At 29.6% G+C, this 72,089-nt stretch overlaps 5 protein-coding genes across 10 annotated transcripts; 2 read left to right on the top strand and 3 right to left on the bottom strand.

Moving 5' to 3' along the window:
- Window positions 1-12,326: 12,326 nt before the first annotated feature.
- Window positions 12,327-18,536, bottom strand: MLO10 (Seven transmembrane MLO family protein). Of its 2 annotated transcripts, XM_068609707.2 has the most exons (16): window positions 18,110-18,535; window positions 17,806-18,011; window positions 17,266-17,323; window positions 16,860-17,077; window positions 16,190-16,309; window positions 15,545-15,605; window positions 15,317-15,405; window positions 14,899-14,973; window positions 14,732-14,820; window positions 14,583-14,632; window positions 14,452-14,492; window positions 14,202-14,375; window positions 13,985-14,020; window positions 13,819-13,886; window positions 13,554-13,614; window positions 12,327-12,998 (listed from the first exon to the last, which is right to left on the bottom strand). In XM_068609707.2, exons 2-16 carry the CDS (start codon window positions 18,004-18,006, stop codon window positions 12,606-12,608), a joined length of 1,734 nt encoding a protein of 577 aa, XP_068465808.2. In that variant the 5' UTR covers window positions 18,007-18,011; window positions 18,110-18,535; the 3' UTR covers window positions 12,327-12,605. The 2 variants fall into 2 exon arrangements, with proteins under 2 accessions (XP_068465808.2, XP_068465807.2); XM_068609706.2 differs by having other exon boundaries at window positions 17,806-18,536.
- An 18,333-nt stretch (window positions 18,537-36,869) lies between these two features.
- LOC137805988 (protein PIN-LIKES 7) lies at window positions 36,870-40,758 on the top strand. Its single transcript, XM_068605863.2, has 10 exons — window positions 36,870-37,078; window positions 37,255-37,334; window positions 37,656-37,780; window positions 37,955-38,076; window positions 38,169-38,348; window positions 38,625-38,744; window positions 38,832-38,932; window positions 40,081-40,133; window positions 40,246-40,431; window positions 40,584-40,758. Exons 1-10 carry the CDS (start codon window positions 36,941-36,943, stop codon window positions 40,706-40,708), a joined length of 1,230 nt encoding a protein of 409 aa, XP_068461964.2. The 5' UTR covers window positions 36,870-36,940; the 3' UTR covers window positions 40,709-40,758.
- Window positions 40,759-48,892: 8,134 nt separating this feature from the next.
- On the top strand, window positions 48,893-56,355 carry LOC137808540 (serine/threonine-protein kinase/endoribonuclease IRE1a). Of its 4 annotated transcripts, none has more exons than XM_068609704.2 (7): window positions 48,893-49,315; window positions 49,728-49,971; window positions 50,897-52,293; window positions 53,195-53,367; window positions 53,651-53,897; window positions 54,787-55,090; window positions 56,070-56,355. In XM_068609704.2, exons 1-7 carry the CDS (start codon window positions 49,149-49,151, stop codon window positions 56,211-56,213), a joined length of 2,676 nt encoding a protein of 891 aa, XP_068465805.2. In that variant the 5' UTR covers window positions 48,893-49,148; the 3' UTR covers window positions 56,214-56,355. The 4 variants fall into 4 exon arrangements, 2 of the variants coding, with proteins under 2 accessions (XP_068465805.2, XP_068465806.2); XM_068609705.2 differs by having other exon boundaries at window positions 48,965-49,315; window positions 49,728-49,963; XR_016519325.1 differs by lacking the exon at window positions 53,195-53,367 and having other exon boundaries at window positions 48,929-49,315.
- Window positions 56,356-56,808: 453 nt separating this feature from the next.
- On the bottom strand, window positions 56,809-61,806 carry LOC137808539 (glutamate receptor 3.6). 2 transcript variants are annotated; one of them, XM_068609703.2, is made up of 7 exons: window positions 61,531-61,806; window positions 60,623-60,928; window positions 59,154-60,508; window positions 58,797-59,074; window positions 58,593-58,624; window positions 58,089-58,495; window positions 56,809-57,532 (listed from the first exon to the last, which is right to left on the bottom strand). In XM_068609703.2, exons 2-7 carry the CDS (start codon window positions 60,888-60,890, stop codon window positions 57,053-57,055), a joined length of 2,820 nt encoding a protein of 939 aa, XP_068465804.2. In that variant the 5' UTR covers window positions 60,891-60,928; window positions 61,531-61,806; the 3' UTR covers window positions 56,809-57,052. The 2 variants fall into 2 exon arrangements, with proteins under 2 accessions (XP_068465804.2, XP_068465803.2); XM_068609702.2 differs by having other exon boundaries at window positions 61,274-61,758.
- Window positions 61,807-65,698: 3,892 nt separating this feature from the next.
- On the bottom strand, window positions 65,699-69,924 carry LOC137808538 (glutamate receptor 3.3). The gene is made up of 7 exons (XM_090299810.1): window positions 69,733-69,924; window positions 69,225-69,501; window positions 67,401-68,719; window positions 67,036-67,313; window positions 66,919-66,950; window positions 66,402-66,808; window positions 65,699-66,322 (listed from the first exon to the last, which is right to left on the bottom strand). The coding sequence occupies exons 2-7, from the start codon at window positions 69,487-69,489 to the stop codon at window positions 65,861-65,863; spliced, it is 2,763 nt and encodes a 920-aa protein (XP_090155936.1). The 5' UTR covers window positions 69,490-69,501; window positions 69,733-69,924; the 3' UTR covers window positions 65,699-65,860.
- Window positions 69,925-72,089: the final 2,165 nt, after the last annotated feature.

Below are 72,089 nucleotides of genomic sequence, written 5' to 3'. Positions count from 1 at the left end.
TAATTTATGAATTTATACCTTTTTACATTTTTTATGATCTTTATTTGAATAAGAGTATTTTATTCCCAAATTTGGTGTTAATTGCAGATTTCTAAGGAAGATTGGAGATTTGGATTAAAGATGAATGATTTGAGCTAAAAAGATAAAGATAGAAGGTCCCAGATGGAAAAAAAATGCAAAGAAAGATTGGGCTTTTTTATGTTTTATCATTTAGCCCATTAGCGCAACACAATAAACAACCTAACCCTAGAAAACTAGGATAAATAGAGGGCTAGAGGCTCAACCTTAGGGTGCCAGATTGAGAGGAAAACACCATAGAGTGAATTGTAACCCAATTGGGAGAATGGAAGGTGATAGAAGTATGCGTGGCTAATTCTACCCTTTGGGATTGAGAGTAATCTGCTCAAACTCTTATGTATTGAGGTGATATTTTATATATTAATATTCCGTTCTTGATTGATTATTGGTATTGTTGTTTTACTTTTAATTTTCCGTGACAAATTGAGAATCTTAAATCTGACCGGAGGTATTTTTAGGGTTCGGACCTAAACAACAATACTTAACATATTTGAGTGTTAGGAATAGACTTGAAATGTTAATTGCTATTAAACGTCTGAGCTTCGTTCTAAGTTGTTCTTATAATTATGCGAGGGATCGATAGTTAGGGGACATTCTTAAGGATTTTATATGCGAGGAATCAATATAAATGATTTTTATACGGGCATCAATTTCAATCAAAGAACTTAATATTGACATGCTAATCAAAATACTTGAGAGTGAGAGAGATGAAACTAATCCTTATTTTTCCAATTGAAACAACTAATTCTTTGTTTGTTTTCTTATTGATCAGTGCCAACACAATTAATTCAAAACTAACTCTTTTAATTGTTCTGTTTTTATATTTAACGATTATTGTACTCGATAATTCACTGTTCCTTGTGGGATCGATATCCGTCCTTAGGGACAATTATTACTTTTGACAAACGCGGTGCACTTGCCGTAAAAAGTCATCAGCTATCCGCAAGAATGCTCTTAGAACCTTCTCCGGGAACTTCAAACGCAACCTGCAAAACACACAAACGGCGCCTCTAGCGGCCGTTTGCACTCCGACGCTCAAGTTAGGTCACAGAACCACCAACAAAAATGTCACTGAATCTCTCTCTGATTCTCTTTTTTCTCTCTCTCTCTCTGTGTCTGTGCCTAACAGAATTCTGTTACGCTATCCTCTGCGTGTGTCAGAATTCTGTTACGCTATTGTGCGAAAAACGTACCAAAATGAGTAAAAACGTCGGTGTGTACCTTTCACGACGCGGAGTGCACTTTTATCTTAGTCGCGCCTCTCTCAAATGGTGACACGTGGAGGCATGCAACTCACATCTAACCGTACACGTGCCACTACCTGAAGGGCTCTAGCGCATCTCTTTGTGCGCCTAAGTTATTCCCTTGCGGAGTAACTTAGCACGTTTCTTCCATCTGGGTGAATCGCACACTCCCAGGAGAACGCCAGGTGTGGCTGGACTAGGCACACTCACCAAGCATTGCTCTCTGCATAAATGATTTCCCCTTCACGATGTCATGCACATAATGGGTTAAAAGAGTCACCAATCACTGACCGGTTTACTAACTCCCTCAGGCCACTCTCGTGCACGATTCTACCGGCGAGCAGCTCCTCTTTCTCAGAGATATGATCATGCGAGGTCCATGCGTAACGCTCTCGCTGGGAATCTCAGTCCCAGCTGAGATCTGAGATATTGCTTCTCGTGTTCTCCCCCCAGGTGTTTATCTTGGAACTGATCTATCGGTGGCCACTCGGTTACTACCCACCGATCACCGTTGCCACCTGATCCACGTGTCACCCTGCGAGTGGTCCACGTGGTTATCTGCTGTTGACGTCATCGACTACCGATGACCGACCGGATCAGATTTAATTTTAGATAAATCAAAAGAATGCACATGTTAACAACTTGTTAAGCTAAGAAATAGTAAATTGGTATATAGTATATAGTGTTCAATAAAAATTGAGTTTTTATGCATCGAAGAGTTTTTAATATAATTAATAATATTACCAACTAATTTTCATTAATGGTAAATATTCCTCAAGATATTTAAATTTGGATGGCTACAAATAACAACAAAGCATATAATTAAATTTATTAACTTATCATTATAATTAGATATGATTTTAATATAAATAAAAACATAAGTAAAATAAGAAGTTGGATTATTGTTTTATTAATATCATAAAGAAAAATGAATATTTATTTTTAAACTTGAATATATTGTATTTGTTTTTCTCTCCACAAAGTCAAAGACTAATTTTACTTGAGAAACTATAAGGTCGCTAATTTGAGAAGTTTTGGTGGACAATGAAATTTTAACACAAGTTTAAGGACTAAATGGACTTGTTGACATATGTATTAACATGATTTAAAAAGACATTTTAATAAAGATGAAAATAAGTTTATTATATTAAATCATTCATTTTTATATATATTTTTAAAAAAAATTATATTCTAAAACTTAAATTTTAATATTAATAATCTACTTATTTGTTTTTAATAAATATGCTAATTTTTTTATAAAATAATAAAAAACAAGTTTATTTTGTTTAAAAAACTAATAATACCTAAATCAAGTCAAGTAAATTTGAGTTGTACTTTTACTTTACACTTCATCCAACTCATATTTTCTTCTAATTTTAGGATATGGTACATTTTGTAGCTCCATCCATTATTCATATATTCTTTCATATGTCCTCTTCACCCTCAAATCTAAATAGTACATGATCAATTAATTTTCTCTCTTTGATGTAGATACAAGATGGGCACTCTCAGAAGCAAATAATAGAAATTATAACAAGAATAGAATAATGAGAGAGAATTTTTAACGTGGGAAACCTTGTCAACTTGGGACCTAGTCAGGAAAATGTCTCCACTATGAAAGGAAAATTACAATATTTGTTTCTTTCACTATGTGAGGATAACACTCAATTTCACCCAACAAGGATGAAATATAAAATCTATCTAGTTTCTCACTAGGATTTATAATCTCACACTATGGTGGATATCTCCTCTCTATGTTGTTCTTCTTACTTGCTTCATTGCTTGTATGTGTCTCTTCCTCAGGAATTCCCTTTATAGAATGAGATGAACACTTCTTCATAAAGAGATTAATGCTCATTACATTTTCAAGAAAGAGTTACAATTTAAAAAAAAAAAATTAATGACTATCATGGATCGATTACCAATATTAATTGGTCATAATCTCTCATTAAATTAAGGAGAGATTGCCAATAATTCTTCTCCTTAATTGACTTAATTGAGGGTATCAATAATTTAACTCCTCCACAATAGTGTTACCAATATTTATGGGTCATAATCTCCTATAAAATTAAGGAGGGATCCCCAACACAAAGTTCATTCAAATTCCTCCTCTTATCACAATCTTGATTACACAATTTTCCCTTTGTGTTGTCTCGATTAAATAGTGTATTGCTTTCGGGAAATGCAAGCATCAATTTCATTCAATCAAATAGTTTTTAGAACACACATTTAATTATTTCTACTCATTTTTAATATTTTTATTTATTTTTTAATTCTTTTTACATAAAAATGTTTGATTCTCAAATTCAAGTATTCAATTACATAAACTCTTAGAATGTGTTTCATTTTGACATTAAACTTTTGATAATATTATATTTATTTGGTGTGATTTTTAGTTTTTTTTTTAAAACAAATAATTAGTTAATATTTAGAACAGTAAAAAGACATATGGATGCGAATATGACTCAATGAGAATATTCAAAAAGTAAAAATTGAGATATTCAAAGTCACACAAGTCTCATCTTCATTCCTAATTCTAAATAAAATATTTTTTTTCTTTGTTTTGTCATGACAAAAATAACATACGAGTATTTATCTTCAATTCCAACTTCTCTTCCGACAAATATTTTTGTCAAAAGCATATAATAAAAATATATTTTTTGTATATATTATAACAATATATAACGAAAATGTGTTTCTTATTGCTTTTGGGAGGGTGTAACCCTTCATATAAAGAGAACATGTTTTTGTTGTGTCTTGAGGTATTTTTGTGAAAAAAACAAAAAAACAAACACATAAAGATAACAAAAAATAGTGGGTAAACTCCTAAATGAGTCAAAAAAAAAATTTACTTGGACGCCTGCCATTTATTTTGAAACATATTTTTTTATATTATAATGTTAAATTTCAAAAGTTTCATTTTCAAATATATTGAAGTTGTCCATAAATTCTATATAATACAAGAAAAAAAATACAAAAATTGTGCTTACTCCACTTGCTTTCTGTCAACGAGATTGGGCTTATAGTCTTCCAATTATTTTTATTTAATTTTGGGCCCATATCTCTGTTTTAAGGAGCATGCTGGATTTTGACCCAGAATATTACTGTTTTTTCCTGCACCTCCATAGCTTCTCTTGCACCTCCATAGGTAAGGCAAAAAGAACATTTTATCCTTAAAAATTATATTTTGGATTTTGTAATCCAAAAATGTATCTTTTTCTATTTACACCTCCTAGATTGTAGAATATGAAAGTATTTTCATATCTAGAAATATCTTTTGAATTCTACAATCCGTAATGTACTCTTTTTAAAAGAAAACCACATTATGGATTATATTATCCAAAAGATATTCTTAGATCCAAAAATATATTTTAGATTGTACCATATGTAACAACCTTTACTATAATATGTCGGATTGTACAATCTGAAAAGTATTTTTGAATTTAGAAATACCTTCCAAAATATATAATCTGGAATGTAATTTTAAAATGTATTCCAAATTGTACAATCCCAAAAGTATTTCCAAATCTGAAATTACCTTATAGATTGTACAATCCAGAATACATATTATAATAATTCAGTGTTACAAATTTTACAATCCACAGATTTTTTTTTAATTGAATTAATAATTTTAAGTTTAAGTGTTATAATGCAATTGTGCCAAATTTTGATTGTAAGAAATTGTGTCCTTTATATAGTCTTGTCCTAACCAAATTGATCAGAGTGCGCCAAACTCAAATTAATTATTGAGAACATATTTGATGTTGAAAAACAATTTGTTACTCGAAATTGGTTTTCCTTTTTAATTCTTTCTGTTTAGATTATAACGGACTTTTGGTGTTTTGTCAAACAGAGAATCATATGAGTTTTAGTTGAATTTAAAAAATATTGTTCTTTATATAAAGGTAATGTACCAACCCCATCTTAAACTATAATGTTATATTTTAGCCTTATATGTCACGTCTTAAGTCTAGTTTTAATAATTTATCTGTCATATTCCATCTTCCATCCAAGTTTTATGTTCTTTTTTTTCATGAAAAGAATAAAAAATTTATCATGGTTGGAGTTTAATTAAAGCCACTCTTAGCGCAATATAATGTTCGTTTGCTTTAATTTTAAATGTTAACACAACCAATTTTTAATTTATATTCAAGTAATGATTAAATGATAAAGACAAAATAAAAATTAAACTAAATCATTCTAAAATAAAAATACAAGGACTAATGCAGTATGAGAGAATCTTAGAATTTATTTACTCATAGGTATGAAGAGTTGGATTTGAAGGATTTTTCATTTTTATTAAATATTTGTGTTTTGATAAGACTAATATTGGCGTCTGTTTTGCATCAGTCAAAAAGTCTGTGCTTTATGTGTGGAAGGAGAAAAATAAAATAAAGCATTTGCGTCGATGAAAAAAAAAATATGAGGTTTTTTAGCATGGGCTATCAACATTGTTTTGAGGGCTTCTTCTTTCTGCACCCCCATTCTTCTTCCTGCACCCCACAATTATCTAAATTCCGAAACTGGCCTTAATCTTTTATTTGAAAAAGGACACCGTGGTTATCAGAAATAAGGATCTGGGAGTGTGTTACGGGTTCATCAATCCGGAACTGAAATTTTTTTTTTTCCAGATGAGGGGGTGTTCCAGAAGCAATTTTTGCATAAATTATTGATTTACAGATTGCTGAATCCGGAAGCCCAATTCTGTTACGGATTTGGGGATCTGGAATGCTTTTTTTGAATGATGAATTTTTAAATGTGAAATGCATATTTTGAATTATGGATTGATGGGTCCGAAATTTTACCGGAAGTGTCAATCCGAAATTTTTCCAGATTCCATAATCCATAATGCAAAAAAATAAATACAGTTCAAGTGCATTTTAGAGTTTTTAAAAAATAATAAGGATAATTTGATCTTTACATAACATTGTGGGGGCGCAAAAAGAAAAGTATATGGGTGCAGGAAGAAACTGTCTGTTTTGAGAGGATGGGGCTGACACTAACACAACTGGTGAAAAAAATAATAAGGTTTTTGTGGGTATAGCCCATGCTATAAAAAAATGTATTAGAAAATATAATGGGTGAGTCCGTTATATTTTTCTTAAAAAAACTATAGGAAAATATGAAAATAATTTTAAAAGTTAAAAATATTATTTTCAATTGAAAATGAAATAAATATTAATTATTTATTTTTTTTATTTAAAAAAATTCTTCTTTCCGAAGAAGAGAAAAGAGAAGTAAAAAAGAAGAGCAACATAAACACAGATGATATATTCACAATCCATATTTTATACATTTACATAACAACTCTCGAGCACAACCGACGGAGCTAGACGAAAGCTCGTGACTGACGGAGCCAGGCACCAGCGGCGAGGCACACCGTGCAAATGAGTGTCAAGAGGAGTGCGGCCTTTTATGTGAAGCTCCAATATTAATCACCTTTAGTATTTTTTCTTGAACAAAGAAAGAGTCATCAGTAGAAACAGAGAAAAAATAAAAGGAAAAAAAGAGTGAAGATAAGAAGTTTCGTCCAGTAAATTTCGACTGCCGTTGATTCCTTCATCATTGGAAGAAGGTTCTTAGCTTGTGGTACTTTAATCTGATCAACAGTGAGAAATTCGTCTCACACAGGGCTTTCAGCGTTTTTTTGGGACAAATAATATTTTCGGATAGTCACTGTTACTTCGTTTAAAATCGGACTGAAATTTTGTCCGTAGGTTCATAACTTATACTTCTTCAATTTGATCGTCCGATTGTTGAAAAGTCACCGTAAGTATAATTTGTGATTTGTGATGTGATTTGAGATTCTCTTGTAACTTTAATTTTGATCATAGTGGAAGCTTGATTGATTGGTTTGTGTCAGTCTATCTTCAGTGTGTTTTTATTGTTGTCATATTTATTATTGTTCTAACATATTCTTGTAAGTTGGAGAAATTATTATCCACGGCTTATTGCTCCTGCTCTTGTTGAGTTATTACTTGAATGTGTTGAATTTTCCATCACCGCCAACCAGGATCTCCACAAAGTCGAATTTGATGGTGGCAGCAGCGGCTTCCGATGGGGGCACGGCTGGGATTAGAGGAAGCGGAGGAAAGATTGTGAAGGTGGAGTTTTGACACAGAGGGAGAGAGAAGTCTTTGGTTTGGAGTAAGGAAAATAATTGTGGTGGCTACTTATAGTTGAGAGGAGGGTTTGGTTTGCTGGTGATGTGCGTGAAAAGACAAAAAGAAGTGGAAAACCATAATGGCTAGTAATAGAGATTGGTGGTGATGTGCATGAAAAGAAACCATGATTCCTACTAATACTATACAGAGAGAGACGTGAGGAAGAGTGAGTTCATGGAGTTGTTTAAAAGCTACATGCATCTATATTTTTAGAGTGTATTTGTTTGTAAAGTTCCGTGGTAGTTGAGTATTAAACAGAGAAAGAAATGTACTACCTCAGCAACACTGCATCCATAACCTCACTTCTATAATTCCATGTTTTTAATTAATTCATTTCTCTTCATGGACTTGTTCAAGAGGTTTGTGGAAAAATAAACAAATAATCAACATACTTATATGCCAATTATTTTAGAACCCAACTAAAACAATATATAATTTTTTTTATATTATTTTTATCTATATTAACTTTTTTTTATAAAAAATTTCATGTTATATATTATTTTTTTATCAAAGAAATAATATTAAGTTTAGTTTAATTTTACAAAACAGATTTATAAAATACTGTGAATTGATTTTATCTTATATAAGATCTCTAACATTCTTATATTTTACTATTTTTTTAAAACATACCCAGAGATGGGTGAAAGTTTATTCTTGTTAAATTTGTAAGAAAATAAAAAGGAAGAGAAAACAAATAAAACTTGGTTAGATTCGAATATTTGAATATTTCTCTTGCCATAAAATAATTTAGCCAAATGGAAGAAACTTTGACCTAGGTTTAGATCGTAATTTCCATTTTTTTTTATGGATTATGTATAACAAGTGTTCAATCATTTTTTAATAAAAACTTATTATTCTGGGACCAATAAGTACTTGTGATAAAATAAAGATTGAAAAATAATCAAGGCTGAATAACTTAATTTTTAAATATGACTTGACTTTAATTTTTGAATTTTAATATTAGTAGATAGTAGGGTTGTTAAAAAAATATATGAAGTAAATTATAACTCAATTGAATTGAAGTGTATAAAAAAATTGTATTAAATTGATATATTAAATTTTATGAGATTATTAAAAAAATATGTCCACTAATAATAATTTAAACAATGATCATATATAGATAAAATAATTTTAAATAATTTAATTTAATTTAATTCATTCCATTTATAACAACTCAATCCATTGATATTATTATACTTTGATTATTTACACTATTTTTATGATTTAGTTTTAACTAAAATGTACTTTTTAGTTAGACATTAACACATTGATGAAAGAAATTCCTGGTTGGTCGTTTTTATGCTAGCATCAAGATATTAAGTGAGATAACTCTGCTAATAATCAATGAATATTATATATGGATTTAATATTAGATAAATCAAAAGAATGCACATGTTAACAACTTGTTAAGCTAAGAAATAGTAAATTGGTATATAGTATATAGTGTTCAATAAAAATTGAGTTTTTATGCATTGAAGAGTTTTTAATATAATTAATAATATTACCAACTAATTTTCAGTAATGGTAAATATTCCTCAAGATATTCAAATTTTGATGGCTACAAATAACTACAAAGCATATAATTAAATATATTAACTTATCGTTATAATTAGATATGATTTTAATATAAATATAAACATAAGTAAAATAAGGAGTTGGATTATTGTTTTATTAATATCATAAAGAAAAATGGATATTTACTTTTAAACTTGAATATATTGTATTTGTTTTTGTCTCCACAAAGTCAAAGACTAATTTTACTTGTGAAACTATAAGGTCGCTAATTTGACAAGTTTTGGTGGACAATGAAATTTTAACACAAGTTTAAGGGCTAAATGGACTTGTTCACATATGTGTTAACATGATTTAAAAAAACATTTTAATAAATATGAAAATAAGTTTATTATATTAAATCATTTATTTTTATAAATATTTTTAAAAAAATTATATTCTAAAACTTTAATTTTAATATTCATAATCTACTTATTTATTTTTTAATAAATATGTTAATTTTTTAATAAAATAATAAAAAAACGAGTTTATTTTGTTTTAAAAAGAAACAAGAAGATGAATATGATTTATTAAAAACACATAGAAGAGTTAATATTTATTTTAAAACTTAAAAAACAGTATTATTTTATTACAATATTTGGTTTTTTTCATTATTTGAGGATAACACTCAATCTCATCCAATAAGGATGAAATACAAAGTCTCTCTAGTTTCTCACTAGGATTTATATTCTCACGCTATGGTGGATATCTCCTCTATATGTTGCTCCTCTTACTTGTTTCATTGCTTGTATTTTTATAGAATGAGAGAAACACTTTTTCATAAAGAGATTAATGTTCATTACATTTTCAAGAGAGAGTTATAATTTATAAAAAAAAAAATTAATGACCATCATGGATCGATTACCAATATTAATTGATCATAATCTCCTATTAAATTAAGGAGAGATTCTCAATAATTCTTCTCATTAATTTACTTAATTGAGGGTATCAATAATTTAACTCCCCACAATAGTGTTACCAATATTTATTGGTCATAATCTCATAAAATTAAGGAGGGATCCCAACACAAAGTTCATTCAAATTCCTCACAATCTTGATTACACAATTTTTTCTTTGTGTTGTCTCGATTAAATAGTGTATTGCATTCAGGAGATGCAAGCATCAACTTCTTTAAATCAAATAATTTTTAATATTTTTATTTATTTTTTAATTCTTTTTACATAAGAATGTTTGATTCTCAAATTCAAGTATTCAATTACATAAACCCTTATAACGTGTTACATTAAACTTTTGATAATATTATATTTATTTGGTGTGATTTTTTTTAAAAAAAAAACAAACAATTAGTTAATATTATTTAGAACAGTAAAAAGACATATGGATGCGAATATGACTCAATGAAAATATTCAAAAAGTAAAAATGGAGATATTCAAAGTCACACAAATCTCATCTTCATTCCTAACTCTAAATAAAATATATTTTTTTCTTTATTTTGTCATGACAAAAATAACATACGAGTATTTATCTTCAATTCCAACTTCTCTTCCGACAAATATTTTTGTCAAAAGCATATAATAAAAATATATTTTTTTGTATATTATAACAATATATAACGAAAATGTGTTTCTTATTGCTTTTGGGAGGGTGTAACCCTTCATATAAAGAGAACATGTTTTTGTTGTGTCTTGAGGTATTTTTGAGAAAAAAACAAACACATAAAGATAACAAAATCTAGTGGGTAAACTCCTAAATGAGTCAAAATTTATTTTACTGCCTGCCATTTATTTTGAAACATATTTTTTATATTATAATGTTAATAATTTCAAAAGTTTCATTTTCAAATATATTGAAGTTGTCCATAAATTCTATATAATACAAGAAAAAAAAAATACAAAAATTGTGCTTACTCCACTTGCTTTCTCTCAACGAGATTGGGCTTATAGTCTTCCAATTATTTTTATTTATTTTTGGGCCCATATCTCTGTTTTAAGGAGCATGCTGGATTTCGATCCAGAATGTTAATGTTTCTTCCTGCACCTCCATAGCTTCTCTTGCACCTCCATAGGTAAGGCAAAAAGAACATTTTATCCTTAAAAAATACATTTTGGATTCTGTAATCCAAAAATGTATCTTTTTCTATTTACACCTCCCGGATGGTAGAATATGGAAAGTATTTTCATATCTAGAAATATCTTATATCTAGAAATATCTTATGAATTCTACAATCCGTAATATACTATTTTTAAAAGAAAACACCGTTATGGTTACATTATCTAGAAGATATTCTTACATCTAAAAATATATTTCAGATTGTACAATCCGTAACATCCTTTACTATAATATGTCGGATTGTACAATTTGAAAGGTATTTTTGAATTTATAAATACCTTCCAAAATATATAATCTGAAATGTAATTTTAAAATGTATTTCAGATTCTACAATCCAAAAGGTATTTCTAAATCTGAAATTACCTTATAGATTGTACAATCCAGAATACATATTATAATAAGTAAGTGTTACAAATTTTACAATCCGATTTACATAAAAAAAAAATAAGCAAACGAAAAACAAAAGGTAAAAACACCATAAAACTCACTCCAACAACCAAGGACCAGCAATCCTCACCAAGTAACTAAGACCACTTAAAAATGATGAAGAAGTTATCACACACTCTACCAAAACAAAAATTCTAACATATACTCAAAAGGGTAGGGTTGGAATTAGAAAAGTTTTTATATATATAGAGAGGTGGAGGGAGAAGTAATGAAGGTGGAGGGAGAATTTGTCCGTTAATCAGTAGATTATTATTTCTAAACAAGGATTTTGGTGTTTATACAAAAGTTGATTAACCCTGTCATAAGTTCTTGTTGACTTTATTAAATTTAGTTTTATGATAGTGAGTTGTAGGAGTAGTGGTAGGCATGAATGATTTTTTTAAAAAATATGTAGCTATAAGAAAGAGAAGAGGCTCCAAAAAGAGAAAAGATGAGGTGGTATTTTGAGTGGAAAAAAATGAAGAAATAAGTTTGTGCATGTCCATACAGGACATTATGTTGTAAATAATAATAGATTTTATATATAAGAATGCAAACATGACTATGAAACATGTTATGGTTCAGCAGAGAAAGATGTCCAATGTTTAATTTTGTTATTAAACATTTTGTATGTTCGCTTCATGTTGTACAAGCGGTGCTAGCATGGAAAATATTTGTTGAGAAAGAATTATATACAACTCTAATAATTTAAAGCATATTTTGCTTGAAGAAATTCAAGAACCAGGAATCAACATTCATAATAAGAATAGTGCACAACCTTCACAGACGATGTAACTGAATGTGTGTGTATATATATATTTATATTTGGTGTACTTAGCCAAAAAGCATGCATTTTAATGGGATGTGTAGATACCCTTCAATATGTAATACAATTTTGTCCTCTAACGAGCCTTTGTCCTCTACTTATAAGCCCTTGCTCAAACACAATTACAAAGCTGAAGCATGATTTTTGAACAAGGTTAAAGTTTCAAAGGCTTTTTAAGTGTATTAGAACAAGAATGTACAAAACTGACTATCTGTAAAAGAACAAAAATGGTTGAATTTCTGAAGCTATTTCATGCTTGTTTCCAGGGTTGACAAACGTGATAGGTCTTGATTGTTGGGTGTTGGGTGGTGTTGAGCTTCTTCTGCTTGGTGCTCATCATGGTCCACTCTTACTATCAAGTTTGCTGTTGGTGAAATGGGAGACAGCTCAATGTCAGAATGGTAATCTTGGTCATCATCATAGGCTGACATGGTGCGAGTTGAGTGACCAGTAGTTTTGAAACGGTGAAGTGTGGGGCCAGAAGAGTGTACTGTTGAATCAGTTGTGCTTCCATCCATGGCTCGCACCTTGGAGTTTCCAAGTTTCACTCCCTGCTTATTTTTCACTGCCATTCGCCATTTCTTTATTGCCTTTGATGTTTGTTCATCAAATATTGACTTTTTCATTCTTGAGCCCATCTGTATGTGTTTACCATTATTTAGTAACTTGCATACATAAATAATGTTAAATGGGGATAGTATTAAAAAGTGGACTTTAAGCCTAATTCAACCTTATAAAACCACATCTTATAAAGTAAAGTTTGCACCTATTTATATAGTATGAAATATCATAATCTTTAGTCGATCATGTGGGATCTACAATACATTCCCTCACCCCGAGGCTATCAACTCGTGCATGGAGTTATATATTATGGGTAGTGTCCACGGCCCGAAACGTGGGAGATCAGTTATTGGATACCATCTTAAAGGCTCGAAAAAAATAAGGAGGATCTATCCAAAATGGTTCAGTGGAACCAGTAATCAGTTATTGGATTTTAGTCATTCATCTAAAAAATAAATGAAAACTAGTAGTAACACAAAAGAGTGAATTAGATTGTGTTATTGACATTTATCAAACACTATATTTATGTTATTGATTGCAGTGAAGTTGGTGACCACAGAAAAAACTTCAATTGAGGCAGAAGAATAGCTCTGATCAAATAGAAGAAAACCAGGAAAAAAAAAACGTAGTACCTGAGTAACAAGAGCATATAATGGAAGGGTGATATAGCTGCAGAGGCATAGAGCCGCAAGCCTTCAAACAACAGATAATTCATCAGATTAGTAAGACAATATCATGCTTCAATTATACTAATGCTGGAGGATCCCATTTTCTATTGTTTTGTTAAGCAGGGATTTACGTGTTCATTTAAAAAAACAGCTAATTTCTCGAGTATGAAATGCACATTTAGGCATGACATTTTAATATATAGAAGGGAATTCTAAATTCAACACTTACCCTAATGCTACTTTCACAATTGCAAGCTTGTAGTCAGCATGGAAACAATTTCTCAGCCCAAAAGAATACTGCAAAACAAGAAATCATTCACATCATCGGTTTATCAAAATCTACAGGCTACAAAAAGGATATTATTTAAGATCAGCAAGGTGTGAGGGATCAGTACCCATATCCACAAGAAATATGTTATTTGGAATGCGTTCTGCAAGAATAAAAAAATTTGAGTTAGATATCTTAAATAATGCTAATTGAACTAATTTTATTTGGTTTTAAGCTGTATTGTTTAAAATAGCATTGTTTAGTATTTATGCCATTAGCTATGTTCATGTGCCTCCTGGTAAACGTTTGGTGAGGATTCTACTAAGAGGAAACTAATTGAATACCTGAAACAAAGCAAAATGGATAAGATGAAGAACTAACTGAGGCCGACCAAACCAAAAATATCTGTCTGAGCCTTGAACAAGAGGAATCCCTTGGACAACTGCATGTCTTTCTGTTATTTCAATAGCCATCTTTGCCAGTGTGACTTGAAGTTTTGTTCCAACAGCCAAAATTATCTGAAACCAATCAAATGGTTTGTAATTGTAATCTTAATCAGTCTGCAAATTATATTATTGGAAATAGAATCCTTACCACAACAGGAATTAAGGATGCCCAGAACATAGCATGCCATCCTGCAAATTTTTACTGGGTTAAACAACTGGTACTCTTTAACTGAATAATTGGGAATTCCATAGAACCCTACTAAGAAAATAGTTGCTCACCATTAACATTTAGGAGCAGGAAAACAACAAATGAAGCCCAGAGGACAGGACTGTCAACATAGTGAGCAAGTATGTCAAACAAGTTACCATACGAAAAATCATATAGACAATATAATGCTACTAATGCACTGTTTAGAAGAGAGTTTTACCTGACTCCAACAACAACCTTGAAGTCATCCTCCAAGGATCTTTTGATATACTTTTGAAAGTTAAATTTACTTCCAGGAGCAAGGTGTACCTACACACAATGCACTGTCAAAAGAGGAAGGCAATTTCAGTTTTAGAAGAACATGTTGTATTGTGCAGTAGGTCTCACAGTGATAAATCCATTGCGCAAAGCCAAGTAGTCAGCCTTGCCCACAGACCTATAAAATTGCCTAAAAAAGCATCCCTGAAATTGGCAACATGGAAGACTTGTTACAAAGATTTAAAAAGAGAATCATAAATTTAATTCAAGTTATAAATAAGCAGGCTTTTTATAACTAGTGATATAAAAAATTGCAGTTGTTAATCCATAAGTTGTTTTCTACTTCACTTTCTGATTCTTCTGAGCTATATCTAAACCAATCCATTAAAGTCCACCGTTCATTTCTTTTAGCAAATTTACATGTCTATGACAATTCCAACAAAAGCTATGCACTTGCATTGCACCTCTAACTAGTTGATTAAGTCAAACCCTCAACCTCCAGCAAACAAATAGTGAAAACATAGAAGATTAGTAAAATAACTCTTACTATGTAGAAGAAGATTGAATATCTTGTCCAAAAAGAAGCATGAGCTCTCACAAATGATGTTTCATGTGTAAGACGGAATCTTGAGGGATCTGCAGGCATAGTAAATTCTCAATATTGACATGAGATTGCATGTAGCAGCATTTCAAAGTAAAATGATATACTCATGAGTAAAATTAAGGAATTCTACACTCGAAGAAAAACAGTTAAATACATCATTGGACATCATACCATTGGCAAACTCATATCCATGAGATGAAGTCTCCTCCTCCCATGCCTTCCATCCTCGAATCTGCACAAAAGAAAAAGAAAATTCAGTCACCAACTCTTCATCAATGAACACAAGAAGGACATGACACTGCTTAAGAATTTTTTCAACATAAAGACTCACAAATCTAATCATAGTGAGACTTTGGGAGCAAATACTTGCTCTAATTCTCAAACTTTGACCATCTTATAGCAAGTGATCCATCTCAAGACTTAACCATCTGATTTCGGATTAATCACCCAAGCCAAGATTTTCATTTCTATGTTGAAATTGATGTACCTTACTTTGGTCTTGGCTTATCATTATTACTATATTATATTATTATTATATGTATGTATATAAATTCTGCAGCAGCTTTCAACCTACCTACAATTGCCTCTAATATATTTTAATTCCCTCTTATACATGCACTAACACCCATGAAGATATAATCTGATCAGAACATTATCTTCTAGGCATCATGGTTTCAAAGCAAAGAGGAAGCCATAGGATTATTATTACCAAATTGGTATCCTTAAAAATCATAGACATGGAAAAATAACTAAGTTTTCAATCAATAAGCTACAAAAAGAAGAAAGAACAAAGAAATAAAAGAAATACATCCAAACCTTTAGTCTCCCAAGAAGCATTGTTACAGCACTGTAAAACACATGAAGGACTGCTAAGAAGAATATGAGGATGTGTAACTGGTGCAATCCATTGACAGATATAAGTGGTTGATGATCTCCCTGTAACCAACAACAATTAGATAGGCAACTACGGATATGAATAAACAAAAAATTGCAAATAAGGTCAGGCATGAATGAGGAGATATAAGTGGTTTCTTTCTTGTATGTTTCGATGAATTTTAAACCTAACTAAGACATAGACGAATTCCCGATACAAAACTCATGACTTGGTGATTCCAAAACGAGGTAAAATTTCAGTATTTGGCAATGCAAATGCAACCAAATGCAAATATCCGCATCAGTAACATCTATAATTAATCAACATAAAATATCTTATTTTCCTAAGCCAAGCACACTTTTAATGGCATTTTGAATGAAAGAACCAATTGTTTTCAATTGGTCAATCTACAACTAAAGACAACATGCGTACATCAAACAATAGTCCACGACATGACATGACTACGGAAATATTATTTGTTTCTATAAACATAATTCTGCAAAATATCATGAAAAAGAGTGTTAAATAAATTATTTAAGTTAACTAAGATAAAAGAACATAGACTAAGGTTTCGTTCAATTAAATACAATCTTAGCGAGGAAACCTAGTTACCTTCTTGCATTGGTAAGGGGTAGCATCATCTGACAAATATCTGCGTTCATAAGAAAGAAGTTTCCTACGGTGTTCCTCTTCACTACTTGATTCTCTGTCGGTACCAACAAGCGGACATGGCAACAATTTGTCTGCCACATCAGTAGGAATACATATTCTAACAATGTAACTCTGCCCGAAAGTCAGAAGCAGTGAAAGAAAACCAAGAATCATCAACTCTGCAAAAACAAAACCAACAATATAAAGACAAGCAAAGAAGTAGCAGTTATTATTATTATTATATAATAATCATTCATATAAATTACAATAAAAGAAAATTAAGTCGAGAAGAAGAGTCAAACTGCTTTGGCTCCACGATGTAAGCATTAGTTAATGACAACTAATAGCTTTAATGAAAATTTCTTACCAGCTTTGACCTTTTCCAAAGCCTCAAGCAAAGCCTTCTTGTGCTTTTCCTGTAGCCACTGAGAGAGAAAAAATCATCAGGTTAGCAAAGAGGAAAATTTCCCCAACAAACACTCTTTATGATCATGGCATCACAACAACCCTTCAACTTCTAAGATTTCAAACATTATTACATAATTTCAGAAACAAAAAAATAAAAACGAAAGAAGGATTTTCCTCGGAGGCATAAAAGGAAACTGCAAAGGCAGAACAGACAATGCACAAACAAAATCGCAGAACCCCCCAAATTCAGGGATCAAACGCAATACCAAAGCCTCAGCAATAGGGACAAGATAATTTGTTTTAAGAAAAAAAGCAACAGAAAAAAAAAAAAAAAAAACTCCATTGAGACCCAATTAAAGTAAATTGAACTGAACCAGAATATGGAAGGGACAGTTAACTTCATTGTCAAACGCATGCGCAGGTAAACAGTGAAAATAACTACATTTAGAGAGAGAAAAAAAAAAGAGAAGAGAAGAAACGTTTGAAAATGGTGACACACCGTTCCCACTTTGTGAAGGCTTTTCTCCAGAGTTAAGGATATCAAGATGAAAACAGTGCAGACACAAGCAACGGCCCATGTTGGTGTCTGATCAAGGTCTTTGGAACCGATACTACTCTCACTCGAAGCCACAGCCACACAACAGAACCACAGCCATGAAACCAGACAAAGAGACAGTCTTTTGCACTTTGAGACAGACATTAGCACTGTGCACAAACAAACCACCCAAAAGTCTCAAAAGAACAACCACCACAGCATGAGAGAGAAAAATGAAAAATAGGTTCCAAGAAACAGATTGCAAAACCAGAGGGACTATTGTTGTTTCGGTACTTCTGAAGTAGACAAAGATAATAACTTTACGACTTTTCCTGATCTGGGTTAGTCTTAAAAAAGAAAAACAAGTCTTCAATCTTCAAAGGGCATTCATTTATTTAAAGACGATCTTCAGAGAAGTGAGAGAGAAAAAAAAGTTGTGGCTTCTGGTGGTGTTGCAGAAGCAGGCACCTATCGTATTTGAATTGAATTTGAATGCAGTTTCAGAGGTTGGAGAAGGATTTTTTTTATAATTTTATTTATGAAAAAAGATTGTCTATTTCTCTGTTCTGTCTGTATTACATTAAGAATAAAAATTGAATAATTTAATGTAAGAAAACGAATAATAAACCCAAAACTTTAATATAAACTCGCATTTAGCATCAATTAGGTAAGAATGTTCTTCAAAAATGGAAACTATAACAGTTGTCACGTCACTGGCAATTATACTGAATTTTTCTTTTTCTTTTTCTTTTTCATTTCTTTTCCCACCACTTTCTTTTTACTATTTGTCAACTTGATTTGCGGAGAATAAACTTCAATCAATTTTAAGTCTTTATTAAGATCATAAATAAATTTTGAGTACAAAGAGTTAGACACTTTGTAATTATTACACTGAATTTAAGGTTAAATAGTTTAAGCACGGTTAGAGATCTTTGACAAAAATAATTCTCAGTTAAATTTTACTTGCCTCAATATGAGACATTAATTTTAGACAAAATTTTGAATTTTAAATATATTTACTAATGAAAGAATATAAATTTTGAATCCGTCTGCGTATGGAAACAAATAATAATAATAAATGCCATGAATTATTTTAAGAAAAAAAAAACACTTATAAACTGTATTGAATAGTTTATTTTATTAATGAATGTATACAACTATATATATATAACACATACATATTTACGTTACGTTGATGTTATAATGCTTATCAATCTTAATCTCAATTATAAGTTAAAGTGATAATTTCGTGCCTTCTAAACTATATTTATATTGAGAATTAATTTTTGAAAACAGAAATGATGCTGAGTACGTTGGCTACCCCACAGACACGGTTTCACACACATAAACTCAAATTTTACTTTACATCAAAACATTTAAACAAAAAATATTAAATTTTAATTAAATATAAGTTAGTCAATTAAGCTATTTTTGGTTAAAGTTTAAAAAATAGTGTCAGATCTCTTCGTAAAGCTGAGTTTAGTATAAGGAAGTTTTTCAAAATCATATTTTTAGAAAATGATGGATTTTTGTAATCAATTTTTCATTTATAAATAAAAGGTTTTCATATTTATATTGAGTGGAATTTTTATAATAAGTGTCCTAATATATTAGTTAAGGAACTAAAAGACAAAAAAAATTATTGAAAAATATGAGAGATTACTAATAATAGAAGAACACAGTTTTTGTCATATTTAATAGATCTTTTTTCAATAACTTCAATTCTATGTTTAAAATGACCTAATAATTGTAATGTAGCACTTTTATAACTTTAAAATTTTCATGTTTTCCTTTTTTTTAAGTTTCTAATAAAAAAATCATCTTTAAATATGTTTTTTCATCTTTACAAAAAAAAATGTGTACAAAATACTGAAAACTTTTTTTCGCTTTTTTCTATTTCATGTGCAAATATTTGAACTTAAAAAAAAATTATCAGTTTTCAATTTAAAAAAAAAATAGTAAATGCCCACCTCATGAAAATGATTTCATGGAAATCATAAGATACAAAAATATTTTAAAAAAATAGTAATGATACTTTCAAAATAATAAACCAAAACAAACTAAAATTCTCATGTATCAAATACTCCAAAGATTGTCCTTTATCAAACTTCTCTATTTTTTCCTTTCCTACGCTTAGAATACTATTTTTTTGGTAAGAATTTCTATACTTATACATGGTCGTGTATGAAAAAATGAGGAATGTTATAATATATTTTGTAACACATAGTTTCTATTGATTTAAAATTATTAAAAACATAAAAATAGAAGAGAATATCATTAAACGATAAGTGAATGTTATTAAAACCTTTGTTTTATAACAACAAAAAGATGTTACTAATACCTCTTAAATAAATATATTATTTTTATTATAACCATACATAATTAAAAATTGTAAGGGGTGTAGTTCTACCTGTAAAAGTTTTATTTTTTTAAGGATGGAAAGATTTGTTAACATTGACTAAAATAAAAGTATGAATGTTGTTGTGTATTGACAAATACGTAGTAAAATACGTAGAATATTTTGTAAGCAATAATTTTGGTGGTGGTTGAGCAAACCAAAAACATTTAATATAGTTAATAAAATCTTTGCCAATGTCTCTTGTGTTGCGTATAATCCGCGTTTCATAGTTCAACTCTCAAATGTAAATGTGTGTCTGATTCTCCGTGTGTCAGAGACTACATTAATTCACTTTCACGACTTTGTCTTTTATTTTATGTTCAAATTATAACATATATTAAGTAATGTCACTAAACATTCACCATTTTTAACCTTAATTTTCAGTTACCTTGCCTTTTAATTCAACTTCCTCAACTGCACCCGCCACTGATTGCTACCATCACAATCACGCTTCAAAAGAGTCAACTCGTTTTGGTGACCGTGTTAAATTACTTCCATTCCTAGGGTAGGTTTATATGCAATTACCCATATACCTAAATTCAAATAAAAGCATAAGCAATGCAATTTTATAATCAAATAAAAGCATAAGCAATGAAATCTTAGCAAACCTTAAGGTACATAATTCTGAAAATTGTTATTTTGACAATTTTTTAGGTAAAGTCATCAGTTTATAATTTTTCAATGTTTCCATCTTTTTATATAGATCTACATTTCAGTAAAAAAAAAACTTTCAAAAGTATGAACAATTCATCATTGGATTGTTGACATATGGACTCCAAAATATTTAACATCTCCACTCCATCTGAATCATAAAGCAACATAACCAACCATTTTGTAAGTTTCTCACACTCCTATTGTCGTAGCATAGATATATATATATATATAATATTATTTTGTAATGTTTATATATTATTCTAGATGCACTATGTACTTAGTAAAACATAAGAAATATTTTATATGTTTTTAACTTACAAAACAAAAGTAGAAAATAATTTAAATAGAAAGATGATAGTTGTCGTTTTGTTGTCAAATTAATATAATTCTAATGTATACTTGTCTAACACTAGAGAAATGATAGTATAATTGTGGTCAGATGACCCTAAGTCGTATCCCAACGAATCCAATAGTAAAATCAGTAGATCAGTGTTTTGAATCTATCTGCAAGCAATAAAAGTTAGCAATAACAATAATAATAAAAAGGGGTGAAATAGTTGTGCAAAAAATATAAAAGAGATTAAAATAACAAATAAAAAGCGGTTGATCCCAAGTTCTTCCACCATTGAATTCTTCACAGGTTCTCTAAAGATTAATCTTTTCTCAATCCTCCAATAGAGTTAAACCGGATTGAACATGCGTCAATCTAATTCAACTAAAACTCACCAGTAAAACATGCATCTACTGTTTAATCAATACTCACTTTGTTCCATGTGTATACTCCATGGGAATGCTTACTTCCTTTCTCTTGAATTATGCGTCCAATAAATTAATTAGAACAATGCGAACTAACTAAGAAATCAAAGTTTAAGATAAGGAAGACCCTCAATCATGCGTTGAAGTACAACCTCTCATAAAAACGTTTTCCAGGATATTCGACTATTAAAACAACTGCTGCTATAGATAATTAAAAATCAAAACTTTTATTAAACAAAACCTCAGAACTCAAGGGAAATTACAAAAGAATCAACCGAAAAGGTTTAGCCTTCCATGCGGAGGCAAAACAAAAGAATTACTAAGAAGAAAAGAAACTAAGAAAACTCTATGAAGTTCCTCCTCTTCTCCTTGATGCTTGTGTCATTTTATAGGCTTTTGTGCTCCAAGGATCTTAGGAAAATATTGTAGTTTATATTTTGTTTACAGTTTCCAACCTTCCAGAATTGTTGTATTTTGCAGAAGATTTGCTTACAATTCTGTTTATAATATATTGTAGATTTTATTTTTTATTTATTCTCCTCATAATTTATTTCCTGTTTAGGTTCAAGAAACAACTTGAACTTTTGCATATTTGGCCCCGTTCACAAAGGTAGATGCTTCCTCCGGATAATTTACTCTAAAACACAAAATTAACAAAAATAATAGTTAAAGCCCAAATAAACCCAATTATAAAAATATTAATTAAAACAATGAATTTATTTATTATTATAGTCCAATAATCTATGATTAAGGTTATTGTGTGTGAATAAATATGTGCTTAACAAAAGATTAAAAGGATTACATCGGATATGGATGATGAATATGTTTTGCTTAATTATTATTGTGTCAAAGAATATATTATTCATGAAGTATCTTTACTATTCTCCTCAATGTAATAGAGTAGCTAAGAGAAAAAAATGGCTCATAAGAAAATGATTAATATAAGTTTATTAGTTCTAATGCTCCTAATAATCTTAAGGGAAAAATCCTTCTTACACCATGTTTTTACAAAATAGAATAACACATAAGAAAGTTGTTACAATAATGTAACACACACATGATTAAATCACCTATGTGAATGTCAAGTGAAACCGCTTGTATGAGATATTGATAAGATCTCCATAGATCTCGTAAATATTGGATACTCGTTAAGTGTTTTTGCTTCATAAATGTGTGTAAGGATATAGAAAATAACCTTAGAAGTGGTATATTTTAAATGACATTTGAATATTTTATTATATAAAATGAAAAGAACGTATAAATAGAAAATTCAGTATTAAGGTTTCATTTTAAAAGAATCACCATCTCTCTATAAGTTTCATTTTTCTTTTCCTCTTCCTTCTCTCTAAGATTTTGATCTCATCGCTCATCAGTTTGACGATCGGAGTATGCCATTAGACTCCTGGCAGCTAAGACTACAAGACTGTCTGATTAGAATCTCTGATAGATTAAGTTCATTTTTGTTCTTCTCTTTGAGAGTTAAATTCTGGAGTCGTAGGTTTGTCTCAGCTTCAAGACTAATCTTTGTTAGCTTAAAGTTTTAGTGATATAGTTAGATTGTTGATTAGAACTTTGTGGTACAGGTTAAGCTACTTTTAAACTTTTGGTAGAATTGAAGCTCTTAGTGAGCATCTGCTCAAGTAAAGGTCAGGAAAGCTAGTTTAAATTGCCAATATAATTTTATGTTAGAAAATCTGGATGTGGATGTGGATGTGACGTGGTCATTGATCTCAAATTTTTAACGCAACTCATTTTTTTTTATCTCTATTCTAAACCATTACTAACAGTAAAAAAATATCAATTTATTTTTTTAATGATAAATTTGATACACGTGATGAGAACAATAATTTTAATTCACTTTTAAAACATGAAACACTAAAATAAAAAAATAAAAGATCAATCTGAATACAATTAAAAAGATAAAAAAAAAACTGAAATTACAATCAACTTAAAGTTTATTGTTTAAATAAAATGTTAATTTTATAAATATATTTTTAGTTATAATTGAGTTTTTCTTTTGTTGCTAGATCCCAGCGAGGGAACAGTAAAGGAGAAAGTAATGTGTTGATGGAGAGAATTTTCATAATAAAATTATGTACTTTGATCAATGAACTCTTATATACGATCCATGGTATTTATTTTAAAATTCGTCCTGAACTGTAATAAATAAATAAAAATCTATTTTAACAAAACTTTTATTTTAAAATAAAATACTAAAAAGGAAGTGTTCTTAAGAGCAGAGTAAATATTAATTAAATCTCTCATTACGTGGTTTCTAAAAGAACGTTTCCTCGATCCCTTCAACCGACCGATACAGTCAAATCATTAATGTTCAAATCAAAGTTAGCAAAACTAAATTATCACTAAGAACTAGGTAATACGCCCCTAAAGTGTGATCAACTTCACTAATCTGACCTAATAAGGTAAGTTCATTAAAATAATATAAATAACACATATTCCAATAACAAGATACGTCATTATCACTTTACACCCCTGAGTGTCGAATACACTTTTTGCTGACTTGAGCGTTGGAGTGCCTTTTGCAGTACCCTTCATTCAGCATTCACCTAAGACTGAGCGACCAAGACCCGAAGTTGTAGCATCGAGGTCAGAAGGACTACAACAAAGCTCTCGTAATCTGCCCAAAGGAAGGAAAAAGACGAAGTGAGTCAATAGTTTTTTAAGTTCTATTTCCCTAGCAGGAACAAAATGAGAATGCAATTTAAATTTGTAGTGTATAAAAAAACAAAATGATCTCTTAGTATTAAAGTTTAGTAATAGATGGTCCCTAATTTAATGTTTAAATTGATTCTAAAATTAACACTTGAGGAAATTGTGAAAACTTTATTGCTAAATCATCTTTTTATTTTATTTTTCAAAGACTCACATTAAAAACTAAATTGGTCACTTACCTTTAAAAGCTACTTTTGCCTTTCGACTTTACGTTAAAAAGGAGTTGGTGATTTTCGTTGTAGCCTTACATGTGTGGTCCACATTTTTCTGTTTTTTGTGAATTATAGTATGATTGGTAAAAAATGATGAATTTGTGGGCCACCCTATAAATCTTCACATTTATATATTAAGATTATAATTTTATTCGAACTTTCAAAAAAAAATCCAAAAATTACACTTATGTATAAATTAAATTTTTATATAAGTAATAATTAATTTATTAAGTTATGAAAAAGTAGATTTTTGAGTTTTTATGAAAAATACTATTCAAATATATAAATAATTATGAACTATTTCATATATTCATATTACTAAACTTTCCTTAAGCTTGATGTATAAAAGTATTTAGATAATTATATAGAAAAAAGAAAGAGAAATGTCTATTTTCTTTATGTTGTTAGTTCACATAAGAAAATATAAAAGAAAATAATAAATTTATGCAATAACGTTATAAGACCTGCATGATGCATAACGACAGGCATTATGAAATGGACGAAACATGAGGACATATATTATGTGATGGATGAATATAACTACGTGAGGTCGACACCACAATAATATATATATATATAACCGACATTTTTATATAGGCTAAATAACCAGCCTAATGTTAGGTCAAGAGAATTTTCATATAAGAGAAAGTAATTATTTAGATAATATTTATATTGTTTTAAAAAAAATTAAAATAAAGTGGGTTCTAAGTAAGAATTTATAATATATATATATATGATATATATATTTATTTATTTTTTAAAAAATAAAATAAAATTAACACAATAAAAATTATATGTATAATATTTTTTTCTTCCTCCTCATACTAAGATTTTTTCTTGCAATATTATATCATGTATGGATTTAGAAAATAATAATAATTTCAGAGTATAAGTGATATAATCAAAATGACATTTGAATATTTATTATTAAAATGAAAAATATATATCTAAGTTATCATTATATTAACACGACATAGTCTTCTCTTCAAAAAAAACATCCTAAAAAATTAATCCTAGTATGATAAAGATAAATTTATATGATTAATTCTTTCAAATCTCATATGAACCTCTTTCGACTCTCTCACCGCCTAATACTCTTTATCTATATGATTCCAAGATGTATTGGTATGACCGATCGACTATGACCGATCAACTGAATGACGTATCTCAGTCTCCCTGTCCGAGATGACCGAGACACACGCTGAAGTATCTCAGTCTACCTGGCCGAGCTGACCGACACACCACACACGGCTAGGCCGACTGACACGTATAACCATTGACGCTCAAACCAAGGTTAGTGAAGCTAAACTATCATTAAGAATTAGGTAATGCAATCTTAAGTGTGATCCATTCCACTAATCAGGTCCAATAAGGTAAACTCATTAAAATAATATAAATATCACACATTCTAAGGAGAAAGGTACGTCATTTATTACTGTGCACCTACCTGAGTGCCGAACACCCGCTTTACTGACTTGAGCGTCGGAGTGTCTTCTGCAGGTACCTCTCATTCGGTGTTCACCCGAGGTCGAGAACCAAAGAAGAGACACGAAGGTGAGAAAGATCCCAGCCAAGCACCTAACAACTTGCCCGACCGAAGGAGGAAGACGAAAACTTTAATAGTCCTCTAAGTCTCATCTCCCTAACAGGAACACAAGATATCAGTAGAATCAGGACCGTCCATTTCACAAAATACTCATAAATCAATACACAATCTTAATAATATCAATACGGTATTTATTTTCCTAAAAATATTATGTCTATATCACATGATTCACATTTCATCTCATTCTTCAACATATCATTCCATCATAGTTAGAAAATATCAACAATAGTCACATAACATTAAATTTCACAAATCAATTGAATAAATTGGTTTAAACACTTAAGATGCATAGATCTTTTAGATCTTTTAGATCTTCTAATTTATAAATTGATAATTTTTTAAAAGATTTAATTGAATTCCATGACTTATATATATGTAATAAATATTAATTATATATATATTTAAATTAAATAAATCTTAATTATATATATAAATGAAAAATAACTCAATAAATGCAAGTATCTTACTATCCTATTCTTGCATGTTACACAATTTTTATTTAATTTATAGCAAAAAAAATTAAAAAGTGAAACCTTTAACATATTCCTGAATATATTCTCATCAAATTAGTTTTGCACCACTTTTCTCACTTTCCTCACCACCACAGTCTCATCAAATAATTCAAACATACTTTTAAAAAAGAAGAGGCGTGTTATCTGGAAAACGCGAAAAAGAAAGACACACCAATCCTATTATTGTTTTATTCACTCCCTTTCTACCTACTATAAATCACTTCTAATAAAATCACATAAATCAATGCTTTTATTTTTTTTTGTATTATTTATTAATTACAAATACATTTATTTGATAAAACAAACGATTTTTTTATATAAACTATAAAATATTCTATATAAAAATAATCTATTTCTTCTTAATCATGTGAGTATTATCTTATATTTTCCTTTATTTTTTCTCCTTTGTTCACACTTATTTTTTCCCCTTTGTTCACACTTATTTTTTCCCCTCTTTCATCTCTCACGCTTTTCTCCCTTTCTCTTTATGTTGTACCTCTCTCATTTGCTTTCACTCTTACTTTTTTGTTCACTTTATTAACATAATTGAAATATCAATATTTATATTTTAAATTATTAAATATCATACAATATTATCTTTTGATAACTGAACATTTAAAAAATACTAATGAATATTGATTTTTATGAAACTTAAAATTTTAATTTCTACCTATATAAAAATAACTATTATATATATGTAGCAAAAGTTAAATTATTCTATTCAAATAAAATGTTTAAATATAATCAATTTATTCATGCAAAATGCTAAAAAAATAAAAGTTAAATTGAAAAAAAATATAATTTTAAACATTCTATTTTTTAGAATTTAAAAAAATCCGTCCATATACAACCTTATTCCAATTAAATAATTCTAAAAGTAATTTGTACGTTCATGGGTTCTATAAGTATGTAGGGTCATATAATGAAACATACTGTGAATTTGCATAACTTTACATGGTTGAAAAAATGATGGAAATAGTGATTGATTGGTGAAGGTGCTTTTTCTGGAGCTGAATTTATATAAAATTTATCTTTTATTGAAAATAATTATGGAAATATTTACCCACCTTGATCTCTTAAAAAAACTGCAAAAAATAGTACATTTATCATAATAAACCAATTGAAAGTAAGAATGTGAAGTAGGTGATTACATTAAAGTATGTAACGATTGAGTTGCTGGGTAGTGGCCAACCCTCTCTTTTCTAGGGATTTGTTCACTACTTGTATATATATACACGTCAATATTATTAATATTTCAAATAACTTGTTAAATATTGTTATTTATCATTTGTATTTAACAATTTTTAACATTTTTAATGGTACTGATAGAAAATAATAATTTAACAATTCAACATTAACCAAACTCCAAAAAATCATCAACCATAGCAATACAACATCAGTCTCGAACACGCATCTTAAATAATATATATGTCGGACACATGTATCAACTCTCAAATTCAAAAAATATTTATTAGATTCTAATAATTCTAATACAGTTTTAACACAATTTTGAAAAAGATAAATACATTATTTTTTTAAAAACTCTAACTTATTATATAAATTTTTATTATGATTACAAAAATAATAAATAAATCTTTTTGAACCAGTTATGAGAAACATCTTACGGTTAAAAAAAAAACTGAAACATATTTTTTTTTATAAAAGTTTTAATGTTAGGCATTATTATGCAACTTCACATCTCATCTCTCGAGTAACAACAATCATATGATGTTATCACATGAAAAAAAAGTATTATTATTAAAAAAAAGAAATACAAAAATATGTGGGACTAAACTATAACTCATATGTTAACAAAAACGATACAAAGGTAGATTATATTTATTCATAAAATTTTTTAAGAACAAACTAGATGAAAACCTATTATACTAATGAATAATAAGTCTATTATACTAATAAACCTGGTTTTCTCACGGTAATTAAAACAAATATTTAAATGATTACGAAGCATCTATGGAACATTAGTCTTATACGCAACACAAAACAAGACAAAGTCACATTCAAATTAGACATTAGAAAGTCTCATCTTTTGAGTTTCCTCCGTAACATTTATAACTCCACAAAAGTTAGCAACCATAGCAGATTGGATTTCAAGAAACGCAAAGAAAATACTAATAAACTTTTTCATACTCCCACGGAAAATACCTCCACAAGTAGCAAGACTAGGATACCCCTACCAACCCCATCACTATTAATTTTAATCCAACTTGGTGAAGGAAACTCTCATCTAACAGGTAAAGGACGACGAACTTTATCACTACAAATATTGATACCAAAAAACCTAATCACGTTGAAATCCAACATATCATTCTTCATTTAAGCTTTAGATGAATTTTCCACTAGACAAGTTAAATATTTAATTACCGAAATAGTCATAGAAACCTCAATCACATTTAAATAAAAAAAGTTATCACATCAAGCTTAATCAATTTAACCAAAGGACTATCATCACTATTAATAAAAGAAATAAAATTATCCTTATTAGAGAAATAAGAAGTAAAAAAATATGTCAAACCCACTTTTGCACACAAATTTTTATTGTTAATTTATATAATTTAGGATTATATAATATATATAAATTTGTGTTCTCGTATTCATATCTATAAAATGTTTCACAAGAATAAAATTGTCACAGCAGGTAATAAAATAAGCTATTTAAGAATAAGTGGTTTTCGTAAAAACGCGTTGCTATATAAGAAAATTAATTTTCAATTCTAAATTTTTGTTTGCAGCTATTTGAAATACCTATTTGGAAGAGAAAATTAATTTTTCTCTATTTATACAAGAAACTATTGAAATATTTTTATCGTACGATAAGTAAAATAAATTTTTAAATTTTTTCAGTACCCTTTTAAATATTTATGTAAACATAAATTTATGTTAATTAATACAAAATGTTACAATTTAAAAGATATGGATAAATTAAATAGAAAAAATATATAAGAGGACTTTTTAAAATTAACTTATATAGAGTAATTTTAATTTTTTTTTTTTCATTTCTAAAAAGTTTAAGTAGAAAAGGTCGTGTATTTATTAAGCTATTAAATAAGTCATGTGCAGTCCTCGTTGGTGTACAAAGTTATCGCTATCTTCTGCTCTGTCGTTTGGATTTTTATTCCTATTCGTTTTCATTTAAATTATTATTATTATTATTATACACAACCTATTATAAATATTAAAATTTATCATAAATTTTAAAATTGATCGCCCAAACCAAATGAGAAAATATCTAAAGCAAATGCATTTTAAAATTAGTCACAAATTAAACCATATGCATGTTAAATATTATTATTTTTGTTATACGTTAAATGCTAATTTATGTATACCAAGCTAACACTATCTATATATTTACCTTTTTTTTTATATTTTATTGGGTTGATTTGATTGCCATTTATTCTTACTTTTTATAGACTAAATTAAATTTGAAGTATATTACTATAATAATGTATGATATTTCCTAAATTATATTTATATTTTTAATTTTTTTTGTTTTCATTATAGTATTTTTGTATTATTCAGAGATTTTTAAATATATATTATATGACAAAAATGTTTCTCAGTTTTCTATATTAAGTCTTGGTGAAATACATTATCATCACATATTATAAAAACAAAGAAAGAAAGTAGGATAAATTATTGTTTAAAAAAACTTTCAATATAATTTTATAACACATCAACATTTAATAATAAAAATTATATTAATCAAGAATGAAGTATCTATTTTTAATTTGTAAATAACATTCATTACTCATGTTAAAATTTCAATAACAAACACTTGGCTATACTTCTAGAAATCTCATGTGTTGAAATTAGAATGAGAAATTTATACATGTTATATCACTAAGTTGTCCCCACAATAAAGTCTTAACATGAGAAAAATCCATCCTCACAAGATAATGTAAATTCCTTATGACCTACTTGATACAATTCTTTTTCACGCCAAAAGATAGGTCACATAAACCTTCGTCGACTCTCAACGTCTAAACACCTTATATATGTGATTTTAATGTATCAGGAGAGTCGAGATCATCTATTTCACATAGTTCAAAAAATAAATACTCACACCCTCTTAACATTTCAACATAGTACTTTCTTTCTGGAATAACTATGTCTGCATCATAACACATACAATGCGTCAATCAAAATACGTAAGTATTTTCATCTCAATCCATAAAATTTTGACCTAAATGTTGACGATCAGTTGGGAGTTTGACCTATAAAAGATATTTTGACGTTCAAATAAGTACTCTGTAAAAGATGTATTATGGTAAATGGTAAAAACGTACCTTACAATTCTTTAGAGAAGTTTATTTATACGACTGGTTATGGAAATACGAATATAAATAATATTTTTAATCTTTAAGTCACTCATTTATCATAGATATTTTCCGCATATACCAGAATATAAATATGACTTATTAAATGTTTTTATCGTCCTTCATTGCAAAATTTGAAATATCTCTCAACCGGGCAGTCGGACGCCTATATCAAGACTGATTCGATCGGTACTAACCAGTACACCTCTTAATTACAATGACTCTTTTTCTACTTTTAATTTTTTTTACTATTTTTAATTTTTAACTTCCACGAGGAGGAGTGCACCTGTAAAGTATATTTTTAACATTAATTATCTATGTTTGGATGTAATAGATTTTATAATAATAATGTATTTTTTATATATATTTATTTATAAGATATTATTAAATCTTATTACTCTTGTATGTATAAAGATTAACATTAATATTATCCAATTTTTCATATGATTCATTTTATTTTAATTTAAATTATTTTCACTAATTATTTTTAAAAGGACGGTCAATACTCGTCTTTTTAAGTATTAAGGCTTAATTATTAATTTTACTATGTATTTGTTATAAATTATTTATTTATTGTAAAATTAACCTAAGGTTGCATATATTTTAATTTTTCAATAGTATACCTTTTTTTTTTCCTTCTAGAGAAGTGAACTCTGAATTTCAAAGACTGATTTATAAATTAAAGTATATTGAATAGATATTTATTATTATTTAAGAAAATTGCGTATCAAAGTTTGTTTAGACTGGTGCAGGTGAAACCCATGGCCGATTCAGTGATGTCATCAGAATGGAACCAAAAAACATGTAATTTACAGAAAAACCATTTATAATGAATCATGATTCATGAATACACCAATTCATATATAAAAACAAAACACTCCCAATTTTGCTTTAAAAAAAGATGTCTCTAATAATTCACGCATGCATCTTTTAATATATTTACTTACTATATTCATATTATATACTTTTTTAGATAAATTTAACTTTACACTAAAACATTTAACATTACTCCATATGATAAAATATATTATGAATATGTCATTATGCTGGTTTGCCTTTTGATATGAAAAAAATTTACTTCTCTGCCATAATATTATAATAAATAATGTTCATTTTTTATTTAATTTTAAAATAAATAAATAGATTTTATATTTCTAATAGTTTTTTGGGATATTTTTTTTTCCTTATAAAACAATGGCTAAAATTGAAACGCAACCAAGATGGGTTGTAATGGTTTAAAAATTGACTTCTTGGATTATTTTTTTTCAAGACTTTGTTGAAGAAAAGATAATTAAATGTAACCATCAATGATTACCAAAGACAGAAATAATTGAAGATAATGAGGAAGATGGAAAAGGAAGGCACACGAATTTATATTAGTTAATTTTTTCTAAATCTACTTCAAATTAATTCAAGTAATCTTAATTGAATTTTTCACTAAAATATTATATCCAATTATAAGATCTCATATATAATTAAAATAAGAAATATAAATCACTCATTAAAATATCCTTTAAGAATATCACTTTTTCTTGATAAATCTTTAGCACTTATTTTTTAAACACTATATGTTGTATTACAGTATAAGAAACTCTCTCTAGAAAACAACAAAGCTTTATTTTAAAAAAAGTGTAAAAAATATATGAATTAAAGAGAAAGATTTATTTTTGAAATTTTAATTTTTAAAAATATTTGAAGTTAGTGACCGAAATAATTGATTACAATTAATAATAATTAATTATTATATTTTCAAGTAATTTTCACAAACTATTCTAATCAATTATATTTAATCATAATGAATTGATTGCAAAATTGACTTTTCTTAAAAAAACCTTGATATAATGATTATATAAAAAACATGTGCAAATAATTGTCAGACAAGATAATTGGTTTAAACTTCACATAATTATTTTAGCTTCATATTTATTTGTATGATGAACTCACCTAAGTTGAGGTCTTTTATGTATATCAAAAGTGTTTAAAATGAGTCAAGTGTTACTCTCTAGTAAGACATGCTCAATATAAATATTTCAAAACATGTATGTTTAATATGTGTTATGTTATATCCATTTGGAGTTAAGGTTTGTTGTAAACCAACAATACTTTGAAATTGACCAAATAAAGTTTGTTTGATATGCTAATTAATATTTACTTATATTTTGCATGTTGGTCTTAATTTTTTATAACTTACCCTTCTTCTTGTGTTTGTTATGTGATTTATATTATGATTGTGTTTAGTTATTAGCAAATAACAATATAGGTCAAGAATATTATTTTGGGCGAGGTTAGATAGTTTGATAATTTATATTCATGTAATTCCATATTTTTGATATAATTTATTTTTAAAAATATTTTATGTTTTAAATCCCTATTTGGAATTTAACTTTATATGTAAATAATGTTGGCAAACTTTGGTATATTTATGTATGTAGAAGTATATATAGGTATTACAAACCTAATAAATCCAAATAGATTGAGTTGGATTTGCTTCATGATTATGATTAGGTTTAAACTCAACACAACTTAGTAATCTACAAATTAGGTGACTACTTCTATATGTTGAACTTGATACCCAACCTCGACCCAATTTATTAAAAAAGTCATGAAAAATAATAATATTAATAGTAATAAAATTATTAAATTTATTTCATTATTTTATTCACCAAATATGCCTTTTTAAAATATTAAATTATTTAATTATTCAAATACTAAGTAATATAATGAAAACTAATAAAATTATATATTTTGGCAAAAACAAATTCAAAACAGATAATCCAACCCAATCCAACTCAATCAACAATAAATTACAATAACTTAGTTTAGATGGAGTCTAATAAAAAAAGCCACAAAACATCTCTCAATTGTTAATTTGACCTTGAAGTATATCAACCCTAATTTCTTTTATATTCTATATAAACCTTCCAATTGTTTTTTTTTTATAAATATTGTTCCCACTTTTTATAGTATATATTTAATTTTAAACATATCCATCAAAGTTTAAATAAAAAATTATGAAAATTGTATTTTTTTTTAAAATTTTTTAATCAATATAATATTTTTTAAATAACATAAGAGAGATTATTATTACTTTCTTAAAATATAAGGGATGCAGATATCTTTTTGTTAACAAAACTGTAACTATTTATTTAAAAATTAGCAAAGGTGTGAATGTCATTCAGTATGAATCGTCAACACTCACCTAAAAGTGAGTGTTATTACAAAATCTTCAACATTAACTAAATAATCAAATTAACCAAATATGACTTGTTTTATATCTTGAAAATAAAAAATATAAACATATTCTGAAAAAGGATTCTAAAATTTTAAAAAGTGTTCTAAAAATCTAAATCCAGAAATGCATTTATAAATACCAAATCTGAAAGAAGGTATTTTAGTCATTGTACGTAATTATTAGGTGCAGAAATTAATTGTCATACCAAACTTAGACTTTAAAAAATGTATATAATAGGTAAATAGATATTATTCAAACTTCATATTCTTGCACTCGCTTGGTATAATCTTCCCAGACCTATTTCTAGCTAAGTTTTTATAAACCCTTCAAAAACTAAATGAATTTCTCTGTATTAAAATTAATTTATACAAATTAATTAATGAAGGATATATTATATTAATTTTTCGAATATTTTTAATTCATAAATAAATAAATTTTAATTTATTTTTTCTTCTGCTTAAGTAAAACTTAAACATCCCCAAAAAATTAACACAAGGAGGAAAACTAACAGGTCTTTGGGCCAAAGACAGTAATGCATGCTCCATGGACGGTTTCTTCCGCACCTCCATTTCCGCACCTCCATATGTTATTCTCTCACTTCCATAAATTTTTGTATTTTCAAAAATATTTCTATGTAATATTCTGGATTATGTAATTTAAATGTCTTTTTTTAAATTTGTAATTAGCTTTTGGATTAAATAATTCAGAAGTCTTTTTTCAGATGTATGATTAGTTTTTGGATTATATAATTTGGAAGTCTTTTTTAGCTTTCGGATTATGTAATCCGGAAGTCCTTTTTCAAATACGCGTCCAGATTACATAATCTGAAAGCTACTCTATGGGGATAACACAAGAAAGATAAAAAAGTATTTTCACGTTTTGTATGAGAATGGTAGAAGAATCTATGGAGGTGCAGAATGAAACAGTATGCTCCATGGAGTGTCTCGGCCAATAGGACGAACTTGAAGTCTATATTAGGACTTTTGCTTCCTGCCCTCTTATAATTACAAACTGCACCACTATACTAAGAGAAAAAAACTAAAATATAATCATCTCTCATGCACCTTACATCTTCCCCAGCTGTCTACACCTTCCTTTTTCTTTACACTCGGAGAAAGTTATTCTAGAAATCTCATTTTGGAAGTTGTGATTTATGTTTGATAAAATTTGTTCTAAAAATTACGTTCTAAAAAATGCATTTAATATGTTGTAGAAAACTTGTTTTAGAAAACTTCTTTTTCTAGAAAGTATTATATATGTTCAAGAAAACTTATTTAAAAATTTATTCAAAAATGTATTACATGTATTATGGAAAAATTATTAAAAATTATGTTTTGAATATATATATATATATGTGTGTGTGTGTTTTTTTTTTTTGTATTACATGCACGAATAGATTTCTAGCTAATGAAATAAAACTATAAAATTTGGACTAATAGATTTCTACCTAATGAAAAAAAAAAACTATAAAAAACAAACTATAATCTATAAAAATAAAAGTTATTGATACTGAGCATGAGACAAAGGTTGAAAATAGACAGAACAATCACGTAACTAATCAAACCTACTTGTGTGGTTGATGTTGGTCAAAATAACAAGAAAAATAAATAAAAGGAAGAAAGATAAATCAAAGTTGAAACTAAACTCATAATCTAACTATGTTTAGAGAGCATGCTTGAGGCAATGCGCAAATAACGATGCATCTAACTCTACTCATTTGAACAACTCAACACACTAATTGCTCAACGAATCATAGCATACCTTTCTCTCTGTCTCTCTTCTCAAACTCATTTGTTCTTACTTTCAAACAAGTTCTTAGTCTCTCTGATTCACAGGTTTAATAATACAATGCATCATACATATAACTTTCAGCAATGGATTATCTATATAGTCTTATCTGAATATATTTATGTAAAAAGACAAATAGGTTCGTTCGTGAGAGTCTTAGTTTCTCATATTCTTATTGTTATGAACAGGTTTGAAAATATGTTACACATTAATGGCTTCTGCTTCCTGTCAATGGATTGGTTTCATCAGTAGAGATGAAAACACTTGGTCAGTAATTCCTTTTCTCTTTTAAACCTGCATGTTGTGACACTGTGATCATCAAAATGTGGAAAGTGGTCCCTTTTCTACTTAATATTTATTTTTAAAATGAGAAAATTACACTAACCTTTTTTCTTTCCTCTTTTCTTTTCTAGATTTCTATCCTTATTTATACTCTTATAATTATTTAAAAATCGTCTCACTAACACTTATACATTTTTAATTTGTTTAGGTTGAGTTTTCTTGACGTGGCTGTCTTACTCCTGTCACAGATTATGTGTGCCATCATGTCTATGCTCATTCCTATAAGTTACCAAAAATTGGTAAATGTCATCAATTCCACTGCTTTTCTCTGTGCTGAAAATTGATGTTATCTTCATGGTTGGTCCTTGTTGTTGACATTGGCCTTCGTATATAGACTTAGCCTCCTTGTTTAGTGCCTTTATTCTTTTACTAGACTGCTTCTTCATTGCCACTGTATAGTGTGTTTATCTTTGTTCTGTTTTTTAAGATTTATCTTCTATTCATCCTAGAGGATAGAACTGAACGTGAGAGGAAAACAGTAACATTGAACAAGAGAAGGAGCTCAGAACAATAGAGACAAAGATATATAGAAATGGGGTTTTGGGAAATGTTGGAGGTGGCTTCTGCGCCAGTTATTCAAGTCCTACTTATCAGTGCAGTAGGAGTTTTTATGGCAACAGATAGTTGTAATAATCTTCTTTCAGCAGACTTCAGAAAATCCTTGAACAAGGTAAGAGATTATCTGCATTAAATATCAATGAGGTTTGAATTAAAATTTGTGGTGAATACTTATTTGTTGATCTTGCATCCTGTTCTTTCCTTAGAGAGAACAAATTATGGACAAACTGTTCTTCATTCTTATCCAAGCATTTTTTTTTTCTTTGATTTTGTGTACCCTTTGAGCAGGTTGTCTTCATTGCGTTCACTCCTTCACTTATATTTGCCAGTTTTGCCAAGAGTGTTTCTCTTGACGAAATGATATTATGGTACACAATGATTCATTTTTTTCCTTCCATAAACTTTTCATGAGTTTGGTTAAATATAAAGGGGTATTCTCCTATCGGCACTGCAAACAAAGCATAAGTGTATTAGTTACATATAGCAGTATAGCACGCACAAACTAACTCTGATTTTGTAATCTTTGTCACTAATAATCGCAATGAGACCATTTATGCATATTTGAAAAGCACAAGAAAAGAAAAAAGAAGAGAGAAAGGGTATATACAATTGTGTCAGCAAAAGGGGTATGGTTTTTTGGTTTGTTTATGCTTAAAAGTTAACCATGTCTTGTTTAATCATTAATGCAGGTGGTTTATGCCCGTTAACATTGGACTTACCTTCTTAATTGGAGGGTTTCTAGGATGGATGATAGTAAAAGTACTAAAACCAAACTTGAAAGTGCAAGGGCTCATTATTGCTTCATGTTCAACAGGTACCATATCAAAGTTGTGAGAATTATAGCATTTTTTTTTCTGTTCTCACCCAATGCTTCCATTTTTCACTCCTACCAAACACTCTTATAATTGTCTCACAAACCCTTTATCTAAAGCCTCTCTTATAAATGTAACAAAAAAAGGGTCTCATTGAAGGGTGCATCTTTGATCAGGAAACATGGGTAATCTTCCTATTGTAATTATCCCTGCTATCTGTGATGAAAAAGGAGGTCCATTTGGTGAACCTGATGATTGCCGCCACAGGGCTCTCTCTTATTCTTTTTGCTCTTTGGCGGTAATGCACCATTTTTACTCATAATTTTTATCCATGATTTGCTTTCACCATCTGAACATGTATCTGATATTATCTTCTTTTATTAATTTTAGCTTGGTGGTGTCTTCATCTGGACCTATACTTACCAACTAATGCGAAACACATCCTTGAGATATAAAGCATTTGAGGCTGCTGAGATCTTAAAGATTCCCAACAAAGGCCTAGATGATGATGCAGAAACTGGCTTTCTCAAGCAAAATGATGGTTATGCCAGAGACACAGAAAATCAAATTGTAAAACCATGAAATAGTAGTGTACATTGTTGCTATGTTTGTGTAGGAAGGAAATGAAAATATTGGCATGAAAACATTTTATCAAACATAATATGGGAGTGCTGAAAGTGGTCCTATATATATTCTTTACCAAAGAGCATAAAAAATCTTTCTATTCCACTCCTTTTTGAACTGCAATATAATTTTGTGCATTCTCCTTTTTCTCAAACTCAATATATAAAAAATTCTCAATAATTTGGTGGATTATAAAATGAATCGAAAATTCCAAATCTGCAGCTTGTAGACCAAGGTGCTTCCATTGTGTCAATGAATAGTGAAAAATGTTTTTGTCATAGAGTGATGGAAACTGTGGGTCAAATCCTGACAGAAGTAATGTCACCCCCAACAATTGCTACGGTGAGTTCCTTTCATTCCCTTTTCTATTGCTTTCAACTTTATTCATTAGCCTTTAAATGATCCTGAGAAATTTACCCCAAATATCAGTTTTTAGGTTTTCTCTTTGGTGGGATTGAATGTCTAAGGAACCTAATAATAGGACGCGAGGCTCCATTACGAGTCATCCAAGACTCCATTCAATTACTAGGGTATGTACCTTTTCTCTCATCAAAATAAGAAAAAAGATTTTTTGAGATCCCATTTTTCCTTTGCTCCACATTACACCTTCTTTTAAGTGTTGGATTACTTATGTGATAAGGATAATTTTGTAAAATAATAAGGCATAAGATGAATGTCATTTGGAGCATTGAGTGTCAAATAATCACTATTACTCTAAAAATTATGACTCTAGTGTAATTATTTTGATTAAAGATTGGTTATAAGAATCCTCATAAGATAGATGATGCTGATTTTTTTTTGTTACTTCCCATTCCTTTTCAATCTTAAGGATTGATTTGGTGGTCTTTGAGTTTGAAGAATGTTGGTAGGTCAGATGTTGAACATGTTGACCTTAACCATTTTTTGTATAAGGGTTAGAGAAGTATCTGTATAAGGGTTGAGACATTCTAAAGTATTTGTAAGGATTGAAATTTGAACACTTTTGTCTCATTTTATTTTATTTATTTTTTGCTGATAAAAAAAATATAGTATTCGGTTCTTTATGTTAATGTTAAGCTTTAAAAGGACAAAAAAAAATAAAAAATAGTAATATTAGAATAAATATATAGTCACATATGATAAGGAAAAAATTGTATATATGAAAGAGTAATAATTGAAAAAAGATGACAAAAAAAGTTTATTAAAATGTTATGAATATTTGCAAAGAAATCACTCAAACAATTTTTTTTCTTATAAAAATGGTAGGGAGAGAATGATGACAAATAATATAATATTTGGAGATATCATTTGTCCCAACATTTGGATAATGATCTGTTTTAACTATATTTAAAAATAGATTTTGAGACTAACTCAATCTTACAAAACTCACCACATAAAATGAGATTTGTACTTACTTATATATTATAAAATGTTCTTATATCTAATTGATTTGAAATTTTCAACACATTACGCATTTCTAATGAACTTCAAGTATGTATAATATCTAATTAAGAACTACAAGAAGAAATTGTTAAATAGAAGTTTTGTAGTGAAATAATATTTTCAACCTTAGAATTTTGACTTTAGACGAATTTAATAGTGTTGCATGTTAGTCAATTTTATTTACTGTAGAAGGCATTTCATTGGTGTCTGTTTTTTTCCAACAGCTTATTCATTGGGACTAAATTTTTTCTTTTAGGGATGGTACAATTCCTTGTATCACTGTTTTGCTTGGAGGCAACCTTACACAAGGTATATAGAGAATTAACTTCAGCACATATACTATCATTATTATTCAGCATATTTTATACAATTCTAAAGAACTGAAGTGAGTTTTTCAATTTGATGTGCACCAAAATGACAGGCATGGAGTCATCAAGTATCGAACCACTGGTCCTGATTTGCATCATCATAGCTCGACTAGTCTTACTACCTGCCATTGGATTTTGTGTTGTTAGAGGAGCTGCAAATTTTGGTCTGCTTCCATTGGACCCTTTGTTTCAATATCTGCTAGTTATGCAGTATGCCTTGCCACCTGCAATGAATATCAGTGAGTCATTCATTCACTCCATACAAATATACTCTTCTAAAGACTTATATCCTGTTTTGCATTAACTTCTAAATTGTGAGAGCTTCTGAATTGTAAAAAAATCATGCTAAGTATAACTTGCATAATGTTACACCAAGGTTATACTTGTGCAGGTACCATGGCTCAGCTATTTGATGTAGGCACTGAAGAGTTTTCAGTTATTCTCTTGTGGACATATGGTGCTGCAACTGTTGCTCTCACTCTCTGGTCAACATACCTCATATGGATATTTTCTTAATATTAAGATAAGAGATGGCTTTTATGTCCAAACAAACACACCCAAGGAGATGAAACTCTCTACATAACCTTGAATAATTTTCTATCAGAAAAAAAAATAAAAAAATCACCTCCTATCCAACCGTTATACAAATCACAATACCACAAGAAACAAATGTCACTTCCAAAAAAATCCAAATCCATAAAGAATCTAACACTTAACAACTAATTTCAAAACACTAGGAGAAGCCACCTAAACTGGAAAAATCAAAACAAACACCAAACAAAAAAGGAAGCACCAGAGCTTAAAATCAGAAACTGATCGTCTCAAAACCAACAACACACAGAAACAACAACTGAAAATCACAAAGAGAACCACAAATAATACTTGTACAGTTGATATTATTATGCAGCAAGTTCCTTTCAGCTATTTTGTTTCAGTGATAGCTGGTCATGAAGATGGTATTTTGCATGATTTATACGTTCTATCAAAGAAGTTAGGAGGGAGGGTAACAATTCGAAACATGTTTCATGGCCTTGATATGGATGAGTGTGAAGAGGATACAAGTTTTTAGGTTTCTTCTCCTAAGCATATGTCTATTTATTTTTACCAAGTATTTGTAGTGAAAGGTGTAGAAAATGATTAATTCTATCGTGTAAAACTACTTCATGTTATTATATTTTAGTTATTTTTGTTAAATTTAAAGTAAATTGCACCAACTTTCTTAGCATTTAGTTCAATGCAAGTTTTTTTTATCAAGAAATCTTGATTTTTGTAAATCATATAGTTAGAAATGTGATTTTGTAAGAATGATGATTATTTATACATATTTTTAAAAGTATTTATAATTAATATAGTATTTCTATAAAAGAAACTTTATTTATTTATTGTATTATAAATTATTTAATAAGGTTATTTTTTATTAATTGTGTTAACTTTTTAAAACATAAAAAAGTTAGATTTTTCCTTTATAGGAACAATTTTGCAAAAAAAAAACATAGTTAAAACACATTCTTGAAAACGCGTTCTTAAGAATATTATATTTCAAAATTAAACCAAACATAAAAAAAAAATTAATATTAATAAAATTTGTTACTATGAGTTCATTAATTAAAATTTTAATGTGTGTATGTCAGATATACGATTTTTAAATTTAAAAAAAAAATTATTATATAAACAATTTTCTTTAATTTAATTTTGAGCAATTCAACTTATATTAAAATATGTTAGATTTTTCTTTTATATTTCCAAGACTAAAATTTCTTTCTTATACCAAATGCGTCTTTAAATATAATTACTATACTATTTTTATTTTTTATGTTAAAATATATACTATTATCATGACATTCGAATAAAATATAATTTGTACTCCATTTTTAAATTTTCTTAAACTAACATTTCTTAAGAGATACAATATCATCATGTTCTATTCTTTTTTTTAATGAAAGTTTTCATGTTAGGCATCACTACGCAACTTGACATCTCAGCTAGGCTGACACCTCAAGTAGCAACAATCATCTGCCATCACATGAAAAAAGTATTATTAAAAAAAAGGAAAAAGAAAGAAAATACAAAAATATGGGGGACTAGACCAAAACCCACATGTTAACAAAAACGATACATAGGTAGACTATACCTATTCATAAAGAATTCTAAGAACAGACTAGATGGAAGTCTATTATACCAATGAAATGATTGTCTATGAATGAACCTTAAATTAACCAACTTATCAGCACATGCATTTCCCTCACGAAAAATATGAGTAACCCTAAACCTGATTGTCCTACAGAAATTAAAACAAGTATTCCATCGATTACGAAGTATCCACGGAACAGTAGTCCTAGCAGTAAACGCAGCACAAATCAAGACAAAATCACATTCAAGCTACACATTTAAGTTGAAAAAGGAACTACTTTTTTTCCATATAAAAAAATGAATATATATTTCATTTTATTCTATTTTATTTTTTTAGGAATATTATGTCTAAAATATTTCTTACACTCTAAGATTTATATATCACAGTTCCTTCTTATTTTAAAAGATATACCCTTCTCTTTTAATAGATAAAAACTAAACATTTTCATCATTGTTTTATTTTCAATATAAAAAATCCAATAATTTCTATTAAATAACTTTTTATAAAAAAAAATATTAATTTTCTAACATATTTTTTTACCAAAATATGTTACTAAATTATTTTATTTTCATAATATATTTATGGTACTAATATGCTTTTCACTGAATGTTATTTCTAGTCCTTTTATTACTAGAAAAAAAAAAGATTTTGCGACATTTAATTATTGATGCGTAGAAAGGAAACAATATTATGAAATCGATATAATGTTAATATTTTGCAATAGAAAAAATTTCTTTGACACCAAAACATATATTTGACACTAATTATAATAATATAATAATATTTAAAATTAAAAAATAAATCAAAATAATTAAAATATTATTTTGTTGGTTTGTAAAATAAATATTTTTTACTGTGATGTTAACACCCTTTGCAATAACAAGACATATAAATTACTAATATATTATGATCTTTTAAAAAAACTGAACTTAACTTCTTTAAATCAGTTTTCTTAGGCGATGTTTCATGCCTAAGTTTTATTGGTAGATCTTTTGCACATGATAAAAAAATACATGTATAAATTAAATTCTTATTTTGAAAACAAAACACATATTTGAATTACTAAATATTTAATTTACTGCAATAACTAAAACTTTAAAACTATTACAAATTTAAGTAACTGATTTCTTAAATACCAATTTAAAAATAATTTTATAATACTTTATTAATAATAAAAACCACAAATATCAATAAATTTTTAATATAATTTATATTATAACCAAAACACATATTTGAATTAATCAATATTAATTTACTGCAATAATTAGAAATTTAAAACTATTACAAATTTAAGTAACTGATTTTTAATTAACGAAATCATATCTATTGTAATTATTGAAATTAATTAATATTTATTGAATAATTATCTTAAAGTAAGGGCATCTACAAACATCTCAATTTTTTAGAACTTCTAAAAAACATTAAATCCAAATTACCCAAGGATTAAAGAATCAACAACTTCAGGTTTATCGATTATTATTATTATTAATTTCCATTTAAGCATATTTTTTCCAAATTTATCAAGTGTTTTATGATTAATTCATTTCCAAAGGGTTTAAAGGTATGTGTTAGTGGCATGCTTATATCTTTTCTTATTTTGGAATACTATACAAAGCCGGTTTAATATTAACTCAATTTAAGCTATATGCCTATATATATATATTCTCAAGACAATTTTTTATATCCAAAAAAGATATTATTTTTTAAAATAATAATTTTAGAAAAATACGATTTCAAAGAATGACTAAAATGATATGGTTGGTAAATAATATTTTTAGTATAAATCTTGATTACTTATATCACATTATAATGATTTATTAAAAGTAATATATTTTTACTGCAATAACAAAATTGAACTTGAAAAAGTTTTTTTTTTTTTCACTTTTGGAATAAGAACAATTCATCAGAAACTTAACTAATTAAAATCACTTAAAAACATGATTATTTGAATATGTTACTAAAATACAACTATGAAAACTTTGGCATTTTCTGAAAACATATATTAAAAATGTCCTTGTTACAAACGTCACGTAGTAGTGTATTGTTTGTTAATTAAATAAGATTGAGGTTGTAATTCACAAGTTACATTAGAGATTTGAGAGTTTTCTGTTTATTCTCTTAATTCTAGGTTGTTATGGCAAATTGAACGTTTGAAATTTCAAAAACTAGTCAATTAATTTATTGAAAAACAATCAATTTACCATGATTAATTACTTACGTGTTTAGTATAACATAATCTACATAATTTCTCTATTATGTATAATATGTTATTGACAAAGTTTGGTCTTTCAACTACTATTTCAATAATTTATTTCTTTAATTTTTTTTATGTTACGTCACACATACAAATATGTTTTTCTGATAAAGATTTTGTTTACTGTTTCATAAAAATTAAGAGAGGAGTGAAATCAAATACACTTATAAGTCATGGTTGTCATGGAAGATAAAAAAAAGTCTTTAGATAACAACAAATTAATAGATAAAAAATTAATCAATATTAAAATTGATAACTCATCATCACATGTTTATTTCTTTCGACTCCATAAATGTATCTTCGTCGGTATTTACATATGTTTATATTAATTTTATTAAATTTGTTTTGTCTTTTGAAATTATAAAATTTTGGATTACGTAAATTTATATAGAGATATATGTAGTGTGATCTGTTTTTTTATGGTTTACATTCATTAACTTTTTTTTTAATAATGGTTTGAATATTTCCTTAAATATTCATTTATTCAACTAATAAAAAATCATGTTTGAAACGTTGAGTATTTTTTTAACTCTAATTTTAATCACAAAAATATCTTATATATGCAATACAATAATAAAAAAATAGACATAAACACTAAAAATAACTACACAATAAGTATATAAAAAATATTATAAATATTACACTTAAATTCATTTTTTAAATTTACAAATTAACATAAATATTAAAGTTAACTTATTTTATTAAAATAAGGTATCTAAAATAAAATAAAAAAAATTGGATATAAAAGACGGAAAAAAATAAAACACTACATAGAAAGAAGGATCAGAAAGTAAGAACTTCAATTTATATAACCAGACTTATTTTTATAAACATGAGAAGATATATAATAAGCAGAATTATATGATACTTTGTCATAAGGATTTTCATGTTGTTGTTGTTAGAAACTCTACCTCCCTCTCTTTTTGACTGAAAAAACCAAAGTTTTGTATGAAGATTTCAACCTAAGCAAATGCAAAGACTTCCCTTGGAACCATTTTGGACACAAGAAGCACTCATAAATTTTGGACCCAGAATCTTCTTGCATCGAGCAATGCACTCAGAAAGGGTGCAAGGATCCATTGGGATCGCAAATGCAGAATCCACAGGTTGTGCCTCCATCACCATGATAGCCAGAACTGTCATCACCATGATCATAGTCAACATCTTTGCCAAATTTTCTGCCATGAAATCTTCAAAAGTTTCTCTCCTAAAACTGTTTTAATTTTGGATAATTGTGATGTGCAAGAAACAATTGGTTCATCCATATTTATAGACGTCATACTAGTTAATTGCTATTAACTCCTTTAAGGATTTACACTCATTCTCACCAACTTTTTAGATAATTTTTGTATTTATTTGTGTTAAGATATGTTTGGACGGGGGTTAATGTGATTTGAGGGAGTGAATTTGGAATGATTTGAGAAAAAAATTATAAAGAAAGTGATATTGTTTTGATTGGAGTATTTTAAAATGAACCTGTAAAGATAATTTATTGAAATTTGTGAATAATTTTATAGTTGTAGAGAGAATTTCTATTTTTTTTTAGATGTAAAATACAAGTTTAAAAATTAATACTTGTTTTAAAAATATTTCAATAATAAAATATAAGATATTGCTAAGTAAATTTGAGTTAATTAAAATTTTGTAAATTATTTTCTATACCATTAATATCATAAAAATAATATTATATAATCGTATACAAATCTAACGTTACATTTAAAATAATTTAAAAAATGATTTTTTTTATATTTTAATTATTTGTAAATTAAACAATATCAGGCATTTGTGTAAAAACTCAATTTGAAAAAAAAATTTGCAAACTATGAAAATTTGTTAGAAAATAAACAAATTATCAAAAAAATATTGTGTTTGCATTGAAAATAAAATTTTGATATTCTTAATTTTTAGAAGAAAAATTATTTAAATTTGTACTTAACTAAAAATATAAATGATTAAAAAAATAAAAAAGATATAAACAATTTCAAAAATATTCAAAAATTTTAAATAAATGCAAATCTTAAATATTTAATGTCCTATTTAAATAAAAATATAAAATTTATAAAATATTTAATATCGTAAATAAATACAAAATTTTAAATATTTAATGTCTTGTTTAAATAAAAAATAAATATATAAAATACATAAATTTTTAAATAATATAAATCATAAATATTTAATGTCGTATTTAAATAAAAATCTAAAATATATAAAATCATAAAATATTTAAAATTCTAAATAAATATAAATCCTATATTTAATGTCTTATTTAAATAAAAATCTCAAATATATAAATTTTTAAAATATTCAAAAAAAATTCTAAATAAATACAAATCTTAAATAATGTCTATTTAAAAAAACAATCCAAAATATATAAATTTTTTAAAATATTCAAAATCCTAAATAAATACAAATCATAAGTTATTTAATATTTAAATAAACATTCAAAACATATAAAATTTATAAAATATTCTAAATTTTAAATAAATACAAATCCTAAATATCTAATGTCCTATTTAAATAAAAATCTAAAATATTCAAAAATCTTAAATAAATATAAATCTTAAATATTTAATACTATATTTAAATAAAAATCTAAAATATAGAAAATTTCTAAAATATTCATATAGTCTTAAATCATAAATAATTAATATTTTATTTAATTAAAAACCTAAAGTATATAAATTTTTTAAAATATTCAAAACTAGTGAATAATCGATTATGTAACATTACTATAAACTCATTAAGGAGATCTTAAAGAGAAAAAACCAATTAATTATTATATTAACTAAATTATATACTATTTTATAAACTAAAAATATTATTAATATTTAAAGGATATATTACATTATGACTTAAAATCATTTAGATAATATTATGGTAGCAATATAACAATCTCAAACATAGGTTCAGGTCAACAAATATGTGCAACATCGATTATGTTTATTACCTTGGTTTCCAACAATGATTATGGTAGAAGAAAAAAAAGTGCAACACCCATTATGATAAAAAAAAATAAGTGCAATTGATCATGACTCAACAAATAAAGAATGTTTGAATAATTAATTATGGCAAAAACATTAAACATAATATTGGTTACGTTGAAAGATAATGATAATTAATTATGCTTATAGAAGATTGAGTGGACAAGAGAATATGAAAATAAGATACATGAATTTGAAAATATGAAAATTTTTAATTTCTTATTTTTTTTAGTGAAATTTAAAATTATTTATTTTTAAGTAATCCAGTTTCTTTCATAAAATTGTAAAATTTTAATTTCTTATAAAATTCTTTATCCAAATAAAATATTTTAGTCTAAAACATTCTAACTTTTTCACACGAATAAATTATCCACTTAGAATTTCACGTCAAAATAAACTATTAAGCAATGCTCACTTAAATGTGTTTTTTTATTACTTATCTAAATACAAATTAAATAAATATACATTCACTTAAGGTTATATTTCAAATATACATTAATTTAAATATATTTCTCTTAAAAATATTTTAAACACTTAATTATCGCTAAAATTATTTCAATAATTAACTAGACCGTGTTATTATAGTTTAGGAACGTAAATGATACTTTACTCGTAAAAATCTTATAAATTTATATTTTTACAATTTTTAAATTAGAAGCCAATAAATAGTTTTTTCTAAAATAGTTTGCGTTAAACTAGTAATAGTTATACATATTTATTAAAGTTCTTAAAAATATTCATATATTAAATATTTTAAAATTAATTATATACTTTATATAATGTTACATCTAAAAGAAGAATAAGTTTGACTATGAATTTCTCTTCATGCATGTTACCATTATAATTGAAAATTGGTTGGAAATTTCTTCCATTAATATCTCTAAATATTGGTAATTGATCAATTAGATATATTTAATGATCAACATTCCAAAATCTTAGAATTACATCTATTTTAAGACTTAGTTAAATATTGTATTTTTAAGATATCTAAAAAAATGTGATTTTTTGTTGAATAAGAGTATGCTTAACAACAGAAAAAAAAAATAATTTTTAGATAAAAAAAATTCATATAATCATATAGGTTTGGAGATATGGTTTGACATTAAAAAAACAAGGGAAAATGCTTATATAATTAACTTATTATTATACAAACGACTTCTTCATGTGAATCTTCACGTTACTTAAAAAAAAAAAAAATTCACAAAAGAAAAATGAAAGAATATTTTTTAGTATATAATAAGATGACGAAATTAAGATTTATAGGTAGATTTTTCTTTTAAATTAACATGATCTATTATATTATTTTTTAATCCCTTTTACATGTTTTTTTTTTCAATCAGATATTTGTAGTATGTTTGTTTTACCTATTTTCTTCAAAACTGTATCTTAGTTTTCTTGAAAAGCTTGTTTTCTTACAACGTAGAAGTCAAACGTGAGGACGGATGTTTGGGGGAATCCAAACACGGAAGAAGCGTGGAATCTTGCATGTTGGCTGTTGCTGTTCTTCCTTACCTTCCCTCCCAATAAACCCCTTTCCCTCCTCTTCAATTCTCGCAACCCAAACACTCCCTCTCCAATTCGCTTCTCCTAATGAACTTTCTTCCTCGTCGCTTTTCCTTCCTTATTGCGTTGCTAATCGCGTTCAGCATCGTCCCAAACTCAGCAACAACGCTTCCCAAACATCACAAGAATGAAGAACGCGACGTGCACAGTGGACTTCGTCGACCCTCTTCACGATCCCTTCTCTCTCTTTCACCGTCAGTTCCCCCAACTCTCTCTTTTTCTTATTTACCCAAAATAGTTTACGCCGCAATTTAAATTCTTAAAAGTTCATTTCCCTTTATTCAAAGACACCTTTTTTATTTTTGTTTTTTTATAGAACCATGATTTGATAAACTACTGTATTTTATTACACGTGGAATAACTTCTGCTCACATTTGTATTACTGATTCCTCTTTTCCGCCAAAAGATGTGATGTTTTAACTAATTTTGTATGCTGTATGGTAATAAGGTTATGTTGTACAATCTTGGAGATTATCCGTGTCTTTGTGTGCGTGTTGATTCCCTGTTTTTTGGGTTATCGTGGTTTTGTAATAGCGTTAATTGTTTCTATTGACCAATGGTATTCTAACTGTGTGATTCTTCTGGGTAAAATGTTTTTGTTTTTAGTAAGGTTGCAACGACGGCACTGGTTGTGACCCTTGATGGGACTATGTATTTGGTGGACAGATCTCCTGGTTCCATGAAGGTGATATGGTCATTCTCGACAGGATCGCCCATCTACCAATCGTATAAAGCTCCCATGAAAAAGGATACTGATAAAGAAAATGCATCTGCAGCACTAATGAGTGGATTCGTGGAATGTGGGGATGACTGGTCATTGTACATGCACGACAGACACTTTGGTAAAATGGTATCTGTTTTAAGATATGTCTGAGAATTGTTGTGATTGTTGTGTTAATGCTTTCCTTAAGTGAAGGCAAGTTAATGGTGCTTTAAGAAAAAAATCTTGAACTTAACTCTTGCTTGGAAGCTGGACTTTACCCTTGTTTTTTTTTGGATATGGTTGACTTGACAAGTTTGAAATATGAGTTGACATTTTATAGAAATAACATAGACTGATACCTCATTTGAAAAATAGTATTAATGGATATGTCATATATGCACCTAGCATTTGATAGTGTTTCGTTTGGTGGCAGTAGTAGTACTGCTGGTGGTGGTTGCAGTAGCAGTATTACTACTGGTGGTGAAAGTTTAATCCCCCCACGCACCCTTGAAAATAAGAAAAATAGAGATAATTTCTGTAGCTTACCAATTACTGAATTCAAAGAAGCAATCCATGCTTTAATGTAGAAGCATTTCAGCTGTGCATACATATACAATTCTGAATTAATTACATATATTATTTTCAAGCATAAACGCAAGAGCTGCTTCCTAAGGACATGGGATAAGGCAACATGCATGAAAAAAATCATGAACCTGTTGTTGTTCGTATGGCTTCTTGGTTTCAAGACATGTTGTGGACCTGTGGTTGTTCCAACTCTATCTGTAATTACATATTTTGATCTTTTTATGTACTTATAACTAATAAAACAAATAGAAAGATAATTTAGTGGTTGTGGTACCCTGCATTATTCAATATTTTTCAGCCATGGTGTGAACTTATTTCTGTTGATAGATCAATGTTGTAGGTTGTTCTTTATTTTTTTTTAATTAAAAAAAATAAATATTATTTAATATGACCAGTAGTGTTTTCAAAGTTATATTTGTCCAAGTGCCTCTATTTTCTTATGAACACTGAACTTCATGTTCTGTTGATTGGTTTGTCATATCTGCAGAGAATCTCAGAATCTGTTACAGAATATGTAGCTCGTACTCCTACCCTTTCAGATGATGGAGCAGTGACACTTGGATCCAAAAAAAGCACTTTGTTTGAAGTTGATGCTAAAACTGGATTAATCGTTCAAATCCATGCGATGTCTGATCCTGTTAATGCTTCTGCACCTTGGAGTGATGGGAGGCAAAGTGTTACAAATATCCCCAACATAAAGAATAGGGATCTTGCTGATCCTGTGAAACTAAATTCACCACAGCCACTGCTCAAGATTTTTAGGACAGATTATTATCTTCAATCTGTTGGTCCTAGCTCAGGAATAGTTTTGTGGACTATGGCACTAGCTGAATTTCAGGCTGTATTATTATGCCAACATTCCTCTTCTGATATAGAGGATGAGTATGTTTCTGATAGTGGCCTCAATTTTACGATGCCATACCCGTGTCAAGAGATACGACAAGTCTTCCGCCTGAAAAAGAATTTTCTATTTGAACCTTCACTAACTGAAAAATTACTTCGGGATTATCATGAAAATGATATGCTCTCAATGCCCTACTCAAATCTAATGCTTCCTTTGCAGCCACATGTTGATAGATTATTCAATGGTGATGATGATAAGATGATGCTCCCTCAACCTCTCATCGAGATTACTACACCAAGGGAAGTTTATTTGAACAGGACAAATGAATGGCCAACTCCATTACCTCTTGTATTGTTTACAGTGTTTCTTTTGGTATTTTCACTCATCTATCCTCTAGTGATTAAGGATCAAGAAACACTAAAGGACCAAAATAGCGAGTCTGAATTAAAAAGTTCACCTGCTAAGAAAAAGAAAACACATAAATCAGGAAGGAAAAATGGCATTATCAATAAAAGGGAAAATCACTTGTCTTTAGAGAATGAGAATGCTCTGACACAAAGAGATAATGATAGAGAAGTATGGAAGCACTTTAGTCATGTTAATGAAAATATTGATGGACGAAGGATTGGTAAATTATTTGTTTCAAACAACGAGATTGCTAAGGGAAGCAATGGCACCATTGTGCTTGAGGGAATATATGAAGGCCGAGCAGTTGCTATCAAACGCCTTGTCAAGACTCACCATGACATAGCTTATAAAGAAATAAAAAACCTCATCATGTCTGATCGTCATCCAAATATTGTCCGATGGCATGGTGTGGAGTATGATAACGATTTTGTTTACCTTGCTTTGGAACGATGTACATGCAATTTAGATGATTTGGTTCAAATTTATTCAGATAAATCGGTTACCTCTGCGTTTAGGAAGGACCAAGGTATTGGGTGTTTGATTAAGTCCCAAATGGAGACAGGGAAGGATAGTACACAGTGTCTTTGGAAGGAAAATGGCTATCCATCTCCTCTACTACTAAAATTGATGAGGTTGGTATTATGTCTATTTGATTTGATGATTTAATAATAAACATATACTATAAAAAATATCTTATTTTGCATGATATTAGATTTTATTTTTGATAGGCTTTGGTACCATCTTGAATTTGGACTAGCCTAATAGAATCCTAAAAGTTATCTTATGAGGTGAAGGATGTCGAAGCCTTTTTCAGTTCTAATTTGGCCATATCTATAATTGATGTGACATCTCCACACATCCCTTCACTCATAGATTAGACATCTGGATGCATTAGGAAAATGGCTAGGTCAAGTAGATATTTGAATAGTTGAGGTTGTCTCAATTATAATTTAGATTTGTGATTGACTTTGATACTGTCTTGAAATTGGGTCAAGCCTAAGTCAATCCCAAAAACTAACTCATGCGGTGGGGATTTTCCAAGTATTTATAAATTCTATTTTGGACAAATTTATAGTTGATGTTAGATTTCATCGAGGTAGTTTTGCTTTTGTCCAAGAAAATGTACCTATTGATGTGCAGGACCGTTGCTGCAACTAAGGAAAGAAAACTACAAAAGAAAATTGTAGAGGTTATTAGGTAGAATTGTCTAGAATTCATTTCTTGGTTTTGAATGCAATATGAGGAGAAACCAAGGGGATGAAATGGGTATTAAGGGTGGCATAAAATAATAAAATGAAGGTAAAAAGTTATGATTACGGTTGGAGAAAAACATAATGGTTAATAAGAGAAAAAAGCTTAAGAATAAGCATATTCAGTTACAACTTAGAGTCATGAAGCTGATACAGTTCATTTGAGGACCGAGGGAGATAAATCTTCCTTTTTATGGAAGTTCATGCATGGAAGTTGACTATCTAAGTTTATATTATTACCTTTTTTATTAAACTAACTTTCATTTTTTATATTGCGTTATAGGGACATTGTTTCCGGGGTCATTCACTTGCATGAATTAGGAATAATACATCGAGATATGAAACCACAAAATGTTCTAATAACCAAGGAAAGGTCCTTATGTGCAAAACTTTCTGATATGGGAATTAGCAAATGCCTTCTTGAAAATATGTCTTCGCTGGGTAATAATGCAACTAGTAAGTATTCTTCTGAAGATAAGAAATTTATTTGTTTTCGTAGCATTTTTCATCTGAATAGCTACTTAAATCTAGCATGAGATGTGTATATTTAGATTATTGAGGTGATGACATCTCCTAGTATCTTCATAGTTATTTCAAAATGTTTTTGCTTATCCTGGGCATATTTTATAAGATCATTATAATTTACTTCAATAATTTTTTTTTTAATCCTACACATTAATCTGCTGAACTTTGATTAATTATTATTCTCGTTCTATAAGGTTTACTGGCTTAATTGCAGGTGGTGGCAGTTCAGGTTGGCAATCACCAGAACAACTTGTTCAAGGACGTCAAACACGGGCAGCAGATATATTTAGTTTAGGTTGCGTCTTCTTTTTCTGCATTACTGGGGGAAGACATCCATTTGGAGAACGTATTGAAAGGGATATCAATATTTTGAAAAATCACATGGACCTTTTCTTAGTGGAGTTCATTCCTGAAGCCAAAGATCTTATTAGTCGATTATTAAACCCTTACCCTGATCTAAGGTAAATCATTCTCATTCAGTGTGTTTTATGGAGAATGGAAATATATATTCATGTACCTTCATAATTTTGCATTTTTTTTACCCATCTAATTGGTATGTGGTATAAAACGGTGAAGTGTCATAGTCCAAACAGATATAACTTTTATGAATTATAACATTAGATGAAGAGTGCACTCTTTTTTGGTAACATCTAATGATAAGTCTATTGAAGTATATATTTGAGATTTTGAAGGTCTGCGGATATCAGGATTAATTCAGGTGGTCTTTTAAAAAACTCTTATTTTGTGCTCTCATTCTTCTCTCTAATTTAATTACACGTTCCTTTTGTAAAAGCAATGCATACAGCTGTGACATAGTCAATGAGACAGGGTTGGCTTATTCTTTTCCAGAAGACCTCAATGTACAATTATGAAAGAAAAAAAAGATTGGGGGTGAAGTGCTTTGCCTTGCATGCACATGCATGTGAAGGTTCAGTCAGTGCAAAGGAATTTCTATCATCAGGCAGTTGTAATGAAGGAATGGTGTAGTTATTTTGGTAGCCACTTTAGGGAGCCCCTCAACTACTCATCATGAACACCTGAACTTTGTCATTTCCCTGTTGTTAAGGAGTTCCAAAGGCTATCATTTGCACATGGTTGGACACAACTTCAGAAATATGAAACGTTTGATTGCATAAATAAAACTAGAAAGTTCCTATAATACGAGGGACTGGAAGTATGTATCTTCATTTTAGTCGTTTTTTAAACCCTTACCCTGATCTAAGTATGAAAAACTCTCTTAAAAAGCTTTAGCTTTTATATAGAGGTCCATGGAAGTTGTTATATCTCTAGCATTAGCTCTGTGGTTACAGGCTAGCAATTTCATTTAAGAATTACTTACTTTATTTCCAGGCCAAAGGCGACTGAAGTATTGTACCATCCTTTTTTCTGGAGTTCTGAGATGCGACTATCCTTCTTGCGTGACACCAGTGACAGGGTGGAAATGGAAAACAGAGGGACTAATTCTGATCTTTTGGTGACATTAGAAAGCATTGCCACAGATGCTTTGGGTGGAAAATGGGATGAAAGGATGGAACCAGCTTTCATTGCTAACATCGGTCATTACCGGCGGTATAATTTTAACAGTGTTCGAGACTTGTTGCGAGTTATGAGAAACAAACTAAATCATTATAGAGAATTGCCTCGAGAAATCCAGGTTCTTTCTTGGTTCATCATTTATCAGATAAAATTGTTCTTTCATTTTTATTTTGGTTGGATAGGCTTTGCAACATGATGGAGTGGGATTTCACTACTTACCCCTATCTACTCACCCTGTGGGTCTTGGAATGAGATCTCAATCCACCTGCATAAAGAAAAAATATTGCCTTGCTCAACTTCATTCCCATTAAAATTTCAAACAAATTTACAGCAATAACATAACCCATTTATTTTCCAAAAATGTCCCTAATTTCAATTGTACCAGTTTATTTCTCAATATCTTATGATATGTTTTTACTAAATTTATTTTGCATTACAATACCTAGCAGACTACTCTTATGATATAGAACAAAAATTGGGGGTTCATGCCTCAAATATTTACATGGAATGACAGATTTAGATACATTGAATTCTGAGGGATAGTTAGACTTCTTGTTATTTGTGTAGTCCACCAAGACTTCTCCATCCCAACAAAGACTTTCTTGTTTTGTAGAGTTCAGACTTGTAGTGTAGTTTGAAGTTCAGTGTCAGTGATCCAATTCTAATATGTTTTAAATCTTAATTCTTAATTCGGTCTTACAAAATTTCGTTTGTTACTGAGAAACTTCGTAAATTTGTAACATTCTTCACTTTGTTGTCTCGGAGGATGGCATATTGTGTGTGTTTGTGTGATGATTAGGAAGTGCCATGGTGCTGGATCATATGGGCACGCATTCACATTTGTTCTTTACCTTGATGTGCTTGACTAGCATGACTGACTTTTCCATATCTATAGTACCCTTCACTGAAATTTTATGAGCTCCTAGGAGATTAATATTCTCCAATATATAAAATTTTAACATGCATCTATGTTAACATATAGGTATGATCTTCTGATCATAAACTTCAAGGATACCAAATAATTAAGGGATAAAAAGACGTGATATCTTTAGCCTTTAGGACATGAGATGGCTTATAATTTCTTATTGATTTTTCAGGAACTTGTAGGACCTGTTCCCGAAGGATTCTACGAATACTTTGCAAATCGATACCCAAGACTCTTGATTGAAGTGTATAAAGTTATACTCCATTATTGCAAGGAGGAAGAATGTTTCCAGAGATATTTTAAAAGTGTTGATTAGTGCCTTGGCATTGCTTCAGCATGAAGCTGTTTATGTTGATATTTTATAAAATGTAATGATGTATATGTATATGTGTATTTTATAAAGTTACTTGTCTCTTACGTTAAAAGAGTAAAATCAAATCAAAATTATCTTTAACTTATTATTGCACAATAAATTGAATTGAAACACTGCCAACATTATTTACCGTAATAGACATGTTTACTACTAACCAAATTCACAATGTGAAATAACATCCTCGGTGTCACAAAATTGACTAGAATTTGGCTTTCGAAGTGTCGTTGAACATTAGAAACTTACTTAGATTCGATCCTCGAGAAACCAGATTCCCAATTATAGACAATGCCACCGAATTTTGAAAAGCCACCTGGGATTTGATCCTCGGAAAGCTAAATTCTGGTGAGGTTTTCCATTTTTTTTTCAAAATTAATGAAGAGGGAGATAAAGAATTTAGAAAAAAACCATCTTAAAAACACAAATTTAGCTCCATGAAGGTCAAATTCCAGTCAGTTTTTTTTACATTGATGAAGACACATATAACATTCCTTATACATTATGCTATTATGCTAATAAATGAAAGCCAAAAACTGGTCTGTTGCATTCTAAATGAAAATTAGACGATTTCTTTCAATATTATGAATCATACACAAATATAAGTACCAACAAAATTTGCAAAGCCAAGTTGTCCCCACGCTTAGATTACAGACCCCTACAAATTGATATATCTTACAATTATATGTACTAAAAAGGAAAAAAAATTGTAGTAGGAACCCAGCAGATGCAATGGGAAATGAAGAGTGATGCTACAAAATTATGAGGAGCAAACAAGTATGGAACAGTTAGATTTCAGTAGCTGAATCAATTCTGTTTGATGATGCCTGAGAATAATCTTTGTTGGAGATGATGGATGATCCTACCTCACTTGTGCTCCTGTAGGACATGCCCTCTATTTTCTTTCTCTTCACACGGCTCTTGACAATCTCTTCCTTTTCATCTACAAATGAAAGGAATGTGCGCAGACGTGAAGATCCTGAGCCATGGCCAGAAGACTCCAGTTCCTCCCGGCCGTGTTTGGAGTACTGTCTCATGGTCTGAACAAGATATATGAGGAGAGCAAGAATACATGCCAATCCACACACCAGATAGAGGCCCCAGAAGCTTCTCAACTTGAGTCTGTCCACTTCAAGCTTTGCACCTTGTGATAAGCAGGCACTGCTCAAAAGCCATTTGTCATGGATCCTTTGTAAGTCTCCATTCTCTGCCAACTCCAATATGGCAGTTGAAAGATCCACTGCTAATGGTGAGTCCCGTGGAAAAGCCTAAGAAAAATGAAGGGCAATTAATCATGGTGTAGATTACAGTGCTACCAAAACATGAAATTAGAAAAGGTAACTTCCTGCCAACTTTTTCTGCCAGAACTAGAACAACAATTTAGGTAATTTAAGGAGTTCATAGGTAAGAGATTATGCTCCAACTAATCAAGTAAAGGTTCCATGACTAAACTAATATATGCATGTATTACAATGTAGGAAATTTATTTTAAACTCTGGCAGTGCAGCATGTCTGTTAGACCACAAAAATGAGGAGTCAGGAACAAGCTTGTGTACATTATGATTCGTCAGTAAAGTTTTATCTGGATTAGTACAGGTAAATCATTCAATCCCTTTTCCCAGGTGCTTCATGCTTGACTGAGTTAATGAACAATGTTTAAAGCAGAACAAAGTTTCAACCAGAATAGTCAAGAGGAAAATGCATTTAGGATTCCTTTAGGAACAGATGAATAGAAAATAAAGCGAAAAGTATGGCAGGTTCCAAAGTTCACTGTGAAGGCAAAAAAATAAAGAAAATTAGGACTATTGGTAAGCAGATACTTACAAATCCCCAACCATTTCGGGTGAACTCTTGACCTATAATGCTAAAATCGCACCGGCTAGAAAGGAAAAGTTCTATGTAAGCACGCTCATCAACATATGCAGCAACACCACCCTTCTGGGGACCATTGTTTAGTGCTTTTGCAGTTTCTTCCTGTGTTTTCAGAGGAACCAGTCTGGATTCATCAATACCGATTTCCTCAATCAAATAAGTTCGAGTAAATGAACCCTGCAAGTAGCCAATAGGCTCTTTGCTATTTATTAAAGAGTCAATGCCTTTAACAGGTGAAGAAAGTTGTTGCACTGTGAGGATTGATGTCAAGCTAGCTGTGTAACTTGAGTTAATTATTAGAACTACAAATAACCATATAAGCAGCACAAAGCGACCAAGAGTGCTCACTGTATTTTCCCCTACATAGTACAGAAAAGAGTATTTCATACACCCAATGTAGCCATCACTTATACTTGGTACCATATATATCACAGAAGACAAAGGATTGGCACTTACTGTGAGCAAAGAACATGGTTGAAAAACTAAACCTGTCAAATAAACACATAAATAGAAGTTACAAACATATCTAAAGCTGTAAGTTGATCCAGAGTGAAAACGTAACATTGATACTCTTATTATTCAGCTGCAACATGCACAGAAGATTCAATATAGTGTGAGTTTGAGAAAGGGAGGAAAGAGAGAAAGACCAGATTCCCATACCACAAAATTGTGACTAGTTGTTGTCTGGGAGTTCCCCTGAAATCATCATTCAGCCTATGCTCTAAAATCCAAACAACAGCTCCCACTAATAGAAAAAAGATAGCTGTGACAGTCCACATCATTGGCGTAAATGGTTTAAGAAATGCCCAAGCATTGGAATCCATCTTCTTAACTGATGCTACTACCACCAGACCAGACTCAATATATGGCTGAGTAAAATCCACCATCTTTGTTCTTTCTGTTGTAATTGTAATGTCACCTACTGCAGCATCAAAAACCTGTATGGAAAGAAAAACTGGTCTCAGAAGTACCATACATAACACATCCAAACTCCATAAGTTATTGTAAGATACTCACATCCGCTGTGATAAGACGGACAAGTTCAGTGTTACTAGGATTGTTGTCACCATCTCCATATGAAACAAATTTATAGGGGACAGCATAGGGCAACAAGTTCACTGCAGAAAGAAATACATCAATGCAGAATCCCTTGAACATGTCAGTGCCTTGTACTTGAGAGACAAAATCCCGGTAACTAACCCTTTTTGGCACTCCAATTCTTAACATCCTTCCACTGTTTGGAAAAACCCAACCCCGGGGCTTTTGGGTTGTTTCTCCAGGCCAAAACACAGGGAGTAGCTTTTGGCTTGCACTGGATCGATTAGGTGGTTTTGAATAAAGTTCTTCTGGAGAAACAATTGATAATCCAGTGTAATTAGACCAATAACCAACCCTCCGGGTTCCTGTTCCAATCACATTGATGATTTCATAAGCTGGATTAACAAGGTTTCCATCAGATGCATACTTGAATAGGCCTGATACTCCAGTCATGTTAACCTTGTAGATATGTTTACGCAACAGATTTCCTTCGTTGAAGATTTTCACGGCATCAAGATGCATGTTGTCTCCACGTATTTGAGATAGCTTAGGATCATGTGAAAATGTAATTTGATTCCCTCGTTTGAAAAATGCATCAAGTGCATGAGCAAGAGCAAACACTGTATCATATGCAAAGATACCATAAGTACTCAGACCAAGGGTACCATTACCAGTATTTCCAGTAGTAGTCAAGTTTGTCCACCTAGAAACAAACCATCTTTTGAGCTTTGAATCTGGTACATACATACGAAGTGTAATGACCCCTTGCATGTCATCCGTTGCATCAGAAGATAGAGGGCTGTGTATATCCAGCCATGTAGAGAGAAAAGTAGTTGTTATCCAGACATACCCATTTTCCATCATCCCCAGAGACTTTGCCACACTTAACACTTTTGGACCCCAAGCAGTACTTGTGTGAAGGACTATAACCCTGGATTCTGCCAGGGCCACCTGAACAAGTACATCAGTAATCTCCTCTCTAGTTGCCTCAGGAGTCATAGGTGCTTTAAATGAAATCTTGCAACGCCTCTCGGCTAGCTTATCCCCTAATGCACCCATTCCATTCCTCCCATGGTCATCATCACCATAAACTGCAATAACCTCTCTCCATTCAAAGTAGTTAACAAGGTCTGCTATTGCAGTCATTTCATAAATGTCACTAAAAGCAGTTCTAATAAAGAATGGGAATTGAAGAGAAGAAAGGGTAGGGTCAGTGGCTGTGAATGATAGCAGAGGAACTTGGAGCTCATTTGCTATATGAGATATGACATGTGCTGTTGTAGAGGTCTGGGGGCCAATTATAGCCACAGTTTGTGTCGCCATCAGCTGCAAGGCTGTATTATGTCAAACAAGAATTATAATCTGCCAAGCCTTTGAACTAACTTGTCTAACAGAAAAAGATGTATTTTAAGTTTTGACACAGAAAAAATGGGAATATTCCCACATACCCTCAGCAATGCTCAAAAATCCTCTGTATTTGGTATCTTCTTGCATTGAGAGCTTCAACGTAGTTTGAGCAAGAATAGATGGATCAGAATTTACATCTTCAACCGCCGCTTCTACAGCAGTTTTCACCATTTTACCAACACTGGTATTGAAAGAATAGAGAACTCCAATGTTTACCAAAGCAGGTATGGTGGAATTATCCGATACAGCTCCAGCTGAAAATAACCCTTCGAAGAGAACCATCAACACCACAAGCTCAACTCGAATCATGCCTGCGGTTGCCTTTTGCAAAACCAGTATCAATCACACTGCATAACAAACAAGTAAAACAGCATCTTCAGAGAATTTAAAAAGGGGAGATACTTGAAAGTAAAAAGTTCAACATTCATGCCCAAAACTGTGCCTTTTAAAACATTAAGAATAAACTGCACTTCTCAATCAAGAGCATATTTGGCACGCAAAGTTAGTCCCAGGCAAAGTAACCCAAAACAGAAACACCAGCACAAAGTTGGAAAGCACATCTCAAAAACAACTATGAAAGGGAAAGAGTAAAACAATAAAGTTCCTCCCATCAAAGCAAAAAAGTAGCTGATTGCAAGGCTAGGTAACACAGCATGTGAATAATAGAACTTTAACCAAAAAGATGAATTTACCTGAGCTTGATTAAGCTGCAGAAAACCTGACGTGGTTGAATTTAGAAATAAAAATATAAACTTTAGATGTACCCAAAAACAAAAGAAACCAGCTTTAAACTAAGACCATGATTTCACTGAAAGGAAGAAATAAATCAGAAGTGATACAAGACCATATTAGACAAAACTGGGAAGATGGAAAAAGAGTAGATCTTAAAAGAAAATTGTATGTTTGAGAAAGTGAGAATACTGTTCATAAAAATGAACACTATTTTTACCTGAGGATGTTATTTGTATGGTTTCCTTTATCCTTATTTTAACTTTCTAGCATAAAGCCAAAAAGAACACTCGTAGCATCAATATTTTAGTGAAAGTTTTTGTACGACAATCTCCTCATTCCATTCTTGAAAGTTCTTGTTCCTGTTCCTGTTCCTGTTCTATTCCTGCTACTACTCTCACCTCAAACACAGTGACTTTTAAACGGGTGAGGCCAATTAAGTTAGTCCAGGAAAAGACAGAGAGAAAGACACAGTTTTTAGTGAAAAATTATGGTCGAATTTCGCATTTTACATGTGTTTTTATATCCACGTGTGTGTGTTTTCATGAGATAAGTTGTAGAATAATTAAAATTTATAGAGTAATATGATAATAATTATTAAAAAATAGTTAGTAATTGTTACGATAATGAGATTTAATGTTGCGATGTGTGAAAAGGAAATGGAATTATAGAAAGTGCATATGATTAATGGCAATGACTAGTGGGCCCCGCTAATGGTGTAGAGTACAGAGTCTCACTGCATACCAAAACGGGACATCACTTGACACACCAACTACAATTCTTTCACCAAAAATCAACATCATCTTGTCAAAAAATTCCCACAACCAACTACTTACTTTTACACATTATTAAAAAAACGTTTTTTTTCTCTCAAGTCTTCAAGGCTTTTTCTAATAATTTTAAAAAAATATTTATAAATTATTATTTTTGGTATATCATTTAAATCAATTTTACGAGGTTAAAATAGATTTAAAATTTATTTTTTAATATAATATTAGAGCTATTTAAAATTTATCTTAATAAATATTTATTAATCTTATTAGGTCACTTAGATGATCCAAAATATATTTGGATAAAGTTTAAAGTGATTTTTTAATATCATTATATATAAAAATAAATTTAGTTAAATTTTAACTATTTCTTGAATTTAAGTATGAACAATTAAGTTTTAATATAAAAAGATTATCTATACATGTTCAATTTTTATTTTATTTTTGTTTAAGTACTCTTATTTGATCTTGTCCATGATTGTTAATTTTATCTTTCATCTCTAACTTATCAATCAATTTACTTCAAAAATAAAAATAATTGAGCATTTAATAAAACGACCTTTTTAATAGTAACTTAATTAAAAATATTGAACATGATATTTAAAACTTAATCAAGTCGTAAAAATACAAAAAGCCTGGATGTTTGAAAAAAGTAGTTACCATACGAACCAATTGTTTGTTTATGTTTAAACAAATTTGGTACTTTATTTTGTTAGGTTTGTAAACTCACCTTTTCCCAAGACAATTGTCGGACCACAATGCCCATTTTGGGTGGCTTTCTTTTGTGCTCAAAGTAGCATTTGATATTTTAGTGTAATCGATGAAATAAATAAATAAAATTTTAAAATACTTTATTCCTTTTTGCAATGATTATTTATTAGATGGACACCACATAGTTCCCACTTTCTACGATATGGAGAACATGGTTCGTGAGAGAACCACCAATCGATTAATATATCGAAAATGCTACTTTCAGAATGAGGGAACCGACCTACTGAATGGCTAAAATATAAAATAAAAAAAATTGTAAAATTTAAAATTTAAAATGTTTGACTCTTTTAATCCTCTTAAAAAATTATACAAAGTATTTAATAATAATTAATTTAATTTTATATAATAACTAATTATTTTTTATTTTTAAAATTAATTGTTATTTAAAATTTTTTTATTGCGGGAATTAGAGGAAAAAAGAGAACTAAAGGAAGAAAAGAAGGATTTGGACAAACCGAAGATTCACCTGCAATAACTTAGAGGAAAGATTGTGAATAATTGGTAGTCAAAAGGATCGTGTTTGAAAACATTGAAAATTTAAAAGTTTTAGACAGTTAATTTAGATGTTAATTTAAAAATTATTTTATAATTTTTTATTAATAATAAATAATATTTTTTTAATTTATAAATTTATTTTTAATTTAATTAATATAATAATTAATTATTTTAGTTTTTAAAATTAATTTTTATTTATTAATTTTATTGTAGTGCATTATTAATTTGGTTAAGGATAAACTTGAGTTTTTGGATTTTCCTGATCTTTGATATTCCACTACGGTAAAGAATTCACAACTATAGAAAAAAGCTAAAAAGAAAAGCTGATAAAATGATAACTAAAAAAATAGTTTTTTTTTCAAAAAAATCCAATAAGTAACATGACATCCACAAACAATTAAAATAATAATACTTTTTTACTACATGGACAGTTAACAAAGAATATCCAGTGTGCTGTTGTCTGTGAATAAATGAAGACTCTTAATATATTAATCTGTTGTATATATTATAATCAGTCTTCATTAAATAATTAAAAAACTTAATCTAAATATGATGGACACACAACACCAGTAAAATCCCAGAGCTTATTTAATCTAAAAATAGATTTAAGTGGTCCATTCTTTTATAGAATATGTTTATATCTACAATATAAGTAGCTACTCCATTTCTTCCATGCTCATCATCAACCAAAGTGATCAACAATTTCTGCCATTGAGGTGAGTGTAGGGTCTGTTGCTGCAAATGAAAGTAGAGGCACTTGCATCTCATTTGTTATGTGTGAAATCACATGTGCCATGACCCAGTTCTAGGGAAACGACATCAAATATCCTTGCTGAGATAAGCATTTCTTTAAATAATATAACTTTTATTTGACGACTGCTTTTCAAATAATCATACGATTCTGAATTAGAAACAACTTCGGTTTTCTTCATTGCACCAACCCATGTAAAATTTTTAATTGAATTACTTTTAATTTTTTAAACAAAATCTTCTCCACTTTCACCATTTGAATTAAAAGGATTTAAAAGACTATCTAAAGTATTATATCCTACACTCTCATCAACAATAACAAAAGATGGAAGATACTTGTCATTGACTTTTGGTTTTGTCCCTAGCTTCTTCATAACTTCAAGGGCATTTGTAAAATTATAATGGACTTCTAATTTGAATTGTAATTCTTCACCTTTTCTTTTTGTGCCGAAAACAACAAATGGAGTTCTTCAACTTGATTGACTCTACTTTCTTTTTCTTTCTCCTTATCAACATATTTTTCTTCCAATTTTGTAAACCTTCTTTCTAGGTTATCAATTCTTTCAAGCTATTCAATTTTGCCCTTAAATCTTCAAGCTCAATTTTTTCATCACAAAAGGACTTCTCCGACAAGGTATTCTTTAAGTTGAGTTTGAACATCAAATTCATTGTCATCTCCACGTTTGCAAGCACTCATCCATTTTTATCCTTCAAGTGCAAAATTCGATCTTTCATGAAAATCGAATAACCTTTCTTTAGTAATAGTCCCATACTGAGAATATTATTCTTCAAATCAGGTACATAATAAACATCCTCCATAGTGCCTTGTTTTCCATCCTTTTGAGAAAAACATATTTTTCCCTGACCTTTGATAAAAACCTTTGTTGAGTCTCTGAAAGACACATGTCTATTTTCTATCTCTTATATGTCAAGAAAGAGATGTTTGTGCCCACACATATTAAGTTAATTTTGTTTCAATAGCTATAAGAGTGTCTTCCGATCATCAAGATTAATCGAACTATAACTGATGTGATGATTTTGGCTTAAGTATAAAGTAATTTGAATCTCAATTCTTCTTAAAAAATACAAATATATTGGTGAAACCATCCCCACGAGATCATTTGGGATCCAACCCAATAAACCTATATGTCTTTGTATTAAAGATAACTGTTTTTAATTCTATAAATATACTCTTCCTCTATCAAAAGAGAGGAACAAATATTAAAGATCCTAAACCCTAAGTTCATCATTTTTTTTTTTCGTACATAAGAGTACCCAACTTGAAATCACAACCACCAGTAGCAAAGCTCGCCAGTTATAGTTATACGTTGAATCTCGATGAATAAGTTTCAGATTATATGATTTAAAAATATATTATAAACTTTACTGTATAATTTAGAAACACCTTTTTTGGTGGAAACTTCTATGTCAAGAAAGTGAAGAATTAGAATACCAATTGGTTGGATGGCGACACAATTGAGGTTTGCGATGATGAGTATGTGGGGATTTTGGTTGAGAGACATGGTTCTTGGGTTCAGAAGGGACGAAATTTTGGTGTTTGGGACATAGTTTGTGCAGATTGAACATAGTTGGGCTATTCAGTTACTTTCAATTGCATCTGTCAGACATATTTTTCACATATTTAACAAAACAGTAGGAAAAAAATCCTTAAAGATCAAGAATTGGAGTCAACCAGACCTTTTGTGCTCATTATGAACATATTTGGTATTATGTTTTTACGTTTAAATTGCAAGATTTGGGTAGTTAATCTTGCGCAGTGGCATTATTTTCTATGTGGACACTAACAGTTGAGTCATCCAAAGATCCACCTTCGTGCACTACCTTTCTACAAGAGCACTTTTCCTTTCGCCTTCTCTTTGCCCTGTATTTTACTTCCTCTTCTCTTTCATTCACAAATGAAAGGAACGATCGAAGACGAGAGGATTGAGATGAGTGCTCCAAGTTAGTATTGGAGTGTCTGCTAAATCGGTAGGCCATCCTTGCAGCATAGCAAAGGAGAGCAATGAAGCATGCTATGCCACTGAGTAGGAACAGACCCCAAAAGCTTTTTAGCTCTAGACGGTCTATGCCTTGTTTTGCACCCTCTGAGCTGCATGCACTTCTTGTTAGCCATTTGTCATGAATTCTCTGAAGATCACCATTCTCTGAAAGTTTTAAGATGGCAGTGGACATGTCAATTGCAAGGGGAGAGTCTCTTGGGAAGGCCTGTAACAATTTGAGAATGCTCAATCTTTTAGTGGTTTGGAGTTTTGAAGAATGAAAAGAAAAGTATAAAAGCACTTACAAAGCCCCATCCCATCTTGGTGAACTCTTGGCCAACAATACTGTATTCACATCTGGTAGCCAGGAAGAGTTCCATGTATGCACGTTCATCTATTATGGCAGTCACTCCTCCATTAGCAGGGCCACCTTTCAAGGCCTTTTCATATTCTGATGGGGAGTTCAGAGGAACAAGCCTTGATCTGTGTATGTTTAGCTCCTCTGTCAGATAACTTTCGGCAAATGAACCCCTCAGGAAACCAATGCGATCGTTGCTTATAACTAAGCTTTCAATTCCTTTAACCGGTGAAGAGAGTTGCTCCACAGTTAGGATGGAGGTGAGGCTGGCAATGTAGCTTGAGTTGAGTATCAAAACCACAAACAGCCATATGATCAGCACTAAGCGACCAAGGGTGCTCACAGTTTTTTCTCCTGCATAGAAGTTATTTATATATCTACTGTCTTCTAGAAATTGAGTTTGTGTTCACTACATGAGGAAAGCAGAAAGGATAACAAGATAACAAAAGGTTCCAATCACTTACTTTGTGCAAAAAATAGGGTTGAGAAGCTAAACCTGTAGAAATAAATGATCTAGATGTCAGCCATTGATAAAGTATGCTAGTAATCATGTCATGTGTACCAATGAAGACCATACTTACCAAATAATGGTGACAAATTGTCTTCTAGCAGGGCCTCTGAAGTCATCATTTATGCGACGCTCTAAAATCCACACAACAGCTCCCACCACCAAGAAAAACATTCCTGTCACAAACCACATCATTGGACTGAAAGGTGATAGGAAAGCCCAAGCACTGGATTTCAACTTCTTGATAGGTGCCACAACAACTAGCCCAGACTCAATATATGGCTGTGTAAAGTCCACTATCTTAGTTCGGTTAGTGGTGATGGTTATGTCTCCCACCACAGCATCGAAGGCCTGCACATAAAATAAGCAATTTCAATGCAAGAATTTAGAATAAACAAAGCATCAAATGAAGATAGGTTATGAAAACTTGATACTCACACCGATTGTTATCATGTGAAGAAGATGTGAATTTAATGGGTTGGTTTTAGCATCACCAAATGGAATGAACTTGTAGGGTACAGGATAAGGCAACAAGTTGAGAGCAGCAGTGAACACATCTATGCAATAACCACCAAACATCTCAGTTCCCTCAATTCTTGACACAAACTCACGGTAACTAATTCTTAGTGGCACCCCAATTCTCAAGGTTCTTCCATTGCTGGAAAAAACCGTTTGATCTGGCCAAATCACCCCATAAAGTCCATCACTAGAATTGTAGTGATTAGGATGTTCCCCAGTATGGAGGCCAGAGGGTTCAGACCAATAACCAATCCTCCTAATTCCAGTGCCTATCACATTAATGATTTCATATGATGGATGCATTAAGTTTCCATCCGGATTAAACACCATCTTACCAGCTAAACCAGTTCTGTTCACTTCCAAAACTTTTTGAAGCAACATGCCACCATTAACAAAGACCCTCATGGTATCAAGATTAAGGGTGTCCCTTCTTAACATGTTTAGACTTGAATCATTTGAAAATGACAAAGTTCCCCCATCCTTAAAAAATGAATCCAGTGCAGAAGCAAGCACCCAAACCGTGTCATAGGCGTAGAGACCAAAGATATTTAATCCAAAAGGGTCCTCATTAGAATTTTCTTTTCGGCTCAGTTTATCCCACCTAGAAATAAATTTTCTTTTCATGTCTGATTCTGGTGTGTGCATGCGCAAGGTGATAACACCTTGGATGTCATTCATGGTTGGAGATGTTGACAAGGAGGGGTCTGAATCTAGTGCTGTAGAAAGCCAATCTGTGGCTATCCACACATAACCACTTCCCATCATGCCAAGTGTCTGAGCCGCATGAAGTACTTCTAGACCACAAGAAGTGTACATGTGAATGATTATTACCTTAGACTCCATTAAAGCTACCTTAATTAGTGCACTGTTTGTTTCTTCCAGGGTTATATTATCCGGCTTAAAGGGTACTTTATATGATATTTTGCAACGTTTCTCTGCTAGCTTATCCCCTAAGGCTGCTATACCATTTCTTCCATGATCATCATCAACGTAAAGGGCAATGACATCTCTCCATTGAAAGTGATCAGCAATTTCTGCAACAGCAGCCATCTGGTACAGATCACTCTGTGTTGTCCTGACAAAATATGGGAACTGCAGTGAAGTGAGTGTAGGGTCTGTTGCTGCAAATGAAAGTAGAGGTACTTGCATCTCATTTGCTATGTGTGAAATCACATGTGCCATTACTGAGTACTGGGGACCAATTATGGCAACAGTTTCTCTTTCCATCAACAGAAATGCTGTAAAAGAAAATTGTTCGGAAAATCATAATTAATTCTCCCTCTTTCTTATAGATACAAAATAGACATTTGCGGTAACAATAAGCAGATAATAAAAAATAGAGAAAAAAAGAATAATGACATATAGACTTTTTAACTTTTGGAAAATTTTCTCTAACTTGAGAAATAAAAATCCAGGGAATCTAATCCAGAAAATGTCTTCACTATGAAAGTAGGATTTTCTCTCACTCGATGAGGATAACACTCAATCTCACCCATCAAGTATAAAATATAATGTCTCTATCATTTTACTAGGATTTCTATTATCACAATATGGTGAACATCAACTCTCTTTTACTCTCTATGTTGCTCTTCTCACTTGTTTGCTTTTCTCTTCTTCACATAAAGAGATTAATGCTCATTACATTTTCAAGAGAGACTTATATACTAAGAAATATGTTTCTATATGGGGCAAACGAGCAAAAGAATGAAAAGGAAAACTGGGATGTGTTTGAAAAGGACGTACAATCAATGATTCCTAGGAATCCAGTGGATAATTTGGTGTCCAGCATTGAAATCTTAAGCTTAGTTCTGTTGAGAATCGTTGCATCAGAATTTACATCATCCACTGCAGCTTGTATGGCAACTTTAGCTACTCTGCCAATTCTGGAATTGAAAGATAAAATTGCTCCAATGTTAACAGCACGTGGTCTTGTAGAAACAGAGCTGATTCCTTTAGAGGGAAAACCACCGTAGAAGACGACAAGAACAAGAAGCAAAACTTTGCTCATGTTGTACTTTTACTGCAAACAATACAAGGGAAAATAAAACAAAAAAATCCTAGTAACTTGTTAGTATATATATAATAAAGAAATTGTACAATAACATCGCTGATTTGTAAACAGTATTGAGACATGAAATATCTTTGAATGAAAGATATGATATATGAGTAAAGACAAAAGTGGCACATAAAAAAACTATACAAAATATTCTTGCAGAGATATATAAGAAATATTTGGACTGTGGTGGCGTACTTTGATGAAAACTAAGGAAGCAGAAAGCTTGGAGTAAAACTGAGGAACACGAATGTGTCTTCTTACACTTTTAATGAAACAACTGGTTATAGTTTATGATGTTGGAGATGATGTTCTGAGGTGAAGCATGGCGTGAATCCTTTTATAATAGTAGGCCATGAATACTGAGTTCGGTGCTATAAAGTGCTACACAGTAGTTTTTATTGTAAATGCTTTCTGTTAGTTTTTATTTTCATTCTATATCACATCTTTTCTCATGGAATGAATAAGGTGTATCATTGTCGATCATTTATCCTTGTTGCTTCATGTTTTCTCTACCACCCTATTTACATAATGCAAGTATACCAATACTTATTTATAGTAATCAAAATATTGTTTGATATATTAAAAATAGGATAACAATGATTAGTTATAAATTTAAAAAAAATTCAAAAATAACTATAAAGATAAAGAAAAAGTTTAATTAGTATAAAAATCTTAAAAGAATCGATTTTATATTTTTTTGTATGTTCTTGTCATTTTGAGTTGATGCAAGTATTACAACTATTTTTTTAGTTAATTAAAAGTTGGTTACCCATAATTCTTTAAAGTTTAATAATGGTTCATAGTTTTATTCACACTTAATAGCTTTAATAGTATATGTGTTCGACTAAAATCATGTATAAATCCATTGCTTTAAGTAAGATTCATTTAACTGAGCATTAACATTTTCTTATTATTTTTATTTTCTTCTGTGTAATATTTTTCTTTTGCATTCGTATGGAAGGTTAAACTTTCTTAGATTGATTCTCTTGTGATTTTGCAATGAATTTTGAAGCTTTTTTATCAATAAAATTTTATTCATAAACATTTCACAAGTGGAGATGAGTGAGATATTGGATACGTCAGTGAACACTTGTTATGCTCATAAAATTATGTTAAATTTAAATTTAAAAACTAATTTTTTATTTAGTTTCTAAAATAATCTCTAATTTAATTATTATTGCAACTAATTATTTTGGTCTCTAAAAATTGGTTTCTATTTCATGATATTTTTACTATCAAATCACATTTACTAATTATAGATATTATTTCACCATCAATTTCTAAGATTCTTTCTTATGCAGCTTAGCAAGAACGCTAATCTTCTGGTAACTAATTCTTAGCAAGAGTTAACCTAGATGCCAAGAGAATTATGATCAATGATAATTGTCACTTGGTTTGTCACTAACCTCCATTAATTCTCACTAAACTACCATTGGTTTTTGTTGGATTTACAAAGTAAAATATTATGTAATGGTTTCATTAAATATTACAAAGCTTGTCTTATTGCAAGATGATGCACTCAAATAGAAGATCTTGACTTTCTCAACAACTTTATCTTATTCACCTTTTCACATGATGACTTTTATAAAGAAGTTTATATACAACTCCCTCTTACACTAACTATTTCTAGATGTGGTCAAGTTTCTCAACTACAATATTCTTTATAAGGACTAAAATATACTAGTTGTCAATGAAATGAGTTTTTTTTAATATCTTATTATCATAAACAATCTCTTTTGATCACTCCTTGTTTTTAGAAGTCCTAAATATCCATCATCGTCCTTGTTTACTTGATGATAATATACTTACTAATAATAATATTTTTGAAATTACACATAGTTTTCTTCTTAATCACAAATTTAAGATTAAGAATATTAGTTACTTGAAATGTTTTCTTAAGCTTTAAGTTGTTCATAATATAACTATTCATTTGTGACAAATGAAATATACTCTTGATATCCTCTTAAATATACTTACATGTTACCTTTGAGACAACCCTAATTGACATGTCTGATTTACCGTTGTTTAATTGATAGATTAACCTCTTCACTATTACAACTATCATGATGTGACAATCATTTTGCTTTGCAAATTCCTTTCTACCAAGTGTTTGAGGACTGTAGGAAACACATCAACATTGGTTTTCACATAATTTATACAAAAGCTAACGCAGGTTTGATCAAACTTTTACCTGTTTCATCCTCTTTCCAAATCGCATACATCTTTATCTATACTTTTAATGATTTATGTTTCAAGTTGCACTAAAAATAATAATTAAATTTAGAGATAAAAAATAATTAGTTATATTGATTAAATTAAATATTAATTCAGAGACTAAAAAATTATTCATATCTAAAATAATTTCTATTATTAATAAAAATTTATAAAATAGTTTTTAAATTGGTATCTAAGTTAGCTACCTCAATTTTAGCTACTAATATTTTAAATTTTAAATTAGTTTCTAAAAGACTAATAGAGACTAATTTAAAATATAAAGTAATAAGTAACTAAAATCTTGGTGGTTAATGGTTAGATATCAATTTAGAAACCAT

The sequence above is a fragment of the Phaseolus vulgaris genome, chromosome 3 (genome assembly GCF_051622355.1).
Source record: "Phaseolus vulgaris cultivar YP4 chromosome 3, ASM5162235v1, whole genome shotgun sequence".
Taxonomy (NCBI): domain Eukaryota; kingdom Viridiplantae; phylum Streptophyta; class Magnoliopsida; order Fabales; family Fabaceae; genus Phaseolus; species Phaseolus vulgaris.
This window is presented reverse-complemented; position numbering and strand designations above follow the sequence as displayed.

Coding starts and splice junctions, on each gene's coding strand:
- MLO10 (XM_068609706.2), bottom strand. CDS start 18,006: ATGTCTGTCTCAAAGTGCAAAAGACTGTCTCTTTGTCTGGTTTCATGG. Junction 14,821..14,898: donor TGCGCAATGGATTTATCACT/GTGAGACCTACT, acceptor CATTGTGTGTAG/GTACACCTTGCTCCTGGAAG. Junction 14,493..14,582: donor CCTGCTCCTAAATGTTAATG/GTGAGCAACTAT, acceptor AAAAATTTGCAG/GATGGCATGCTATGTTCTGG.
- LOC137805988 (XM_068605863.2), top strand. CDS start 36,941: ATGGGGTTTTGGGAAATGTTGGAGGTGGCTTCTGCGCCAGTTATTCAA. Junction 37,079..37,254: donor TCAGAAAATCCTTGAACAAG/GTAAGAGATTAT, acceptor CCCTTTGAGCAG/GTTGTCTTCATTGCGTTCAC. Junction 38,077..38,168: donor ATTCTTTTTGCTCTTTGGCG/GTAATGCACCAT, acceptor TATTAATTTTAG/CTTGGTGGTGTCTTCATCTG.
- LOC137808540 (XM_068609704.2), top strand. CDS start 49,149: ATGAACTTTCTTCCTCGTCGCTTTTCCTTCCTTATTGCGTTGCTAATC. Junction 53,898..54,786: donor AACCCTTACCCTGATCTAAG/GTAAATCATTCT, acceptor CTTTATTTCCAG/GCCAAAGGCGACTGAAGTAT. Junction 55,091..56,069: donor AATTGCCTCGAGAAATCCAG/GTTCTTTCTTGG, acceptor TTGATTTTTCAG/GAACTTGTAGGACCTGTTCC.
- LOC137808539 (XM_068609703.2), bottom strand. CDS start 60,890: ATGATTCGAGTTGAGCTTGTGGTGTTGATGGTTCTCTTCGAAGGGTTA. Junction 60,509..60,622: donor ATTTTTGAGCATTGCTGAGG/GTATGTGGGAAT, acceptor GACATAATACAG/CCTTGCAGCTGATGGCGACA. Junction 58,625..58,796: donor CAACTAGTCACAATTTTGTG/GTATGGGAATCT, acceptor TTTATTTGACAG/GTTTAGTTTTTCAACCATGT.
- LOC137808538 (XM_090299810.1), bottom strand. CDS start 69,489: ATGAGCAAAGTTTTGCTTCTTGTTCTTGTCGTCTTCTACGGTGGTTTT. Junction 68,720..69,224: donor ATTCCTAGGAATCATTGATT/GTACGTCCTTTT, acceptor TTTCTTTTACAG/CATTTCTGTTGATGGAAAGA. Junction 67,314..67,400: donor TTCACATGATAACAATCGGT/GTGAGTATCAAG, acceptor TTTTATGTGCAG/GCCTTCGATGCTGTGGTGGG.